Source organism: Macaca thibetana, chromosome 4 (assembly GCF_024542745.1).
Source record: "Macaca thibetana thibetana isolate TM-01 chromosome 4, ASM2454274v1, whole genome shotgun sequence".
In the NCBI taxonomy this organism is placed as follows: Eukaryota; Metazoa; Chordata; class Mammalia; order Primates; family Cercopithecidae; genus Macaca; species Macaca thibetana.
In genome coordinates, this window is record NC_065581.1 from 27,423,068 (window position 1) to 27,484,015 (window position 60,948).

The window sequence follows — 60,948 nt, forward strand, 5'->3', positions numbered from 1 at the left end:
GAATCATTTTAGTCTAGGAGTTCAAGGTTGCAGTGAGCTATGGTCAAGCCCCTGGGTGACAGAGCTGAGACCCTGTGAAAAGAAAAGAAAAGAAAAGAAAAGAAGAGAAGAGAAGAGAAGAGAAGAGAAGAGAAGAGAAGAGAAGAGAAAAGAAAAGAAAACAGACAATCAGAATGTAATGAGTTTGTAAATACCACAGGAGGTCGAAAATTTACCTGAAGCCCAAGAAATCAAAGTCAGCAAATATAGAGGAACAAAGAAAACAACACAGCAAGCTCTGATAAAGATTCTACCTAAATGTTAAGTGATCAGTCCTCCTGGTCTCAATTTATGCCTCAGAATCGGAACTGAGCTGCCTGCAAAATTAAACACCCAAAGATAACATCTGAGTGGCTCACATAAATTGTTAAAATCAATAATCTATATCAGAGACTAAAATGATGGAGTTTCTCTCCACCACATTTGTTCTAAATACTGAATAATATAATAATGTTCACAAGTCACAAATAGACTCCTCAAAATGGTAATTTGGATTCCTGAAATAATCCAACACTTTTCGCTGTACTAAGTTTGGAAAATCTACTTTAAAATGCTTAAGAATCAGGACAGGCACAGATTATTCATTTCTACTAAAATCCGCCAGAGCAGCTTTTAGTTGCTTGCACTTTAGGACTATCATTCCTTTCTGAAAGCCCTCAGGGTACTTTATGTTTCCATGGCTTCATAGATACTGCTTTCTCTGCATGCAATAATAATTTCATCCCTTCTTCTAGCTAAGTCCTACCACTTCAGAATTCAAATATGTATCACTTTGCCCTCAATCTAGGTGAGAGGTGCTTTTTCATAGCACCATTTGCACATCTTTATTATATTTGAATAATATCTAGTAAATAATAATGTATATTTTCTTTTCTTTTCTTTTCTTTTTTAGAGGAAGTCTAATTCTGTCACCCAGGCTGGAGTGCAGTGGCGCAATCTCGGCTCACTGCAACCTCCGCCCCCCGGGTTCAAGCGATTCTCCTGCCTCAGCCTCCCAAGTAGCAAGGATTACAGGTGCCCACCACCACGCCTGGCTATTTTTTGTATTTTTAGTAGAGATGGGCTTTCAGCATGTTGACCAGGCTGGTCTCGAACTCCTAACTTCAGGTGATCCGCCCGTCTTGTCCTCCCAAAGTGCTGAGATTACAGCACCCAGCCTCTTTCTGTATTTTTGAAACCGCTTTTGCAAAGATTATAACAGTGGGAAAAGTATGACCATGAAAGAGATCTGACCTGACTCCATCTTGGCCTTTGCCTGCAAGCTGCCCTTATTCATTCCTGGCTGTAAGTCGAACTAACTTTGGGACGAATTTAATTTTTAATTATCATTTAAAAGCCCTAGCTTCTGAATTTTCAGGGGGCGTGATTTGAGTAATAGTAAAACTCCAGTCTCCCGTTTAGCTGACTTTGTGTGTATTAAACTCTTTCTCCATTGCCATTCCCCGTCTTGATAAATCAGCTCCACCTGGGCAGCTGGCAGGACGAACTTTTTGGGCAGAAGTTTGGTAACCATGAGGATGTGTCTCCATTTTGTTTATCTATTTGTTTTTTCTAAATTCTGGGGTGACCTAAAAGGTATCTCAGTTTTGTTTTTGTTTCTTTGTTTGAGACAGAGTCTCGTTGTGTCACACAGGCTGGAATGCCATGGGGGGATCTTGGCTCACTGCAGCCATCACCTCCCCGGTTCAAGAGGTTCTTGTGCCTCAGTCTCCTGAGTAGCTGGGACTACAGGCGTGTACCACCACATCCAGCTAATTTTTGTATTTTTAGTAGAGACTGGGTTTCTCCATGTTGGCCAGGCTGGTCTTAAACTCCTGGCATCAAGCGATCTGCCTACCTCATCCTCTCAAAGTGCCAGGATTACAGGCATGAGCCACCGAGCCCAGCCACGGTATCTGTTCTGATGGATTGAAAGTACTTGGTTTTTTTTTTTTTTTTTTTTTTTTTTTTTGAGACGGAGTCTCGCTCTGTCGCCCAGGCTGGAGTGCAGTGGCCGGATCTCAGCTCACTGCAAGCTCCGCCTCCCGGGTTCACGCCATTCTCCTGCCTCAGCCTCCCGAGTAGCTGGGACTACAGGCGCCCACCGCCTCGCCTGGCTAGTTTTTTGTATTTTTTAGTAGAGACGGGGTTTCACTGGGTTATCCAGGATGGTCTCGATCTCCTGACCTCGTGATCCGCCGGTCTCGGCCTCCCAAAGTGCTGGGATTACAGGCTTGAGCCACCGCGCCCGGCTGAAAGTACTTGTTTTTTGTGGAACATGGCTTTCTTTATAAATATTTACAAATATTTCTATTGAAGTTTTGTTTCCTTTTCCACTGAAGTTATTCTCAACTTCAGACACAAGTTACCTGATTTTGCTTAGTTCTCCATTATCTTTCAATAAAATTTATAACTATTTTTATATGTTTGTCTTTTTCCTTTGAATTATTTGAAATTTTCACTAACCTTTTCTTGTCACTCAGTTTTTTGGGGAAGGACCAAAAAACTCCTTTACTTGCTGTTTCTAATTTGTTAATTCTGTTATTGCTATAGCACACTCTTTTATTTGCTCTTCAATCTCCATTTTCACTCAATTCTGTTATCTTCTACAGGGGGAAATAGAACTTTTTCCTTGACTTTCTTAGGTTTAGTGAGTGGAGTCTTAGAAATTAAACTGACAAAAAACAGTAATAGGAGAAAAGGCATACAAACTTTGTTTGATGCTAATATTTTAATTTTAATGTGTACACAGGGGTCTCACAGAAAAGAAAGTAAAAACCCAAACAAGTGTTTAGGCTTGAGAACTTATGCACTATTTAACAAAGGGTGATAAATACTGGAGAACTGATGAGACAAATGAAAATAATTTAGGCTTTTAGGTAAGGTAAATATACAGATCGGGGGAAGGTGTTAATGGAAGTAAGGTTTGTTTAAGCAGATTGTAGGTGATGCATTATAATTGTCTCCTCTTCCCAGTATGTGAGAGGGGAGAGGGAAGACCTTCACAAAAGTAAAATTTATGCTCTGCTCTTAGACAGAAAGGGGGAAGGTAGAGAGCATTTCTGGCATCTGATGTTTCACTCAGTTGGCTTCAGCTAAAAACAATTCTTATGCTATAGTAGCATATTTTGAGATGGCATATTTTGATACCCTTCACTTGTCTTTTTTTTCTTTTCTTGAGACAAGGTAACTTTTAAATTTTTTTTTGTAGAGACGGGGTCTCAGTAGGATGCACATGCTGATCCCAAACTCCTGTCCTCAAGTGATCCTTCCTCCTCAGCCTCCCAAAGTGTTGGGATTACAGGCATGAGCCACAGCACAAAGCCCCCTTCATTTGTCTTTGAACTCATTTTCTTTGCATCCAGAGCATAAGCATATGACAAAGAATTCACCAACCAAGTTCATCCATGTCAGGCTTTGATTCAGAAATTGTGGACACAGGCCGGACGCAGTGGCTCATGCCTGTAATCCCAGCACTTTGTGAGGCCAAGGTAGGTGGATCACCTGAGGTTTAGAATTTGAGACCAGCCTGGCCAACACAGTGAAACCCCACCTCTACTAAAAACACAAAATTAGCTGGGTGTAGTGGCTCACGCCTGTAGTCCCAGCTACTCGGGAGGCTGAGACAGGAGAATCTCTTGAACCCGAGGGGTGGAGGTTGCAGTGAGCTGAGACTGTGCCATTGCACTCCAGCCTGGGCAACAGAGTGAGACTCCATCTAAAAAACAAAACAAAACAAAACAAAACAAAAAAAAAACGAAGGAAAGAAAAGAAAGAAAAGAAACGAAATTGTGGACATAAAGAAGCAGACAGTATAAGGCATCCATTCTGGTGATGGTAGTAGCAAATATGTTCATTTTCCTAGAAAAGCCATTAACTATTGCCTTGTAGTGGCAACAGTGTGTGAGCAGTTCTGTAGTGTGATTTTGGGTGTTGTTTCTAGCTCCATAGTCTATAAGCCTGGTGTTCTGGCTTACTCAGGTGTTCTATGAACTACTTTATAATCTTTAGTGAATTCCTTATCTACTTCTGGTAGAGCTGGTTTAGCCATTTCAAAGTGCCTGCCATACCTGAAGAACTCTAACTTGCCAGTTTTAAATTATTCTTCTAGCTTAGGTGAAATCGTTGGTTTGAGTGTCTGGAGTGGCGAACTCAATTCTTGCCTCCTAGCAGGAAATAATTTGTCCGAGGGGCATAAGGCAAAATAAGAGACCAAGGAAAGTTTTAGAGCTTGGAAGAAGGCCAAGCGTGCAACTTGAGAGATCCGTGTGCTGTTTGGCCCTTGACTGGGGGTTTTATACATTGGCATGGTTCTGGGGTTTCTGTTTCTCTTCTTTTGATTTTTCCCTTAAGGTGGGCTATCTGCATGCTCAGTGGCCTGCCAGCACTTGGGAGGGGCCACAAGAACTGTGTGTTTCCTGAAGTTGTGCACATGCTCATTTGAGATGTTTTCCCTTACCAATCTAGTGTTTCTAGTGTTCCTAGAGGAAGGTCATACACTGGTTAAAGGCCACCGTTTTGCCTCTTAGTGCACATGTTTGACCCCCTCGCCCAACTCCTGAGATCTTACTGGGAAGCTGCTGATCACCAACATAACACCAAATGTTTTCTATCTATTGGGAGACTGCCTCTATTAGGAGACTGCCTTTCCCTAGTGCTGGCTATGACCAATTATTATTTTATTTATTTATTTATTTATTTATTTATTTATTTATTTATGACGGAGTCTCACTCTGTCACCCAGCCTGGAGTGCAGTGGTGCGATCTCAGCTCACTGCAAGCTCCGTCTCCGGGGTTCACGCCATTCTCTCACTTCTGCCTCCCGAGTAGCTGGGACTACAGGCGCCTGCCACCACGCCCTGCTAATTTTGTTTTTGTATTTTTAGTAAAGACAGGGTTTCACCATGTTAGCCGGGATGGTCTCGATCTCCTGATGTGGAGATCTGCCCGCCTCGGCCTCCCAAAGTGCTGGGATTACAGGCGTGAGCCACAGCACCCGGCAGACCAATTATTATTTTAGAGAGACAGTTTAACAAGCGCCTGATCATCACCTACTGGTGACCTGATATTATTGGGGCAGGGGATTGGGGTAGCTAGGCAGACATGCCCTGCTCATGTCTGCCTAGTGCCCTCTCTAACATGAGGTTGTCAGAAAAAATTAGCCTTAGGACCATATCCTACCACTAACCCTATCTTTTCTGATCACCATCCTCACCTTCCTTCTGGAGAGAGAAAGGTGTAATGGATTTAGTGTTCTTATGATCTGTGATGGCAAATTATGTGTGTTAATTTGATTGGGGTAAGGAATACCCAAAAAGCTTGGATAAAACATCATTTCTGGATATGTCTGCAAGAGTGTTTCTGAAAGAGATTAGCATTTCAATCAGCAGACTGAGTAAAGCAGATCCACCCTCACCAGTGCGCATGGACATCATTCAATCCATTAAAGGCCTGAAAAGAACAACAAGGTGGAGGGAGGGATAATGCTCTGTCTTCTTGAGTTGGGACACACATGTTTTCCTGTCATTGGAGCTCCTGGCTTTGGGATCTTCAGACTGTAGGATTACACTAGAGCCTCCCTTCTTGTCCTAGGACATTGGATTCAGACTGAATTATACCACTGACTTTCCAGGCTCTCCAGCTTGCAGACAGCAGATCATGGGACTTCTTGGCCTTTGTAAGCTCACAAGCTAAGTTTCAGAATAAATCTCCTCTCATATATCTAGTATCTATCTATCTACCTATCTATCTATCTGCTATTTGTTCGGTTTCTCTGGAGAATCCTGACTAACACATGGCTTTATATATGATGCTAATTACTCCACAGTGATGAGAGGGAGCTTTAGTGTGATTTTCTGGGCATCTTTATGGCAACTGACCCCTATTTCCACATTATTTTATTTTTTTCTTTGTGTCTTGCCAAGCCTTGATTATTTCTTGGAGATCACTCATTCTGGGTAGTCTCTGAAATCACTCCCAAAGACTCTCCTAACTGTATCCTACAGAGAGGAGATGCCAAAATAATGAAGTTTGACAGCTCTATCTTGTGACAAGTATCCCCGGTCAGTGTTGCGGGAGAGGGGTTTCTAGTATAGAGGGATGTTGTGCAACTTTTTCCTGGTCTGCATTCCTCCACTCCACCCCCTACCCCCTCACCCCCTGCCCTACACAATCTAAATACTACCTGTGAACCTGAAATATCTGAGACAGGTCTCAATCAATATAGAAAGCTTATTTTGCCAAGGTTCCGAACATGCCTGTGACATAGCCTCAGGAGGTCCTGATGACACGTGCCCAAAGTGGTCAGGGTACAGCTTGCTTTTATATGTTTTAGGGAGACGTGAGACATCAATCAATATGTGTAAGATGTACTTTGGTTTGGTCTGGAAAGGGACAACTTGAAGGAGTTGAGGGGAGGGGGCTTCTAGGTCATAGGTAGATAAGAGACAAACAGTTGCATTCTTTTGAGTCCTTGATCAAGGACTCAATTCACTGAATACACAATTTACGTGGGGGTAGCAAATTGTCATTTATGCCTTGGTCTCACTCAGGGAAACTGCATTTTTACATAAACAATAGGGCAGAGGAAGCAATCAGATATGCATTTGTCTCAGGTAAGCAGAGAGATGACTGTCTGTCCCACACCTGTGAAGATAAGCTATCAATTTACATTGCCAGGATAAAATTCAACAGACTGTTTTAGGGTAAAGATCTTGAGGCCCACAAGGAATTTCCTTGTGGGAAAACTGTGAGGGAGGTATGTAGCTTTTTCATCTTTGTAGCTATCTTATTTAGGATTAAAATAGGAGGCAGGTTTGTCTGACGCATTTCCCAGCTTGACTTTTCCCTTTGTCTTAGTGATTCTGGGGTCCTGAGATTTATTTTCATTCCACACACTAAATTGGAGACATTTTTTATTTTTTATTTTTCTTGAGACAGAGTTTCACTCTTGTTGCCCAGGCTGGAGTGCAATGGCACAATCTCAGCTCACTGCAACCTCTGCCTCCTAGGTTCAAGCAATTCTCCTGCTTCAGCCTCCAAAGTAGCTGGGATTACAGGCATGCACCACCATGCCCCGCTAATTTTTTGTATTTTTTGTAGAGATGAGGTTTCACCATGTTGGCCAGGCTGGTCTGGAACTCCTGAACTCAGGTGATCCACCCGCCTCGGCCTCCGAAAGTGCTGAGATTACAGGCACGAGCCACGTGCCTGGCCATGATGACTTTCAATCTCCTCTTCTCTCAGTGATTAATCTCTGGTTGTTTGATGACATTCCTAGGAAAAAAGTTCAAGACAATTGTATTCCTTTTGGAAGAACTTCCTTCAGTCATGTATGGGGAACTTCAGAGACAGCCCCTCCCTGTACTTGTACTTGGAGGGGAGAAACAAGGGAAGCCAGAGAGACCTTAATTTTGAGGCAGCTTCTAAGCCTTCTAGTTTCCTTTAAGTCTAAGAACTCAGCATGCCCAAGCACCATACTTTGGGGTATCCTTTTCTAATCCCCAACACATACATAAATTTTGAAAGAATCACCCCAAAAATGAACAATTAAGGGCACAAATCTAGAATAAAAATTCTGAGAATTAGCTGGGTACAGTGGCTCATGCCTGTAATCCTGGCACTTTGGGAGGCTGAGGCAGGTGGATCACGAGGTCAGGAGATCGAGACCATCCTGGCTAACACGGTGAAACCCTGTCTCTACTAAAAATACAAAAATTAGCCAGGCGTGGTGGAGGGCGCCTGTAGTCCCAGCTACTTGGGAGGCTGAGGCAAGAAAATAGCTTGAACCAGGGAGGCAGAAGTGGCAGTGAACCGAGATTGCGCCACTGCACTCCAGCCTGGGCGCCAGAGCAAGATTCTGTCTCAAAAAAAAAAAAAAAAAGTTCTGAAAATTGACATATATTTCAAGGTTCTCTCTCTGTTCACACAGGTGATACATTGATTCTATAAATGAATGCATTTAAGCATCCATTAGACAAAAAACTGAAAACAAGCACTAATATCCTCCAACTCGGGCTGGGCGCGGTGGCTCAGCCTATAATCCCAGCACTTTGGGAGGCTGAGGTGGGTGGATCACCTGAGGTCGGGAGTTCGACACCAGCCCGACCAACATGGTGAAACCCCATCTCTACTAAAAATATAAAAATTAGTCAGGCGTAGTGGCCAGTGCCTGTAATCCCAGCTACTCGGGAGGCTGAGGCAGGAGAATCGCTTGAACCTGGGAGGTAGAAGTTGCAGTGAGCTAGGAGATCACACCATTGCACTCCAGCCTGGGTGATGGCATGTGAAAAACAAAAAACAAACACACAAAAAAACCTTTGTTCACCCTGAAATGTTTAAAATACTATTTCAACATTTTCACTTTATTAATATAGCCTTAATTAAATATTTGTGATGAGGAATACACCAAAAGGTAAACAGCATTTTTCTCAGATTTAAAAAGGCTCATCACTTTTCTCAAATGGCAAAGGAGGCACTGCCATATCTGATTCTGGAACAAAATGATTAGACCCTTGAGTCTTGGACCCTTGAGAATCATCTTTTTTTTTTATTATTATTAGAAAAAAAATTCCCTGCCATTGTTGCACAGAGAATAATATATTTGAGAGGGAATTTGAGTATATTACCTACAGTTGCTGTTTCAGATGAGTTTAAATAGGACATATCAGTTGCTACCAGATCTTTATCTCCTTGAAAAGTAGTTTAAAGACTTTGTAATTTTTTCTATATTTGTGTAACTATTGTAAAAATAGCACGTTTATTTTCATGTTTTTGTTCCCCAACTTAAAACATAATTTTTTTAGTAGGGGGTGGTGATTCATGCCTGTAATCCCAGCACTTTGGGAGGCTGAGGTGGGTGGATCACGAGGTCGGGAGTTCGAGACCAGCCTGGCCAACATGGTGAAACCCCATCTCTACTAAAAATACAAAAATTAGCCAGGTGTGGCGGTGGGCGCCTGTAATCTCAGCTACTTGGGAGGCTGAGGCAGGAGAATTGCTCGAACCTGGGAGGCGGAAGTTATAGTGAGCCAAGATCATGCCACTGCACTCTAGCCTGGGTGATAGAGCAAGACTCCGTCTCAAAAAAAAAAAAATAGAAAAAGAAAAAAGAAAAGAAAAAAAGAAAGAAAACATATACGTATATTTTTTGACAAAAATCTTATTCTGTGGCCCAGGCTGGAAGGCTGGAGTGCAGTGGCACAATTACAGCACACTACAGCCTCGACCTCCCAGGCTCATGTGATCTTCCCACCTTAGTCTTCTGAGTAGCTAGGACCACAGATGACTGCCACCACACCCAGCTAATTAAAAAATTTTTTTTGCAGAGATGGGTTCTCACTATACCAGGCTAGTCTTGAACTCCTGGCCTCAAACAATCCTCCTGCCTCAGCCTCCTAAAGTGTTGGGATTACAGGCTGATCCACCCCAGCCGGCCTCCCAAAACTGGCCAAAACATAATATTAACTACTACTCCCAAAACTACATTTTTTTTTTTTTTGAGATGGAGTTTGGCTCTTGTTGCCCAGGATGGAGTGCAATGGCGTGATCTCAGCTCACCGCAACCTCCGCCTCCCAGGTTCAAGCGATTCTCCTGCCTCAGCCTCCTGAGTGGCTGGGATTATAGGCATGCGCCACCACGCCCAACTAATTTTGCAGTTTTAGTAGAGACGGTTTCTCCATGTTGGTCAGGCTGGTCTCGAACTCCTGAGCTCAGGTGATCTGCCTGCCTCGGCCTCCCAAAGTGCTGGGATTACAGGCGTGAGCCACCCCTTCCTTCGCCTCCCCAAACTACTTCTAATCACTCTTAATGACATTATCAATAGTACCAGAATTTCTATCAGTCAGGATCCCAAGAGAAAACAGGTGTCTTATTCAAATTGCAATAATTTCAGAAGGATTTAATAAAGGGACTGTTTACTAAAGGTGTCTAGTAAAGGTATGGGCAGGCTGCGGGAAGGACAAAGAAGAGGGCAGTACTCTAGGGTTACTGATAGTAGAGTGGTCAATGCCCCGAGACCTGAAGGAGAGAGGAGAAAGCCATTACTGAAATTTGGAGGAAAGGTCCGCTTTGATGAACTAGCCAGAGTTGACCCACAGAAAGAGATTCAGATAAATAAATACTCTAGCCTCTTTCTCCAATCTCATTCTGATCTAATGCTAGTGTTTCCACTAATGAAATTCAACTTGAGGCCAGGATGGTGGCTCACACCTATAATCCCAATCCCAGCACTTTGGGAGGCCGAGGTGGGTGGATCACAAGGTCAGGAGTTTGAGACCAGCCTGGTCAAAATAGTGAAACCCCATCTGTGCTAAAAGTACAAACATTAGCCGGGCATGGTGGCACATGCCTGTAGCCCCAGCTACTTGGGAGGTTGAGGCAGGAGAATCGCTTGAACCTGGGAGGCAGAGGTTGCAGTGGGCTGAGATTGCCACTGCACTCCAGCCTGGGTAACGGAGCAAGACTCTGTCTCAAAAAAAAAAAAAAAAAAAAAAAAAAAATTCAACTTGAAACCAGTGGCCTGGGACGTCTATTGGTATAGATCATACAGGTCAGCTTTCTACGGCACAGTGGGTAGAGAACTGAAGACAGTCACTTTTTTAACATCAACAATTCAAAACATTCAGCTTTCCATCCACCATTTTCTCCGATCATGATTTTATGCTTATAAATCCTATATTATGTCACTGACCTGCCTCCTGATAAGAGTTGTTTAATATCCAGTGACATACTGTGAGTCCTATAAGTTTTCATCCCTTCAGAACAATAATTCCCCAAATGCTGGCTGTTCATATTTAGATCTGGTTTTGGAATACAAAATCATTAGTATTGTTATGAGGTTTATAGAACTCATTTAGAACAGTGCCTGACCCATGTGTCTTAGTACTTTAGGGCTATATTAACAAAATACCTTTGACTGGATAATTTGTAAAGAACAGATTTTTTTTTTATAGTTCTGGAGACAAGGAAGTCCAAGATCAAGGCTCCAGCAGATACCGTATCTGGTGAGGGATGCTCTCTCTGCTTCAAAGGGGATGCCTTTTGCTGCATCCTCACAGGGCAGAAGATATGAGAGGGCCAGGCAGCTCTCTAAAGCCTCTTTTACATAGACAGTAATCCGATTCAGGAAGCCAGAACCCTCAGGACTTAATCACTTCCCAAAAGGCCCCACCTCTTAATATCACAATGGAGGTTAAGTTTCAATATGATTTTGGAGAAACACAAACACTCAAACCGAAGCAACATGGTAAGCTCTGACAAACTGTTATGAGCTACTGTTATTTAGATGGAGCAATCTCTAGAGGTTCAGGCAGAGCCTTGTTGCTCCCTCTGGGACTGTGTAGTGAGAATGTAGGAGCTTCTCAGGAGAGATGGTCATCTACCAAGGAGCCTGTGTTGCTTCTCCCTGCTCCTTACCTTAAGGTGTTATTTTAAACACATGAAATGATCTCAAAACAGCTATGTAATAGACATCAAGATATGGAAGCATTTCCTTTTTTTTTTTTAAAGTATGGAGAAACTTAGTCACTGGTCTGTTACTCTCAGTCCTGTTTGTTAAATGTTCCGTGGTCAGGAATAGGCAGGCTATTCCTTTTACATAATTCTTCTGGTTGACAGAAATTATTCTATAAAAGCCAACAGACTTCATATCTTGTGTGTATGTGTACTTTGACAGCTGCCTTCCCCCGTCCCCCAACCAAATCAAACAATCAAGCAACAAACAAAATTGGCCTTAAGATTGAGGCCCCAGAGATAAAGTCACTGAGCGGGTTTATGTCACAGCGGCAAACTTTCTGCAACTGGAAAAGGTCAAGACAGAGGGAGGAGCGCTGGGGGTGCCACTGCCTTGACCTCTGGAACCTGCTGCACAAATAAGAAGTGGTTGCTGTGCCAGTTTTCCCTGAAGAGGTGCCTGACCAGCTGGCTCTGTGAATTCGAATGCAGTTTTCAGGCAGGCTCTGGGAGAGTTTTGGGGAATCCCAATAGACAGCCCAGAGATGCTGGACTGCGAATGCGGGCGCGCTGCAGGCGAGGCTGGGAGGGCAGCCAGGAGCGCTGCTGGTGTCGGGAGACGAGCAGAGGGAGGGGCAGGCGGCGAGCTCCGCTTCTCCGCGTCCTGGATCTGAAAGCATCACAGGCCAGCGGGGCAGTGCGCGGTGAAACTACGAAGAAGCCAAGTAGCTCGCGTCTTCTACAAAAACCCATATTCTTGCTAGGACGATGGCAGGGAGAAGCCGGAGTCTCTCCTTTTTCTCCTCGGCTTTTCTCGGGCTTTCTGAAAAGAGCACCCGCATATTCCCGGGAAATTTTGGCTCCTGATGGCATGGGGGGAGGATCACATTCTTCTTCCAGGAGAGACGCAGATATCTTGATCAAATTGTGTTTTACACAGGAGGCGAGTGACTGCGGAGGGAGGATCCCCTGCAGCTCAGCGCGCTCCCGCTCCGGCGCGAGGCCGGGGTCGAGCGCTTCAGTAGCTCATGGCTCTGTAGAGCGCGCATGGCGAAGATAAAGAAAGCATGCTCCAGTGGCGCAATCGGTTAGCGCGCGGTACTTATACAACAGTATATGTGCGGGTGATGCCGAGGTTGTGAGTTCGAGCCTCACCTGGAGCATGTTTTCTTCCAATTGCGATTTCAGACATTTCACGATAATGCATTTTTCCCTTCTCTTTAAAGTAAAATGCTAAAATGGATAAGTTTTCCGTGGTGAGCCCATAAAGATTCCTTTGATCAAGGGGGATACTTGGCAGATTTCAGAGAAGGGAAGAAACCCAGCAAGACCCAAATTGAACTCATCCAGCAAACTCATTTCTCCTCAGTCGGGAGGCCTCACAGCCAGGCTGTTCTGCTTCAATGAAGCCTCCTCCCTCCCTTGCTCCTCCACTTAAAAACTATTCTTCAGCTCTTTGGGGACTGAGCAAGGAGGTGGAAAAACTGGGTTTTATTCTCTGCGATTCATGCAACTGTCACCAGGGTTCATCGATGTGCAGAAAGTACTCCCAGGTACCTGAGCTTTGGTATCTACAAGGATGGCAGTGAAGTTGTTGAACTCCACCTGTGAAACCTAAATGTGTTCTGTGTAGAGCTCCACTGTCTACTTTACAAAAACCTGACTGGGAAACAAGAAATGCTAATTTTTCCCCAGCAGTGAAACATCAGACATAAATGGCTGGGTATGTATTTCTTCCTAATTTCATCAAAAAGTAAACAAACTGCCTTGTTTGGAAAAACACATTCATCTTGATGCTAGGGCCTGAAATACATGATTCCAGGTTGCTGTGCTTTTATCCAGTCTTTCCTGGATTTCATTTGGTCTCGTAGAATCTTCCTCCTGTTCCTTAAATATGGATATTCCCCCACAGTTCTGTCCTCAGCTTTCCACACATGTAGTGATATACACATTCTGTGTTAGTCAGGGTTCTCCAGAGAAACAGAACCACTAGGATATATAAAAGTAAATATGAGGAATTATGAGAATTGGTTCACAGGATTATGGAGGCAAGAAATCTCACAATATGCTGTCTGCAAGCTAGAGAATCAGGAAAACCAGTGGTGTGATTTAGGCCTGTCTCCCAAAGCCTGAGGAAGCAGTGGGCCAGGGAGAAGGGAGACTTCTCTGGAGTCCCAGATTCTGAAGGCCTGAGAACCTGGAGCTCTGATGTGGGAAAGCAAAAATATCACTCCTGCATCTTTTAAGTCCTTGATGGTGGCACTAATCTCTACAATCCCTTCAGAAATGTAGTGTTGCTTTTGATTTACTATTTTCCTAGGTAGAGGTAGTTCTAATGCCTTCCAATTGTTCTTTCCCACCTTAATAGCCCTCATTCCATAGGTCAGGGAACTAATGTGAGGATTCTGCCAGATACTAAGTATGTCTATTCCAATTATGCTTTCTGAAACTGGGGGAATAATCACAGGATGCATTCAGGGACTTACCCGACCCACTGTGAGTCAGATCTGAGCTAAAACTTCATTGGTCACCTAACTTTTATAAGCCCCTACTCTGACTGGAGTACCACAGTGATGTTGAGGTCTCCTGGAATCAATGTCAGCTCAGAACTATAGTCCCTAAAGAGTCTAATTATTTCCTTGCTCCCAGTGCTCAGTTACTCTGGTAAAAGATGGTAGGTCCCTTTGAGGAAGGCTGGGAAAAAGATTAATAGTATAAATTTTTGATAGCGTACCAGGTCCTTCCTCAAGAAGACCCCACTGCCACTCCATTCAAAGGGTTCTGAGTCTATAAACTGGCTCAAGTCTGGTGTTGCACGCTGAAAGAGTGAGGGTCGTGATCAACTCAGTATACCACTGGAGGCTATATGAGCAAACAGCAAACTGTTCTCATAAATGCAGAATGTTGGCAAGCTGACAACTGTGTCTGCCACTCAGCAGGAATGCTGAGGGCAGTCACGCCCCAAGTGCAGTGTTGCTTGTGACTAGGCACATCTGAAGCCTGTTAGCGATAATGTGAACCTGTGACCCATCAAACAGCTGACCAATCATTACCTCCTCCTCCCTGCTCTTTCTACCCAATAAATACCAAGGGCTGTAGAAGCTCAGGGCTGCCTTTGCTCACTAGAAGCAAGGAGCTCTCTTCTTCTTCCCCTGACCCCTTCTTTAAAATAGTTTCTTTTGTTTTAAGTTTTCATTTCTGTGTTCATCCTCCTCGTTCAGTCCCATAGTAACTGTGCAAACTGCGGCAGTCTGGGAAGCCATGACTGTATTTTTATCGAGTTAGACTTTTGTTCACTTGATCTGGTAGTTCTCTGTTTATACAGATCAAGTAGTTGATTGTCTTACTTGATAATTTGCCCTGGTAACAACATAATAACTGATGTGTCTCTTTCCTAAATTGCATAAATACTGTGAAATTGCTGTGACAAATTAGAAGTGCACCATTGGCATATTTATCTTCCCTTTTATGCATGATGGTAAAATAAAAACATCATTCTGCTAGAAAAAAAAAGAATTTAGTGTCCTTCCTATCTATTTCACTTCTGAAAACACCGTGATTAACTAGCCAATGCCATAGATCTATGAGATTCAGACTATTCTGATTGCTGCTTTGACTCCTCAGTTCATCAGAGTCACTACACTCACCTTTCCTTTGATGATTGAGTATTTTAGATTTACTATTTTTCTAGGTAGCAGCTCTAATGGCTTCCATTTGGTCTTTCCCACCATAGTAGCCCTCACCCTACCAGTCATGGAGCCAATGTGAGGGTTCTGCCAGCTGCTAAGTATGTCTATGTAATTATGCATTCTGGCACTTGGGAAATGACCCCAGGATGAGTCCGGGGACCCACTGTAAGTCGGATCTGAGCTAAAACTCCATTGATTACCTGGCTTCCATATGCCCCTACTTTAACTGGAGGACCACAATGATGTTTTGGGTCCCCTGGAATCAACATCAGCTCAGAGCCAGTGTCCAGTAGTCCCCGAAATGTCTGATCATTTTCCTTTCCCCAATGCACAGTTGCCTTGGTAAAAGGCAGGGGGTCTTCTTGGGGAAGGGTGAGAAAAAGATTCACTGCATAAACTCTCAGTAATGTAGTGGGGTCCTTCCTCGAGGGGACGTGGCCTCCCCTTTATCCAAAGGGTTCTGGGTCTGTAAACTGGCTCAAATCTGGAAACTGATTGAGGGGCCATGATTCTGTTTTTATAATTCAAATTAGTCTTTTGTCCATTCGACTTAGAAGTTTTCTGCTTGTATAAATTAAGTAGGAATGCAGTAGGCTTCCTAGCAATTTCACTTCTAGGAACACTGTGATTAATTAGCCAATGCCAGACTCCACATGAGTCAGACTATTCTGATTACCGCTTTGACTCTGCTGTCCATTATGGTAGCTATGCCCACCTTGTCTTCGACAGTTGAGTACTGCCACTTGGCCCCTGCCACCTTGCAATCTAATTATTATCATTGTATTTAAGTTTGTAGTTGAGTGACTGTGGTTCCCACTGTTAGATCTGACATACAGAGAAGAGCAATTACAGGGCTCTTCAAAGATGCAGATGCTGCCCTCACAAATCTGTTTTGCAAAGCATGGTCAAGGGTATATCTTCTGGGCCTTCCCAGCTGCGATGAGTAGGTCTAAAGTGACTAATTCACTCCACCTTCACAATCTCCCTGAGCCTTTGGATCCCTTCCTCTACATTAAATCAAGGGAGATCAGGCATTTCCAGCTTGCTCACAGTGGGCCATCTTTGAATCCATATTTCAGCTAACCAAGCAGATAAACTATTAGAACCTTTTTTTTTTTTTAACTCCCCGAGCTGCAACATTAAATGCAGAGTCCCTACTTAATGGGCCCAAATCAATAAATTCCGCCCAATCCAACTCTGTTCCACCATCATCCTATACCCTTAAATATCCATTCTCATGCCTGTTCTCCAGATTTCTGTTTATGTAAATTAGAGAACTCAAACAGTTCTTTTCAAGTGTAGTGCACCTCCTCATGAGTTACACTCTCAATCTCACCTCCAGGGGCCTACCAGGACTTTAGTCTAGTTATAGGTCTAGAAGCAAACAGGGGTGTTGGGGGTTCTCCTGAGGAGAATCAACATTATTTTGCCTGGCAACTGCTTCAGGGGAGGCCATCACTATTGCCTCAGGCAGCTCAGGGTTTATCTCCTCAGATAAAGGTGGACAGGCTGATGGCAGCATGGGTCAGGGAGGGGATGTTTCCACTACTGGGGATTGGGAAGCTGTTCTTTTTGGCAAAATAGGTTCATCAGAGTTTACAAACTCAGTGTCCCCAGCTTCATCAGGGTCTTCTTACACATCCCCAATTTCAGGGTCCCATTCTTTTCCAATCAATGCCCTCACTTTAATAGTAGACACCTGGTGAGGCTGTGCATGCATCTTTCATTGCAGGTCAGCCACTCGCATGGTAAGAGCTTGTGTCTGTTTTTACACAATGTCAGCTCTTTCTCTACAGGAGATGAGACTCTCACTCAGGGCAATCTTAGCAGATTTGAGGCTTAGTATCTGCTTCTGAAGCCAGGAGATAGAATCCCTGAGTTCATCATTTTCTTTCATCACTTTGTCCACTGAACTTAGAAGCAACCAACCAGCCTCATTTTGTTCCTTGGTTCTCCACATATGGTCAAAAGTATTATGTATAAAGTCACTAAACTTGCTTCTCAGGAATGGTGAATCAGGAGTGTCAAATTTATTTATTTTGCATAACTCTCTGAACAGTTCATGCCAAGGACTATCAGTGTTCTCCACACTATTAGAAGTAGAGTCCTTAGCATTTTTGTGTCGAATCATATTAAGCAGCCAACTCCAGAAACCCCAAAACCAATGAAAGAACTCCATCCTTAATATTCTGTTCCTCTAGAACCACTCCTGATACAAAAATCTATATTAGTCCGGGTTCTCCAGAGGGACAGAACTTTTTGTTTTACACTTTGCTTCCCTATGTTTGCCTCCATTTCTTCCACTGGTGATCACTTGTTTATCCTTCAGGTTATGGTGGGAACTTCATATCCAACAGGTTGGATCAGACACACTCCTATGAGCTTTATCTGTTGTGCTAGGTACTTGATACGTTATTTTAGTCTTCTTTTTACTTCACTCATCTATTGCATCATGAGCTCTTTGGTGGGGAAGAGAAAGATTATACCTTAATTGTGTTTGTTTCTTCAGTACCAAGCTCAATTTCTCACTCTGAATGAATTGTAACTCTCAGAATTCTCTCTACCTGTGATATCAGGAAGTGTTTGCACCCTTTTTTTTTTTTTTTTTTTTGAGACGGAGTCTTGCTCTGTTGCCCAGGCTGGAGTGTGCAGTGGCGCAATCTCAGCTCACTGCAAGCTCCGCCTCTCAGGTTCACGCCATTCTCCCACCTCAGCCTCCCAAGTAGCAGAGACTACAGGCGCCCGCCGCCATGCCCGGCTAATTTTTTGTAGTTTTAGTAGAGACTGAGTTTCACCTTGTTAGCCAGGATGGTGTCGATCTCCTGACCTTGTGATCCGCCCACCTCGGCCTCCCAAAGTGCTGGGATTACAGGCTTAAGCCACTGCTCCCAGACTGTTTGCACCCTTTATACTAGGCATCCCCAACCCTGGGCGGCAGAGTGGTGCTGGTCCATGGCCTGTTACACAGCAGGAGATGAGTGGCGGTCGAGCATTACTGCCTGAGCTCTGCCTCCTGTCAGGTCAGCCGGGGCATTAGATTCTCATAGGAGTGCGAACTCAATTGTGAACTGGGCATGCAAAGGATCTAGGTTGCAGGCTCCTTATGCGAATCTAACGCCTGATGATCTGAGGTGGAACAGTTTTATCCCGGAACCATACTCCGCCCCTGCCCCCGCCCCCGCCTCCGCCTCCACCCCCTATAGGCTGTGGAAATACTGTCTTCCACTAAACCGGTCCTTAATGCCAAAAATGTTGGGGACCATTGCTTTACACCTTTTGTCTCCCCCATTTTCACCTCTTAGGATGAACATTAATTTTATTTATTTTTAGCAAACTAAAGGTTAAGTGTAGGTACTGAGAAATGAACATTAAAAGAGACTGTTGTCTATCGCATAGGTTCTCACTGAAGAATGTGAAGGTCAAAGGTCAGAGAAGGTGCTTCCTTGCGCAGATAATAAAGTAGCAGTAGCCGCGCTGTCTCCACTTCTTCTCTGCACCTAGAATGCTCTTCATCTTGTCTACACGACAGATTTTTACTCATTTTTCATAATCCAGGGGGGAAAAATCAATGATTTCTTGTTTTTTATTATAAGATACTTCAGGTTGCTCACACCTGTAATCCCAGTGCTTTGGGAGGCCTAGGTCGGAGGACCCCTTGAGCCCAGGAGTTTGAGACCAGCCTGAGCAACATAGGGAGACCCCATCTCTACAAAAAATTAATTAATTGGGCATGTCTCAGCTACTTAGGAGGCTGAGGTGGGAGGATCCCTTGAGCCCAGAAGGTGGAGGCTGCAGTGAGCCATGATCACTCTCCCTGCACTCCAGCCTGAACAACAAAGTGAGACTCTGTCTCAAAGAAAACAACAACAACAACAACTTCATAACACTTAATTCACATTTATTTCACTGTAAAAAAAAAAAAAAGAGATATATTTATATATAGAACTGCTTTTCCTACTAGTTTGCTTATCAAGAAGAATGTCACCATATCAGATTCATTACCCAATGCATGGCAAATCAATATACTGAGACATTAGATTGCAGCAGAGGAAGAGGTTTAATCATGTACAGCCCAACAAGGAGATGGAGGAAAACCTCAAATCTGCCTCCCTGAGGAGTTCAAGGGAGCGATTTTAAGGGATTTGGAGTGGATCAAGGAGTTGGGATCGTTGATTGGCCCAAGAGTGTTGCGTGGGACAGGCATGGTGGTTCAGGCCTGTAATCCTAGTGCTCTGGGAGGCTGAGGCAGAAGGATCATTTGAGGTCAGGAGTTCGAAACCAGCCTGGCCAACATGGTAAAACCCCTTCTCTACTAAAAAAAATACAAAAAATTAGCCAGGTGTGGTGGCGGGTGCCTGTAATCCTAGCTACCCAGCAGGCTGAGGCAGGAAAATTGCTTGAACCCAGGAGGCAGAGGTTGCAGTAAACCAACATTGCGCCATTGCACTCCAGACTGGGCAACAGAGCGAGATTCTGTCTCAAAAAAAGAAAAAAAAGGGGTAAAGTCATGGGATGAGGAGATGAGAAAACTGCATTTTCTTTTTTTTTTCTTTTAGACGGAGTCTCACTCTGTCGTCCAGGCTGAAGTGCAGTGGCGCCATCTTGGCTCACTGCAACCTCCGCCTCCCAGGTTCAAACGATTCTTCTGCCTCAGCCTCCCAAGTAGCTAGAATTACAGGCGTGTGGCACCATGGCCACCAAGCCCAGCTACTTTTTGTATTTTTAGTACAGACGGGGTTTCACCATGTTGCCCAGGCTGGTCTCAAACTCCTGATCTCGAGTGATCCATACGCCTCGACCTCCCAAAGTGCTGGGATTACAAGCGTGAGCCACCGCACCTGACCCTTTTTTGTAAAATTAAAAAAATTGGGGTGGGGAGGGATAGCATTAGGAGATACACCTAATTTAAATGACCAGTTAATGGGTGCAGCACACCAACATGGCACATGTATACATATGTAACAAACCTGCACGTTGTGCACATGAACCCTAGAACTTAAAGTATAAAAAGAAAAAAAAAATTGTTGCTGTCATTGTTAGAGAGAGGGTCTCACTATGTTGCCCAGGCTGATCTTGAACTTCTGGCCTCAAGTGATCCTCCAATTTTGGCCTCCCAAAGTGCTGGGATTACAGGTGTGTACCACTGTGCTCTGCCTGAAACTGCATTTTCACACTGATTCAGTTCCTTTATGAATGTCAGTGCTAGTTGGTGTTGGCCTTTCTGCTGGAATTCAGGATCTGAAAAGCATCTTAAAAACGCTTATGATTTTCTGGGCGCAGTGGCTCGCGCCTGTAATCCCAGCACTTTGGGAGGCTGAGGCGGGCAGATCATGAAGTTAAGAGATAGAGACCATCCGGGCCAACATGGTGAAACCCTGTCTCTACTAAAAAATATATATATATATATACACACACACACACACACACACACACACACAAATTAGCTGGGCGTGGTGGTGCGTTCCTGTAGTCCAAGCTACTCAGGAGGCTGAGGCAGGAGAATCGCTTGAAGCCAGCAGGCGGAGGTTGCAGTGAGCTGAGATTGGGCCACTGCACCCCAGCCTGAGTGACAGAGTGAGACTCCATCTCAAAACAAAAACAAAACAAAACAAAGCAAAACCTTTCAAATAATTAGTCCAATGTAATGATACTTAATAGATGCTCAAAAATATTCTTGGAAGGTCAAAACAGTACAGTGGAGTAAAGTCAGAACTATGGGGAGAGATAAGAAGAATAGAAAGGAAAGGAGGAAAAAATAAGGTGATTTGGATGTGGATGATGAGAAGGGGAAAAAAATGTAAAATGTACTTCTTTTTGGTTATTCCAGATGAGAATATTGGAAATTTTAAGCATTAAAACTCCAAGGTTCTCCTAGATTTGGCATATACTCCTGCCAAATGAAAGATTGATATGTATGCTTGGCTAACAACTAGAATTTGAAGTGAGTTTGTTTTAGTCCCCATGTAGGGTAATATCTACTGTGAGATATCATACCACCACCAAAAGGGGCTAAGTAATCTACTTTTAAAATTTTCATCTTCATGTGAAAATGAGTCCAATAATTTTTTAGATTATTTATGGAATATAATTTCAATAGTAGAAAAATTTTCTCTCTCCCTCTTTTTTTTTTTTTTCCATCTTGATCTTCTGGATTTCTTTACTGTTTGTTTACTTTCTTTTCACCCATATTTCCATTTCTATTTCTGGTATAAACTGAGAAGATCTCTATCCTTAAAATGCTCCCCTAAGTGATTTTATCCAGAGCATAAATACAGTCTTTTCCATCTCTTGTCATTTCTAAATTGTATTTCATGTAATAATGTGTTAATTTTTTAAAATTTTACATAGATAATATGTATTGTGTAAAATTTTTTTGTATAAAGCTTACCATTTTTCTTATATCCTAGCCACCCAGTTTTCCTCAGAACAGGCTATTGGTTTCTGTTATTAGTTTCCTAGAAAAGCAGAATTATTTATGTTCTGTTCTTTGTCAGACGTCATTCTAGATTAGTTTCTGAGGAGGAGCCCATCTCTTCCTGTGTAATGAAAAACTGGACCACCTAATAGTAGTGTTTTGTTTGTTTAACAGATACCATTTCACTATGTTGCCCAGGCTGGATTCAAGCTCCTAGGCTGAAGGGATCCCCCTGCCTCAGCTTCTCAAGTAGCTGGCACTATAAGTACCCGTTTGGGTATAGTGTATTTTTTTAAGATGAGGCTGGCCACACCCCATAACCTCATCAGAAGTACCAATCATGTGATTTGAATCATGCATTATCAGTCAACCTGAAGACTGAGTTGAAGCAAGACCCTGTCTCAACATAAGACAAAAACACCACCACCAAAAGTATCCAAATTGGAAAGGAAGAAGTAAAATTGGGCCTGTTTGCAGATAACATGACTTTATATAGAGACAGTCCTAAAGACTCCATTAAAAAGAAGTGTTAATACTAATGAACAAATTCAATATATTTGCAGAATACAAAATCAATATTCAGAAGTCACTTGCATTACTATACAGTAACAATAAACTACATGAAATAATAAACAATAAACTACATAGAAAGAAAAATTAAAGGACAATGCCATTTATAGTAGCACCCCTTCCCCTTAAAGAAAGAATTAAACTTAATCATGAAGGTGAAATGTTGTTAATGTTTGTTAAAGTTTTCAGTGATGTACAATTAATGCAATCTGTATCAAAATCTCTCTGGCAGTTTTTAGAAAACAGAAAAAAAAGGCTATAAAATTCATATAAAACTCATATGAAACTACAAAGAACCCGAAGTCACCAAGTCCATTTTGAGAAAGAACAACAAAGCTGAAGACATCACACTTCCTGATTTCAGCATATACTACAGAGCTACAGTTATTAAAACAGTCTGGTACTAGCAAAAAGACAGGTATACTAACCAAAATAACAGGACAGAGAGCTCAGAGATTAATCCATAAATATATGGTCAACTGATCTTTAACGAGGTTGCCAAGAACACACAACGGGAAAAAAAAACCAATCTTTTCAACAAATGATGTTGAGAAAAACAGATATTCACATGAAAAAGAATGAAATTAGACCCTTGTTTACAGCAGTCACAAAAATTAACTAAAATGGATTAATGACTTAAATCTAAGATCCGCAACTATAAAACTCTGGGAGGAAAGCTTTAGGACATCGGTCTTGGCAATGATTTAATGACTGTGACATCAAAATCATAACCAACAAGAGCAAAATTAGAAAAACAGGATAATATCAAATAAAAGAGTTTCTTTTTTTTTTTTTTTCTTTTTTTTTTTTTTTTTTTTTCCCGAGATGGAGTTTCATTCTTGTTGCCCCGGATAGAGTGCAATGGCGCAATCTTGGCTCACCGCAACCTCCACCTCACGGGTTCAAGTGATCTCCTGCCTCAGGCATGTGCCACCATGCCTAGCTAATTTTGTATTTTTAGTAGAGAAGGAGTTTCTCCATGTTGGTCAGGTTGGTCTTAAACTGCCGACCTCAGGTGATCCGCCCACCTTGGCCTTCCAAAGTGCTGGGATTATAGGCCTTCTGCACGGTAAAAAAAAAAAAAAAAAAAAAAAAAAAAAAAAAAAAAAAAAAAATGGCAACCTATTAAATGGGGGGAAAAAATTGCAAACCATATATCTGATAAGGGGTTAATTTCCAAGATACTTAACTCTTACAATTCAGTAGTTAATCAAAACAAATAAAAACAAAAACCTGATTAAAAATAAAAATGGGCAGGGCGCGGTGGCTCATGTTTGTAATCCCAGCACTTTGGGAGGCTGAGGCGGGCAGATCACCTGAGATCGGGAGTTTGAGACCAGCCTGACCAACATGGAGAAAACCTGTCTCTACTAAAAATACAAAATTAGCTGGACTTGGTGGCGTATGCCTGTAATCCCAGCTACTCGGGAGGCTGAGGCAGGAGAATCACTTCAACCCGGGTGGTAGAGGTTCCGGTGAGCCAAGATCGCTCCATTGCACTCCAGCCTGGGAAACAAGAGTGAAACTCCATCTCAAATAATAATAATAATAATAAAAATGTACTAAGGACTTGCATAGACATTTCTCCAAAGACGATATACAAACAGCCAACAAGTACATGAAAAGATGCTCAATGTCACTAATCATCAACGGAATGCAAATCAAAACAAAAGTGAGATATCATCTTAATACCTGTTAGGATAGCTATTATCAAAAAAGCAAAAGACAAGTGTTGGTGAGTTCGTAGAGAAATTGGAACTTTTCTACCCTGTTAATGAGATTGTGAAATGGTGCAGCCACTGTGGAAAACAGTATGAAGGTTCTTCAAAAAATTAAAAATAGAACTACCAGGCCGGGTGCGGTGGCTCATGCCTGTAATCCCAGCACTTTGGGAGGCTGAGGCTCACAGATCACTTGAGGTCAGGACTTCGACACCAGCCTGAGTAACATGGTGAAACCCCGTCGCTTCTAAAAATATAAAATTAACCGGGTGTGGTGGTGCCCGCCTATAATCCCAGTCACTCGGGAGGCTGAGGCAGGAGAATCGCTGGAAACCAGAAGGCAGAGGTTGCAGTGAGCCCAGATCGCACCACTGCCCTCCAGCCTGGGCGACAGAGCAAGACTCCATCTCAAAAAAAAAAAAAAAAAAAAAATTAGAACTACCATATATGATTCAACAACCCCACTTCTGGGTATATATCCAAAAAAATTGAATTCAGAATCTCAAGGACATATTAGTGCACCTATATTCATTACAGCATTATTCACAACACCAAAGATGTGGAAGCAACCTAAATGTTCATCAGTGGAGGGATTAATATAGAAAATATGGTATATACATACAATAGAATATTATTCAGCCTTTAAAATAAAGGAAATTCTGGCCAGGCATGGTGACTCACGCCTGTAATTCCAGCACTTTGGGAGGCTGAGGTGGGGAGATCGCTTGAGCAATATAGTGAGAGCCTGTCTCTACAAAAAATTAAAATATTAGCCAAGCATGGCGGCGTGCAGTCCTAGCTACTCAGGAGACTGAGGTGGGAGGATCACTTGAGCCCAGGAGGTTGAGGCTGTAGTGAGCCAACATCATACCATTGCACTCGATCCTGAAAGACAAAGCAAGACCCTGTCTCAAAAGAAAAAAAAAGGAAATTCTGCAATATGCAACAGCATGGGTCAACTACTTTGAGGACATTATTGTGAGTGAAATGAGCTTCCCACAAATGGACAAATACTGCTTGATTCCACTTGAGATATCTAAAATAACCAAACTCATTGAATCAGAGTAGAATGGTGGTTGCCTGTGGTTGGGGGAAGGGGAAAATGGGAATTTCAGTTATGCAAAGTAAGTTCTAGAGATCTGCTGTACAACATTGTGCCTGTAGTTAACAATACTGTATTGTACTCTTAAATTTTTGTCGCTGGGCTCAGTGGCTCACGCCTGTAATCCCAGCACTTTGGGAGGCCGAGGCGGGCAGATCACCTGAGGTCGGGAGTTCAAGACCAGCCTGACCAACATGGAGAAACCCCCATCTCTACTAAAAATACAAAATTAGCCTGGCATAGTGGCGCATGCCTGTAATCCCAGCTACTGGGGAGGCTGAAGCAGGAGAATAGCTTGAACCTGGGAAGTGGAGGTTGTCGTGAGCCAAGATCACGCCATTGCACTCCAGCCTGGACAACAAGAGTAAAACTCCATCTCAAAAAAAAAAAAAAAAAAAAAAAAAAAAAAAATCAAGAGAGTAAATCTCATGGCAAGCTCTTTTTACCTCAATAATTTTTTTAATAAAAAAAAATGGACTTACTTTTACTCTCTAGCAAAATATAATACTTGCACATTACATCAAATAACTAAAACTTAAAATCTTTTCTTCGTTTTGTTCCTCAATTCCAATAAATTCTGCTACTAGCCCCACAAATTAGGGCCTCACAAATCTAGTGTGTACAGGCACCACTGGAACTGCCAAAAAGGTTGGGCTCCCACCTCCAGCTCTAGACTGTCTTGAATTTCTGACTCCCCACCTCTGATTGACCGCAATTTCGAGTCCCAGGGGAATTCCCATTCCACCCACTAAGGAAGGAAGGATGGCTCCTAGCAGTGACTGAGAGCCTAACTGATAGGACCTTATGTCTCAAGCACCTAACTTATAGGCTCTTTTGGCTGGAGAGGGCAATCTGACTCTAGTAGGTCTCCCTTTGTCCCAGAGAGATGCAGCCCACATTTGACCCCTAGTAAAACCATCTGGGGCCGAAGAGATGTAGATCAAATGCAGCTATGAACTAAGTCTCAGGATTGGAGGGATGGCGCAAACTGAAAAAGAAAGGGAGATCAACAGAATCAGATTAAGCACAGCTTCTGAAGGGCAGATATTCCTGAAAATCCTGAAGGCAGAAACCTTGTCTTATCTCCATCTGCAACACACCTCAAATCATGCTTCCGCCCCTCCCCCAGAAAAACACAACCTTCACAGAAGAGTTTTGAAAAGATTTCTGGAAAGGAAATAATGTTACCAGAGGCCATTGAGGTCTTTTGTCTGGTCACCACTGGTTAAAATAAAGAAATCAGCAAACTTTTTATTGCTGTGAAAGCGTATGCTCATGTACTCATTGGCCATTAACATATTCTATTTTAGAATTGCCTGTTCAGGTTTTTTGCTCATAATTCTAAAAGTGAAAAATAAATAAAGTTATGAGGGGGATAAAAAAGAATCGAATATTTATGTGACCTTGGGGAAAGAAAAATTTCTTAGGGAGACACAAAAATAACTAAACCAAAGTTAAATGAATTGGACTTCATAAAAATTAACAATTTCTTCTTCTAATTATTATTTTTGAGACGGAGTCTTGCTGGGTCGCCCAGGCTACAGTACCTGGTGCGATCTCAGCTCACTGCAACCTCTACCTCCCAGGTTCAAACAGTTCTCCTGCCTCAGCTTCCCAAGTAGCTGGGATTATAGGCATGTGCCATCAAAATTAACAATTTCATCACAAGAGATCATTAAAGTGTTTCCCAGACTCAAGTGATAAGAAGATATTTGCAATACAAATATTTGGCAAATAACTCTTAAGTGATATATATGGCTCAATGATATAAAGCACAATAAAATGTGCACAGATGTGATTCAAAGGGAAACTCTGCCAGGCGTGGTGGCTCACGCCTGTAATCCCAACACTCTGAGAGACTGAGGCGGGAGAGTCTCTTGAGCTCTTGAGTTCGAGACCAGCTTGGGCAATATAGTGAGACACCCCTTCCCCCACCCACAACAAAACATTAAAAAATTAGCCTGGCATGGTGGCATGTGCTTGTGGTCCCAGCTACTCTGGGGGCTGAGATGGGAGAATTGCTTGAGCCCGGGGGGTCCAGGCAGCAGTGAGCCCTGATTGTGCCACTGCACTCCAGCTTGGGCAACAGAGCGAGACCCTGTCTCAAAAACAAAAAAAACAAACAAAAACCCAAACAAACAAACAACAAACCCCAAAAGGAGTTCTGTTCCGTTTTATAAACCTTGAGAGCCTCACTCTTTCCTGATTGTGAAGAGTGGCCAGGTGCACCAGGTAGGTGGGACCTGTACCACCTGCACCTCAGCCCAGGTCAGAAGCTACGCAAGTGTAGAGACCAAAGTTAGGGCCCCACAGCGATACTAGTTTTGCAACAATGTTCAGTGTTTACCTTTGGTGTTGACGTTTGAGTTGACAACTGGAGTCGAGTTTAGTGAAAGAAGAATTAACTAAGCTAAAGTGGAGAGAGAAGAAAAAAACAATACTGACAGGATATATTTTCGCCCAGTTTCTATGGAAACTACCATATACCCACAAGTCACCTCTAAAAATTAAAATGGAGTTTTCTTGGATGTCCCACATTTAGTATTGTGAAATGTATTTTTTTCCTTTGAGCATTTTCATATTTGAGGCAAGTTTTCCCTTTCATCGTATCTTCCATTTATCAAAACCAACAATACCAAAACTCCACAACCCAATACCCAGGAAGGGGTTTCCCCAGTGACCCAAATACTTCACAAATGCCAGGCCAGGTGAAGAAGGACAGGTATTTTGAGCAGAGGAAATTTTTTTTTTTTTTTTTTTTTTTTTTTTTGAGACGGAGTCTTGCTCTGTCGCCTAGGCTGGAGTGCAGTGGTACAATCTTGGCTCACTGAAACCTCCGCCTCCCAGGTTCAAGCAATTCTCCCAGGTTCAAGCTTCTCCTGTCTCAGCCTACTGAGTAGCTGGGACACGCCACCACGCCCAGCTAATTTTCGTGGAATTTTTTTAGTAGAGGCAGAGTTTCGCCATATTGGTCAGACTGGTCTTGAACTCCTGACCTCAGGCGATCCACCTGCCTCAGCCTCCCAAAGTGCTGGGGTTACAGGCGTGAGACACCGTGCCCGGCCGAGCAGAGGAAACTATTTTAAAGTTGACTGACTTCTTTGCTATTAATAAACTTTAAACTTGTTTTTTGTCTTTATGAAACAACCACTGCAAAATTATAGCTGAGACAGTGAAGAAGATCTGACCTAACCATATTTCTTCTAACCTCCAAGCTGTCCTTGTTCATTCCTAGACGTAGGCTGAACTAACTTTGGGAGGAACTTAGTTTATAGTTTATAGTTTAGAACAATGACCATAACAGCTTTTTCCCAAAAGAAAATCCCTTATTGCCTGGGTAGGACTAACAAATTAGCTACCAGATTACAAATTATGGTTTAGGGGTCTGTCATGCATCCTCTGGCTGCAAGAATCTGAAGCTCCCCATATTGCTCCTGGGGTTAACATCACTACTGTAAAACCTAAGATGGGTGCTTGAGATGTTTTGCAGACCCTACATTCGATGGATCAGCTACCACCACCCAGTTCTGCAATCCCACCCAGGAACAGAAGACAGCAAGAAAACCTCACTTCCACACCTATGATTCCGTCTCCAACGTGACCAATCAGCACTCCCTACTTCCCATGGCCCTTACCCCCTAAATTATCTTTTAATTAATTAATTTATTTTTGTTTGTTTGAGACCAACTGTCGCTATTGTTGCCCAGGCTGGAGTGCAATGGCACAATCTCGGCACACTGAAACCTCCACCTCCCGGGTTCAAGTGATTCTCCTGCCTCAGCCTCCCGAGTAGCTGGGATTACAGGCTCCCCTTCTGCCCCTATGGCCAGCTAGTTTTTGTATTTTTAGTAGAAGTGGGATTTCACCATGTTGGCCAGGCTGGTCTTGAACTCCTGACCTCAAGTAATCTGCCCACCTCGGCCTCCCAAAGTCCTGGGATTACAAGTATGAGCCACCGTGCCTGCTGCTAAATTATCTTTTAAAATTACCCTCCCCCAGTGCTCCAATGCTCAGGGAGACTGATTTGAGTAATAATAAAATTCTGGTCTCCCACACAGCTGGCTCTGCGTGAATTACTCTTTCTCCATTGCAATTTCCCTGTCTTGATAAATTGGCTCTGTCTAGGCAGCAGGCAAGATGAACCCGTTGGGCAGTTACATTTAGTGACCTGGAAAACTTTTTTTAACAATCTCAATATTTTATGATTTGGTCATTTCAGAGCAATGTAGAGTTTCAGAGTAAAGTAGGAAAACCTGTTTCATAGAATCTTATAACAGATTCTTCTGCATGTGAGGAAGATCAGTGAATTTCTCTGTATTTCTGTTCTTAGAAAAGGCCTGGGGGCAGAGCAGATGAAGACGGAAGTGGGTTTGGTATAAAGGAGCAACACAGAAGATTGCATATCCTTGTGATGATGGCACTGATCTTTTCTTGACTGTGGTCACATGACTACACATTTGATAAAACTGCTTCGAATTAAATACCCACACATGTACACAAATAAGTGCATGTATAACTGGTAAAATCTGAATAAGGTGGGTGGAGTGTATCAATGTCAGTGTTCTGGTTGTGAACTGGGTGAAGGGTACATGGGATCTTGTATTGTTTCCTAAAACTGTACATGAATCTACAATTATCTCAAAATAAAAAGCTTTTAAAAGTTAAAAAAAAAAAAAAAGGAAAAAGCCTGGGCCCCAACTGTGGATGTCCCATTAGTGCAGACTCATACCTTTCTTCTTAGTTTGGTACAGTTTCAGATACAATAGTCCTTTTATTCATGGGGGATATATTCCAAGACCCCTAGTGGATGCTTGAGACTGCTGATAGCCCTAAACCCTATACATAACTGTTTTTTCTTCTATACACACCGTGAAGGGAAAATAAATCTTAGAACCCTAAAATCACTAAGTCAACAGAAAAGTCAAGCTGGGAACTACAGGCAAACCTGCCTCTCATTTTATTCCTAAACAAGATAGTTAAAAAGATAAAAGAGCTACATACCTCCCTCACAATTTGCCCACAAGGAAATTCCTTGAAGGCCTTAAGGTATTTATCCTAAAACAATTCTGTTGAATTTCACCCTGGCAATGTAAACTGATAGCTTACCTTCACAGGTGTGGGACTGAAAGTCATCCCTCTGGCCAGGTGCGGTGGGTCATTCACGCCTCTAATCTCAGCACTTTGGGAGGCCAAGGTGGGCAGATCACCTGAGGTCAGGAGACCAGCCTGGCCAACATGGCAAAACCCTGTCTCTAATAAAAATACAAAAATTAGCCAGGTGTAGTGGCATGCGCCTGTAATCCCAGCTATTGGAGAGGCTGAGACAGGAGAATGGCTTGAACCCAGGAGGCGGAGGTTGTTGCAGTGAGGAGGTTGTTGCAGTGAGCCAAGATCGCACCACTGCACTTTAGCCTGGGTGACAGAGTGAGACTCTGTCTCAAACAAAACAAAACAAAACAAAAAAACCAAACTGTCATCCCTCTGCTCACCTGAGACAAATGCATATCTGATTGTTTCCTCCGCCCTATTGTTTATGTAAAAATGCAGATTCACTGAGCCAAACTAAATTGTGTATTCAGTGAAAGGTTGATCAAGGACTCAAAGGAATGCAACCTTTGTCTTTTGTGTCTTTTCTACCTATGACCTGGAAGACCCCACCACCACTTTGAGTTGTCCAGTCCTACTGGATCAAACCAATGTACATCTTACACATAGTGATCGATGTCTCATGTCTCCTTAAAATGTATAAAAGCAAGCTGTACGCTGACCACCTTGGGCACAGGTTGTCAGGACCTAATGAGCCTGTGTAACAGGTGTATCCTTAACCTTAGCAAAATAAACTCTCTAAATTGGTTGAGATCTGTCTCAGATATTTTGGGTTTACAACACATACCTATAATGGTTTAACTGATAAAGTAGCCAGGGTAAATAACAGCAACTAATAATAAAGTATAACAATTATAACAATATACTGTAATTAAAGTTACATGAATGTGGTCCTTCTCTTTTTCCCTATATCAAGCTTTTTTGTTGTTGTTATCTCTTTGGTTTTGTTGTTAAAACAAGTAATTTATAACTATTTGGTTGGAGAGTTTATTAAAAAACTCAGTGAGGCACTACAGGTAGATTACGGAAGGTGGATATTAGAAGTTAAGGAATTGTCTGCTTTATTACAGTGAAATTTAAACCGACAATGCTGGTTTGGCACACTTTTTTTTTTAGGCAGAGTCTCACTCTGTTGCCCAGGCTGAAGTGCAGTGGCACAATCTTGGCTCACTGTAACCTCCTCCTCCCAGGTTCAAGTAATTCTCACACCTCAGCCTCCCAAGTAGCTGGGACTACAGGTGTGTGCCATCACACCCAGCTAATTTCTGTAATTTTATAGAGATAGGGGTTTGCCATGTTGACCAAGCTGGTCTTGAACTCCAGACCTCAAGTAATCCGCCCGCCTCGGCCTCCCAGAGTGATGGAATTACAGGCCTGAGCCACCGTGCCCAGCCTAGCACACTCTTAAGTTTAAGAAAGAAATCAGTTTCTTTTGTTACTGATGAGTTCAGTTGATTGGCGCATCTTACCCATAATGCCAACATCTGGCGTTGAGTACTCATAGAGGCCAGGCCAGTATATAATTTTTTTTTTTTTTAAACACTTGACAGTTTCTAAGTATCCACATGAAATTGCCTCTTACCTATTTTGTGAAAAATTCTCTCTTCACTTAGGGGTAAAGGGAAGTCAATAGAATATCAGTTATTCACTTGGCTCAAAGCGTGGCCCTGTTTCTTTTTTTATTTTTTTCTCACGGACCTGGGTCCTAAGCATTGCTTATTTTTAGAAACCCCTAAGGAAAATCTCTTGGCAAAGAACCTGCACAAGTGGCTCTGGAAATTTCAAGGAAGCCAATCTTACCTGCATAGTATAGGCGGGATCCTGCACCACTAGAGCCTACTCGAGTTGACGCCATTGGCCCCTAGAACCTACAGGCCACACAGAGCATAAGGGGAGGGAGCTGGGACAGCGACATGCTGGGGCGCGGCAAGATGGGGTGATGTGGGCCTCACCGCGGCTGAGGACAAAGGAGGGAGCAAAATTGTTCCTGAGGTGGCTCAAATCAAAAAAAGGAGGATATGAGATCCTTTGATTTAGGTGCTTGATCATATACAAAGGTCCTATCTAGTTCAAATGGAGACTCTCAGGAACAAAACGTAAGAAAGGGGACCACTTGTTTCCGCCTGGTTTCGAACCAGGGACCTTTCGCGTGTTAGGCGAACGTGATAACCACTACACTACGGAAACAACCCTGCTGGGAGATACTGCAATTGAGGCACCTAGGGCGAGACAATCCAGGTTTGGCTTTAGAAAATCTCTATGTTCTACTCAGATTTTTTTTTCCTGGTAGTTTTTTCCATATATTTCAGACTTTCTACTTATTAAAATCAAAGATATCACATCCTGACCGTTGTTATTTGCCTACCACAAATTGGTACATATATTCACCAAATATATTTACCAGAATGCCCAGTAAACTATTCAGAATAATAAAAACTACTGGAAACTTCGCAAGTGCCCTTCAGCAGATGCATGAATTAATTCACATGAAATAATCTATTGCAACAATAATGAACAATCTACAACTATGTGGATGAATCTCACGGAGATGTTGACTAAAATAAACCAGACAGAAAAGGACAGTACTCTGTGGCTCCACTGATTTAAATTATAAAGCAGGTAACATTCCGCTGTCCAGCCAGAAGTCACAATAGTGCTTCCCTCTGGGAAGAGTGGGTAGTAACTGAAAAGGAACTGGAAATGCTCTGGTTTCCCAGGTGTGTTCATTTTATGTGTACTCATCAAGGGGTGTGTGTGTGTGTGTGTGTGTGTGTGTGCGTGTGTAAGAGGTGGGGAAGGTGGGAGAGAGAGGCGGAGAAGGAGGCAGGGAGAGGGAGAGAGAGGGAGAGATTGGGAGAGAGGTGCACAGGGAGAGACTGATAAATTGAAGAAGTAATAGGGTTATGCAGTTGAGTTGTAGAGACTGGTTAGAAAGTGTTAAATCCATAGGGCAGGCTGTAATAAAAGACAGGCCATCAGAAAAGGCAAGCTGAAAACAATACAGACAATTCAATAAAACCAGAAGTTCTTGGAAAAGTTGTCTACATTGTCAGCAAACTTGACATTTAGCTAGATTGACTAAGTAAAAACAAAAAAAAAGAAAAGAAAAGAAAAGAGACTCAAAGTATTAAAATTGGAAGTGAAAGCAGGGATATTATTACTAAATTTACAAAAATAAAAAGAGTTATAAGAGTACACTATGAAAATTGTATGCCAGCAAATTGGATGACCTAGATTAAATGAGCAAACTCCTAGAAACACACAATCTACAAAGATTGAATCATAAAGAATTAGAAATCTGAAAAGACCTATAACTAGTCAGGATATTGAAACAGTAATCAAAAACCTACCATGAAAAAAAGCCCTGGACCAGCTGGCTTAACTGATGAATTCTATCAAACATTTAAATAATTAAGCGGTCCTTCTCACACTTTTCCACAAAACTGAAGAGTAGAAAACACTTCCTAATTCATTTTATTAAGCTAGCATTACTCTGGTACCAAAGGCAGACAAAGCGATTACAAAAAGAAAGCTACAGGCTAATATTTTTTTATCAATGCTAAATTCCTCAACAAAATACTGGCAAACTGAATTCAACAATATATTAAAAGGATTTTACACCATAGCAAAGTAGGATTTATTCCTGAAATGGAAAGATTCAGCATACAAAACAAGTAATTAACATAATGTATACATAAACAGAATGAAAGAAAAAAGTCTTTTGAATTAATACAAAAAAAAAAGCATTTGACAAACTTTAAACACTTTCATGATAAGAAAAAAAATTCAATAAAGTACACATGGAAGGAAATTCCCTCAATATGATAAAGGCTTTTTATGAACATTATCCTCAATAATGAAAGACTGAAAGTTTTCTTCTGTAAGATCAGGAACAAGACAGGAATGCCTACTTTTACTACTGTATTTAGCTGGTATTGGCAGTTCTAGATAGAGGGGAAAAAAAAAAAACCAAACAAGGAAAAAGAAATAAAAGGCATCCAAACTGGAAAAAAAGGTAAAAGTATTTCTGTCACAGATGATGATTTTATATATAAAAAACTTCGATGTTTTTTATATATATAAACACAAAAAAGTTACAGCCAGTAAACAAATTCGATAAAATTGAAGGATATAAAACTCAGTTGCATTTTTATACACTATTAATGAACAATCTGAAAAGACAATTAAGAAAACATTTCCCCACTGGGCACGGTGGCTCACTCCTGTAATCCTTCCAGCACTTTGGGAGGCCGAGACGGGCGGATCACGAGGTCAGGAGTTCAAGACCAACTTGGCCAATATGGTCAAACCCCGTCTCTACTAAAAATACAAACAAAACGAAAAAATTAGCCAGGCATGGTGGCGCGCGCCTGTAGTCCCAGCTACTCAGGAGGCTGAGGCAGGAGAAGCAGAGGCTGCAGTGAGCTGAGATTGCACCACTGCACTCCATCCTGGGCAATAGAAGGAGACTCCGTCTCCAAAAAAGAAAAGAAAAACATTTCCAATTACAATAGGATCAACAAGAATAAAATACTTAGGATTAAAATTAATCAAGGAGGAAGAAGACTTGTATGCTGGAGACTACAAAACATAGCTGAAAGGAATGAAAGAAGACAGCAATGAAAGGAAGGACATTGTTGTTCAATTAGTTAACACTAAGAGCTATCTATGATTCAACATAAACTCTATCAAAATCCCAATAATGTTTTTTTACAGAAATAAGCAAATCCATTCTAAAGCTCGTATTGAATCTCAAGGGATCCTAAATAGCCAAATTAATCTTGAAAAAGAAGAACAGCTCTTTCGGCCACGCTCATGACCAGGACCCGTCGCCATGGGCCGCGTGATCAAAGGGCAGAGGAAGGGCGCCGGGTCTGTGTTCCCCGCGCAAGTGAAGCACCTTTAGGGCTCCGCGTGCCTGCACGCCGTAGATTTCGCGGAGCGGCACGGCTACATCAAGGGCATTCTGAAGTATGTCATCCACTACCCGGGCCGCAGCGCGCCCCTCGCCAAGGTGGTTTTCCGAGATCCGTACCGGTTTAAGAAGCAAACGGAGCTATTCATTGCCGCCGAGGGCATTCACACAGGCCAGTTTGTGTATTGCGGCAAGACGGCTCAGCTCAACATTGACAATATGCTCCCTGTGGGCCCCATGACTGAGGGTACAATCGTGTGCTGCCTGAAGGAGAAACCTGGAGACCGTGGCAAGCTGGCCCGGGCATCAGGGAACTATGTCACCGTTATCTCCTACAACCCTGAGACCAAGAAGACCCGTGTGAAGCTGCCCTCTGGCTCCAAGAAGGTTATCTCCTCAGCCAACAGAGCTGTGGTTGGTGTGGTGGCTGGAGGTGGCCGAACTGACAAACCCATCTTGAAGGCTGGTGGGGCCTACTACAAATATAAGGCAAAGAGGAATTGCTGGCCACGAGTAGTGGAACCCTGTGGAGCATCCTTTTGAAGGTGGTAACCCCCAGCACATTGGCAAGCCCTCCATCATCCACAGAGATGCCCCTGCTGGCTGCAAAGTGGGTCTCACTGCTGCCCACCGGACTGGACTTCTCCGAGGAACAAAGACTGTGCAGGAGAAAGAGAGCTAGTGCTCAATAAAGAGAGCTAGGGGCTCAATAAAGTTTGTCTTTATGCAAAAAGAAAAAAAAGAAAAAGAAAAAGAACAAAATTGGAGGCTTTATACTTCCTGATCTCAACATTTACTTTAAAGCTACAGTAATCAAAACAGTATGGTACTGGCATAAGGAGAGACATACAGACACAAGCGAATAGAGGGCCCAGAAATAAACTGTGGCTTGTATGGGCAACTGAATTGTGACAAGGGTGCCAGGACCATTTAATGGAGAAAGAACAGACTTTTTGACAAATGGTGCTAGGAAAACTGAATATCTACATGCAAAAGAATGAAGTTGGATGTTCACCTTATAATACATGTAAAAACTAACTTAAAACAGATCAAAGACCTAAACATAGGTGCTAAAACTTTAAAATTCTTAGATGAAAACCTTGGGGAAAATCTTCATGACATTTGGCAATGATTTCTTGGATATCATACCAAAAGCACAGAGAACAATAACAAAAATAGATAAATTAGACTTCATCGAATTAGTTACATTTGTAGGCTGGGCATGGTGGCTCACGTCTGTAATCCCAGCACTTTGGGAGGCCGAAGCGGGTGGATCACCTGAGGTCAGGCATTCGAGACCAGCCTGACCAATATGGTGAAACCCCATCTCTACTAAAATTACAAAAATTAGCTGGGCGTGGTGTCCTGCGCCTGTAGTCTCAGCTACTTGGGAGGCCGAGGCAGGAGAATCACTTGAACTTGAGAGGTGGAAATTCAAGTGAGCCAAGATTGTGCCACTACACTCTAGCCTGGGCAACAGAGCGAGACTCTGTCTCAAACAATAAATAAATAAATATTTAAAAATAAAAATAAAATAAAATAAAAACATTTATAGTCAGGGCACTGTTTAATCAGATTTTATTGAATTATTTATTGAATTAGTCAGGACACAATCAAAAGAGTGAAAAGACAATTCATGGAATGGAAGAAAATATTTGCGCAGCATATGTCTGACAAAGGATTAATATCCAGAATATGTAAAGAACTACTACAACTCAACAGTAACAACAACAACACAACCCAGTTCAAATTGGGCAAAGGACTTGGATCATTTCTCCAAAGACGATAGAAGCACAAATAGCCAATAAGCACATCAAGAAATGTTCAACTTCACTAACCATTAGGAAAATGCAAATCAAAACCACAGTGAGATAGCATCTGAGCTCCCTTAGGATGGCTATTAGAAAAAGAGAAAAAGAAAACAAAAAGCAAAATAAATACCAGGAAGGATATAGAAAATTATTATTCTGGTGCATTGCTGGTGGGAATGTAAAATAGTATAGCCACTGTAGAAAACAGTATGGTGGTTTCTAAAAAAATTAAACATATTATTACTATATGGTCCAGCAATTCCACTTCTAGGTGTTTATCTAAACGAATTGAAAGCAGAAGCTCGGCTAGGCGCGGTGGCTCACGCCTGTAATCCCAGCACTTTGGGAGGCTGAGGCAGGGAGATCACGAGGTCAGGAGATTGAGACCATCCTGGCTAACACAGTGAAACCCTGTCTCTACTAAAAATACAAGTCGGGCATGGTGGTGGGTGCCGGCAGTCCCAGTTACTAGGGAGGCTGAGGCAGGAGAATGACTTGAACCCGGGAGGCAGAGCTTGCAGTGAGCCAAGGTCGAGTCACTGCATTCCAGCCTGGGCGACAGAGCGAGACTCCGTCTCAAAAAAAAACAAAAACAAAACAGAAAGCAGAAGCTCAGATACTTGCACACCAATTGTTCCCAGCAGCATTATTCACAACAGTCAAAAGATGGGGCTGGGCATGGTGGGTCACATCTGCTGGGTCACACCTAGCAGTTTGGGAGGCTGAGGCTGAAGGACCCCTTGAGGCAAGGAGTTCAAGACTGGACTGAGCAAAATGCAACCACTACTTCTACAAAAAAATTTTAAAATTAGCTGCCACTGCACTCCAGCCTCACTGCACTCCAGCCTGGTGACAGTGTGAGACCTTGTCATCCTCTTCCCCCCAAAAAAGATATATTTAACCCAATGTCCACTGACAGATAAATAATGTGCGATATATACAAGCAATGGGATATACTTTAGCCTTAGAAAAAATGAAATTCTCATAAATACCATGACGTGAATGAACTTTGAGGACATTAAGCTAAGTGAAAAAAGCCAAACAGGACAAATATTGTGTAATCTACTTCTATTAGATACATAAAAACACAAGCAAAATTTATAGAGACAGACAATGGGTACCAAGGGCTGAAGGGGAGCAGATGGGGAGTTTTTGTTTAATGGTTATAGAGTTTCAGTTTGGGATGCTAAAAAAGTTCTGGAGATGGATGATGGTGATGGTTCCACCACACTGAATGTATTTAATTTTACCAAAATGTACTCTTAAAATGATAAAAATGGCAAATTTTATATTATGTATGTTTTACCACAATTTAAAAAATGCCATGGGGGAAAGTATGCATAAGGATATAAAGTAAGGAATCTAGAAGAGAAATGTTAAAAATATACAAAACAAAAGCTAACTCTATTTTTAGTTGGTTTTTTTTTTTACCTGGCATGGCTATATTAACTTTATTTATGTATGTATTTATTTATTTTTTTGAGATGGAGTCTCACACTCTCACTCAGGCTGGAGTGCAGTTGCGTGATCTCAGCTCACTAAAACTTCCATCTCCCGGGTTCAAGCGATTCTCCTGCCTCAGCCTCCAAAGTAGCTGGGATTCCAGGTGTGCACCACCATGCCCAGCTAATTTTTGTATTTTTAGTAGAGACAGAGTTTCACCATATTGGCCAGCTTGGTTTCAAATTCCTGACCTCCTGTGGTCCTCTCGCCCCAACCTCCCAAAGTGCTGGGATTATAGTGTGAGCCACCACATCCGGCCAATATTTTTTAAAATGTAGAATTTAAGACAAGAAGCATTACCACAAGATATTTCATAACAATAAGAGATGCATTTTATAGTAATGGAAGAGACATTTTATAAAAGAGAAACATAAACATTCTAAATGTGTATGCATTCAATAACATAGTTTCAAAATATATAGACCAAAAATGATGTGAAAACTTATATCCACACAAAAATTTGTATAAAATGGTTCATAGCAGCTTTATTTGTAATAGCAAAACACTAGAAAGCATCAAAATGTCTTTCAATATATGAATGGTTAAATAAACGGTTGTCCATCCATACCATGGAATACTCAACAATAACAAGTCAGGAGCTATTGATATCACGAGTTGGATGGATCTTGAGGAAACTAGGCTGTGGAAAAGGCCAATCTTTAAAGGTCATCTATTATATGATTCTATATCTATAACATTCTCAAAATGAAAAAGAATTGTAGAATTTTTGTCAAGGCTGGGCACAGTGGCTCATGCCTGTAATCCAAGCACTGTGGGAGGCCAAGGCAAGAGGATCACTTGAAGTCAGGAGTTTGAGACCAGCCTAGCCAACATGGTGAAACTTCATCTCTACTGAGAATAGAAAAAGTAGCCAGGCCTGGCAGCTGACACCTGTAATCCCAGCTACTTGGGAGGCAGAGGCAGAGGCAGGAGAATCACTTGAATGGGGAAGCAGAGGTTGCAGTGAGCCAAGATTGGCCTGGGCAACAGAGCGAGACTCTATCTCAAAAAAAGATAATAAATAAATAAAGAATTTTTGTCAAGAGGAGAGGTAAGTGGGTATGACTAATTAAGGGGTGGCATTCACAGTGAGATCTTTGTGGTGCTGGAATTGTTTCGTGTCTGGTTTCCAGTGTTAGCTACACAAATCTACACGTGATAAAAATTATCTAGAACCATACACACATGTCATACCAATGTCAAATTCCTGTGTTTGATATTGTGTTATATAAGAAGTAACCATTGGGCCAGCACATTGGGTGACTCACCCCTGTAATCCCAGCACTTTGGGAGGCTGAGATGGGTGGATCATCTGAGGTCAGGAATTCAAGACTAGCTAGGCTGACATGGTGAAACCTTGTCTCTACTAAAAATACAAAAATTAGCCGCGCATGGTGGTGGGTGACCATAATCCCAGCTACTCTGGATCCTGAGGCAGGAGAATCGTTTGAACTCAAGAGGCGGAGGTTGCAGTGAGCCAAGATCACGCCACTGGACTCCCTCCTGGGCGACAGAGCGAGACTCCATCTCAAAAAAAAAAAAAAAAAAAAAGAAGTAATCTTTGTAGGAAACTGGGTTAAGGGTACAGGGGAGTTCTCTACTTTCTTTGTAACTTCTTGTTAACCTATTATAATTTCAAAATTACAGCTTAAGAAGACCTGATGGTTCACAGGAACTAAATAGTGAAAGAAAAACAACAACAAAACGACACTGGAACTAAAAACAGGAAAATCCACACTCACGGCTTAAGGTTTTCCATACGTCGTGTGAGGTCACAGGGCAAACCACTGCCCCAAAACTGGAGAGACAGAAAGGCAAATACAGAGTACCACAACTTACCAGACCAGAAACCCAAAGAGCAAAATCCTCCATGTGAATCAGTGCTGGAGCAGGGACACCTGAGCTGTAATTAAGAAACTGCTCGAGGCTTTCTGTGGACAAATCTCAAGGAAAAATCTCCAGCTATAAATCTGTGAACTTTACGTCAGGAGCTCAACCAGGTTCTCACAATGAGAGAGAAAAATCCCCTCTGGTAGCGGGTGGGGCAAGAACCAGTTTGCAACAGGCCAGAGCATTCTGTTCTTTTTTTTTTTGAGACGGAGTCTCGCTCTGTCACCCAGGCTGGTGTGCAGCGGCACGATCTCAGCTCACTGCAACCTCCACCTCCTGGGTTTTAAGCAGTTCTTTCTGCATCAGCCTCCTGAGCAGCTGGGATCACAGGCACCTGCCACCACGCCCGGATAATTTTTGTATTTTTAGTAGAGACGGGGTTCCGCCATGTTGGCCAAGCTGGTCTTGAACTCCTAATCTCAGGTGATCCACCTGCCTGGCCTCCCAAAGTGCTGGGATTACAGGCATGAGCCACTGCGCTGGGCCCATTCTGTTATTCTTAACAAGGTCTGCCCTCAGGAGAAACCATTTAATCTCAATCTAACCTGCTGGGGTTTTATCAAGAGCCCGATGGATCTACGGGAAGGGAAATAACTCCAGCCCACTCTAGCCATCCAGTACTACCGAAAGTGGGGAAAAACCTAAAAAGCATGTTTAAAGCTCACAGTCCAGAGACACAGGCTCACTAATAGACTGAGACCTACTTGTGAGACTACAGAATGCTTTTCTCCCTCCACACTTTGTCACCACATTACTAAAGGCCTGCGTGCAGTAGCTCATTTTACCCAGTACAGCATGTCCTGCTATCAAGAAAAAAATAACAAGACATTAAAAAAAAAAAAAAAAAAAGACAAAATACACAGTTTAAAGAGAGAGAGCAAGCATCAGAACCAGACTCAAATATGACAGGGATGTTGGAATTCTCAGACCAGGAATTTGAAACAACTGATTAAGATACTAAGAATAAGATGACAGCATACAAGAACACATGGGCAATGTAAGCGGAGAGATGGAAATTCTTAGAAAGAACCAAAAAGACCTGCTAGTGATCAAAAACACTATAACACCAAGACAATGAAAATACAAGCCGCAGACTGGGAGAAAATACATGCAAAAGACATATCAGATAAAGTACTGTTATTCAAAATACACAAAGAGATCTTAAAACTCATCAGTAAGAACACAATCCCATGAAAATATGGCCAAAGACCTTAACAGTCACTTCACCAAAGAAGATATATAGGTGATTAATATACATATGAAAAGATGCTCCACAGTATATGTTCAGGGAGATTCAAATTTTAAAAAATGAGATAACACAACATACCTATTAAAATGGCCAAAATCCAGAACACTGACAACACCAAATGCTGGTGAGGATGTGGAGCGACACCAGCTCTCATTCATTGCTGGTGGAAATGCAAAATGGTACCACCTCTTTGAAAGACAATTTGGCAGTTTCTTAAAAAGCTAAATATACTTTTACCATAAAATTCAGCAATTGCACTCCTTAATACTTACCCAAAGAATTAAAGAACTTAAGTCCACAAAAAACCTGCACATGAGTGTTTATAACAACTTTATTCATAATTTTCAAAACTTGGAAGCAACCAAGCTGTCCTTCAATAGGTGAATAGATGAACAAGCTGTGGTATATCTATACAATGAAATATTGTTCAGTGACAAAAAGAAATCAGCTATAAAGTCATTAAAAGACATAGAGGAACTTTACATGCATATTTTGTTTGTTTGTTTTTTGTCTTTTAGTTTCAAGACAGAGTCTTGCTCTGTTGCCCAGGCTGGAGTGCAGTGGCATGATCTCAGCTCACTGCAACCTCTGCCTCCCGGGTGGAAGCAATTCTCCTGCCTCAGCCTCCTGAGTAGCTGGGATTATAGGCACCGGCCACCACACCCAGCTAATTTTTGTATTTTTAATAGAGACAGGGTTCCTCCATGTTGGCCAGGCTGGTCTCAAACTCGTCCACCTAGGCCTCCCAATGTGCTGGGATTATAGGAATGAGCCACTGCGCCTGGTTGATATTGTATTAATGTTGATTCATTAATTGCAACCAACGTACCACATTAATGCAAGATGTTAATGTTAATAACACATCTGTAGTCCCAGCCACTCAAGAGATTGAGGTGGGAGGATTCCTTGACCCAAGAGTTCAAAGTTGCAGTGAGCTACACTTCAGCTCGGGCAACAGAGAGACACCCTGTCTCAAGAAAGGAAAAGAATAATAAGAATAATAAAGTAAACACAATTTCTTTTTTTTTTTTTTTTTTTTTTTTGAGACGGAGTCTCGCTCTGTCACCCAGGCTGGAGTGCAGTGGCCAGATCTCAGCTCACTGCAAGCTCCGCCTCCCGGGTTTACGCCATTCTCCTGCCTCAGCCTCCCGAGTAGCTGGGACTACAGGCGCCTGCCACCTCGCCCGGCTAAGTTTTTGTATTTTTAGTAGAGACGGGGTTTCACTGTGTTAGCCAGGATGGTCTCGATCTCCTGACCTCGTGATCCGCCCGTCTCGGCCTCCCAAAGTGCTGGGATTACAGGCTTGAGCCACCGCGCCCGGCCTACATGTGAACTTCGAAGGTCTATAAACACCAGTCGGAATGTGCAAGAGGAATCCTCGAAAGCCAGAATGTAATTCTTTGGGACGGGTGAAGAGGATGTGTGACTGCAGGAACTGTATCAGAGAGTTTCCTTTCAGGTTATTTTTGAGCAAGTAGAAGCCTCAGTTCTTGACACCTAGGATAAAAGCTCTTGAGGACTAGAAGAATAAAACATCGAAGCTCCTGGTGGTACTTCGGTCTGTAACCGTTGAATACATTAAGAGTAACACTAGAATTCCAACACTTCTTCCTCGCGCCAGCGTCAGTTTTAGAATCAACAAAATCGTTACTTATTGATTCATTTAACTGCTAATATATTCGTTAAAAGTTTGTTAGGAGTCAGTGATCTTGAAAGTTCCAAAAACACAAAGGAAACTCCAGGACATGCAGAGAGAGAGTTCCTGACGCTGCAAGAGGTTTCTTTCAGCTTGTATCCAGGTGGTAAAACCAGTAGCGTGACCAAGGATGAAAGAGCGCATGTCACTTATTCTGGCCTCTCCAACTCCGGCTGAAATCCTTCGGTTCCCAAGTTGGAATTTGAGTGACACACAAGTGCTGTTAAATGAGACTTAATACCTAGCGGAGTGCCACCACAATCTTGCCCTTCTGCAAACCTCTGTAGCCCTTTTCTACCACCCTCAAAAAACGTACCAGGTTTACTATGGGATTCCGGTACTGCTGGGCTACCTCAGTTTCCACCCCTGGATATCTTCGCCAATGACATCAATGCTTACGTTTGTGACTTCAGAGACACCGAGAAGGCGCGGCTCCTTCCCTCAACCCCATTCACCTTCCTTTCAGCGGCGTTTTCTTGAACCAACTTGAAAATAATAGGTCCTTAAGTTACAAGTCACTAAAGGAAAGTTTGCAACTTGCGATCCAGTACGCTGACGTGCCTCTGAAAAGAGACAGCTGCCTACTCTGGGCGTACTGCCTTTGAATTAGCCATACCCCGCAAGGAGAAGCGCTGTTTAAAAAAAAAAAAAAAAAAAAAATTGCTGCCTAACAACAACAAAAATAAAATAAAAAGAGGAGGTTACCTTCACTCACCATTGAAAATCCTATTATAGTGCTTTTTCCACATCGTCTGTCAAAAATTTCTCCGTGGATTCTCCGCAGATTTTCTGGTCTGGCTCAGAGTTAAAATAGTTTGGACTTCCTTGCTAAAGTCTGTGAATATAGTCTTAAAGGTCTCTTTTGAAAGGAGTAAGAAAGAAAAAAGAAAGAAAAAAGAAGCTGTTTTATTTAGAAAAACAAAAATGTCAATCAAGTTATATATGTCTTCCCTCAAAACCCACCAATATCCGTGTGGCCGGTTAGCTCAGTTGGTTAGAGCGTGGTGCTAATAACGCCAAGGTCGCGGGTTCGATCCCCGTACGGGCCACTGGATTACCATAATGACGAGCTTTTAACTCAAGCCTGTCGAATAACCGCTTCCCTGAATCCAAAATTAAGACGCTGCGTTATTCATCCAGCGAGAAGGCTATTTTTCGTTTCCCTTTATTGTAAAAAGTAAAAAGAACAGGCCCCTCGCAGGGGCTAGTACCTATAATCCCAGTACTTTGGGAGACCGAGGCGGGGGGATCATTTGAGGTTAGGAGTTGGAGACCAGCCTGACCAACATGGTCTCTATTAAAAATACAAAATAAGCTGGGCTCATGCCTGTAATCCCAGCTACTCGGGAGGCTGAGGCAGGAGAATCACTTGAGCCCGGGAGGCGTAGGTTGCGGTGAGATGAGACCGCGCCATAGTTCTCCAGCCTGGGCAACAGGAGCGAAACTCCGTCCCAAAACAAAGAACAACAGAAAAGATGCAAGCATTAGGAAGAATGTATTGAAGAAAATAGTGGAGTAGTGTGGCAGCTAGATGGGTGTGTTTTAGGGAATGGGAAATTAAGAAGAGGTATGACAATTGCCTGCTTAGTTTTTAGTGAAACGTTAGGAAGCAATATACACTTTTTTCAATTTTTTTTTCATTCTCAATATTCAAAGGGAGACGATATTATTTTGACGCTTTAAATGAGTTTCGGTAGGGAAAGGGAAGCAGGTTCGGAGTGGCCAGTGACTTGGTGAGAGTGTGGTACTAATAGTATAGCAAGATGCGAGGTTTTGTTTCCCGTAACAGCTGTGCTTCATTCTTTTTTTCTGACCCCAGGCAGTTTCCAAGGCAAATAAATGTCCACTCCACGTGAGGCTGCCACTGGCTTTCACGAAAAATTTCCCCCCTTTAGCTTAAAGAGCATGGAAGTGAATGCGGTGTTTTAAGAATCGCCAATTCTCCGTTCGACCCGTCCACAGCCCAACACACCTGGACTACCAGGTTTGTGGTTTCATTTGTTTACCCGCAATGCCGCTGACAGTGCACACTGGTAAGTAACTTTAGTAAACTCACCTGAGATGCAGAGCGAAGATCCAAGCTATACGTTCGGAAACCGAGCCACATATTAAGATGCTCTTTTGGTTTAGTTTGAGGAGTTTTCCCCCGCTTGACTCTGGTTGCCTCCCAGCCTCTCTCTCCTCCACCATCTTCCTCGTCGCTGAGAAAGGAGGTCCATCTGTTCAGACACCGCCCCAAAGCTGCCACCTTCCACACTCATCTTCTTCTGGGATGTCTGTCTATCTATCTATCTATCTATCTATCTATCTATCTATCTATCTATCTATCTATTTATTTATCTATCAATCAATCATCTGTCTGTCTATCTATCTTTGTCCCTGCCGATTCTCCTGTCTTCTATTTCTTGAGGATCTCAGGGCGGAGGAAAAGTGGTGGGGACCTGGAAGGCGGGTTAGAGGCCCGTGGCGGGAGTGGTGGATGCGGGCCATGTTGAGGCTGAGTTGGGTCCACCGACTTCACAGTTGAGCTCTGTGTAGGGGGCCCAACTGACGCAAGGAGCAGCTTGCATCCCGCATCCGCCACAGCCCTGCCTTTATGATTCAACGTTTCTTCAGATGTCCCCTTTCTTTTTGACAACAGTCATGCCCAGGGAAAGAGCTGTGCCTCAGAGACGCCAGGAGTGTGGACCTCTCCCAATGGAAAAAAAAAAAAACACTGATGAAGAAGATTTACGTGGAAAAAAAATTTTTTTAAGTTTCTTTGATTTTTAAGCTTTCTAATGGTCTTTTTCTCCTTTCTCCCTTCTCAAGTTGAGAAAGAGATGAAAGGTAGCAACAAAATCTTGTAGGTTGGCTTCTTCGACTCTTGTCTCTTTCACATTCAAGTTACAGCACCACTCTGGACAAGGACATTCACGGGATTGTTAATACGGCTTTGAAGAAGGAAAATGGTGAGCACAAGCGAGCCAGCCAGGAGTCGAACCTAGAATCTTCTGATCCGTAGTCAGACGCGTTATCCATTGCGCCACTGGCCCGTGCCCGTAAGTCATTTTTACTGTTACTCTTTTCATAATTATGTTGTATTATACTATTGGGGCCATGGAAAAAAAAAAAAGATTGTATCTTTATTTAGGTAGCGATTAAAACCCCAAAACCGCACTGATTCTAGGAAACCATGTTTTCTTTTGTAGTTTGTTGGCATAATAGACATTCACATAAAGTGTCTTTATTGAAAATAATGACCAATTTTCATATTTGAAACACTATATATGTGCTAAGATGAATGTCTTCAAAGCAATATTAGTGTTTCTATCTTCCCTTTTATGTGTGTGCCTACTTTTGAGCTTTTTGTAACTTATTTTTCAGGCCAATCAGCTGCTTTTACCTGAATTTTTTTTTTTTTTTTTTTTTTTTTTTTTTTTTTTTTTTGAGTCGGAGTTTGGCTCTTGTTGCCCAGGCTGGAGTGCAGTGGCGCGATCTCGGCTCACCGCAACCTCTGCCTCCTGGGTTCAAGCGATTCCCCTGCCTCAGCCTCCCAAGTAGCTGGGATTACAGGCATGTGCCGCCATGCCCGGCTAATTTTGTATTTTTTGTAGAGACGGGGTTTCTCCATGTTGGTCAAGCTGATCTTGAACTTCCTACCTCAGGTGATCCGCCCGCCTCGGCCTCCCAAAGTGCTGGGATTACAGGCGTGAGCCCCTGCGCCTGGCCTGAACTTCATTTTTAATATACTTACATAGGGCACTAACGATGTATGTGGATCAGTAATGAGCAATCTGTATTATTTTAAATTTAGATATTGCAAAAAGTAAAGTGCTTTGTAATACATTTCTGGAGGCATTAGTCATAGTTTTTTCCTCTTATCCAAAAGGAAAAAACAAGTACTCACTCACTAGGGAGAAGTTTATTGTAAAACGGTATTACAACTCAAAGTAGCAGATGAAGACACTCAAATTTAACAAGGAGGCAAGAATTCAGGAAAGTACACTTTTTTCAGAATCACATTTGACATGGAAACTTAGAAACAAGGAACTTTACTTGCATAGCTGTTCAAAGTAGGCAAAGTAGTGGAAAATGACGAAGCGCTTTTATAAGGAGACGAAGTTTCGTATGGGTTTAAGAAGGTAGTCAGAAACCAAAATGTATCCTCTTTGTGCCTCCGTTTCCTCGTTGATACAAAACGCTTTGAAGAGCAGCTAATACATATGATGGATTGTTATCATCCTAAATTTTTTGGCTCCCACCAGCTGTGAGATCAGGACAAATACGAAGTAAAGATTGCTGCCTGAGAGTGCTTTAAGAAAGCTGTCATACTATTAATCTAAAAGGGAAATTGTATTCCTTATATTTTCAACATTGCACCTGTCTCGTCTGTGCCATTATGATTAGACGTAAGATAACCAATATTTTATTTTTCTTTGAGACAGTCTCACTCTGTCGCCCAGGCTGGAGTGCAGTGGCGCGACCTCAGCTCACTACAACCTTCGCCTCCCAGGTTCAAGCGATTCTCTTGCCTCAGGCTTCCGAGTAACGTTACTTCTTGATGTACATTTTCACGAGTGTGCGCGCTGTAAAAGCCACAGCGATAGCACTCACAGCTTTCCGTCCTCAGGAACGCTAACTCCTGGGGGGCGGGGAATGATGAAAGCAAATTGGAAACCCAACCAGAAAACAGCAACGCTGTGAGCAGGATTTGAACCTGCGCGGGGAATCCCCATTGGATTTCGAGTCCAACGCCTTAACCACTCGGCCATCACAGCCTCGGAAACCCGCTTTGTCTCTTAGTAAGTCGTGTTAGGCTCTTTGACTCTCTCACGCTTTAAGGTTCCCACAGCAGGTTAATGCCTCCATGTTTGTGTTTGTCACTTTTTATATATTTGTCTCTCTCTTTCAACAAGAAGCTCCTGGGAGACATAATAGTGTCTTAATCTTTACCTATTATCTGACTCTCTATGCATCGAAAATTTGTTTGGTGTTTAGTGGCTGCTTTTGTTGCTGGAACAAATCCCCAGAGACTCAATTGTCTGTTCCCTGTTCCTCCCTCCGGTTCATGCTTTTTCTTCTCTCCTTACCCAGCACATATTAAAGTCACTCACATTGTTTCAATAAAATTTTCCGAGTAATAAAATAAAATATCATTGCCATATCCATTTTCATCTAGGCTTTCTCCTGTTATATTTTAGTTTAGCAGTTTTGCATTTTACATTTAGGGCTATGATCCATTTTGAGTTAATACTTGTGAAGGGTGTAAAGTCTGTGTCTAGGTTCACTGTTTTGCATGTGGAAGTTCAGTTGTTGGATTGCTACACTGTCAATTTCCCTGCCTCTCCCACTTTGTACTCCTTTGGCAAAGCCACAACCAGGGCAGCTAAACATGGCGGAAGAAAAACATAAAATCAGTTGACAGATTTCACTTTAAATTCACGACAATAAATCTCAAGTAGGTCCTCAAGGCTACCAGGCAAATTGTACCATACGCAATTGGATTAGTCCACTCCCAATCCTCTTGTTCTAAGTCACTATTTCAGCCAGATGCAGTGGCCCAAGCCTGTAATCCCAGCATTTTGGAGGCCGAGCCGGGGGCGGTGGGGGTGTGGGGGGGTGGGGATCACCTGAGGTCAGGAGTTCGAGACCAGCCTGGCCAACATGTCGAAACCCCGTGTCTACTAAAAATACAAAAAAATTAGCTAGGTGTGATGGTGCGTGCCTGTAATCCCAGCTACTCGGGAGGCTGAGGCAGGAGAATCACTTGAACCCGGGAGATGGAGGTTGCAGTGAGCTGAGATGGTGCCACTACCCTCCAGCCTGGGCGACAGACAGTGAGACTCCATCTAAAAAAAAAAAAAAAATTGTCACTATTTCATATCTCTCATCCCAGTGCTCCAGCACCTCCTCTCCCATCCTTGTGGTCAACTGATGACTTTACTTCCTACTTCACAATCAGGAGAGACCTTCCACGCACATCTATCACCACATTCATCCACCTACCAGCCTCTGAAGGACTGTCAGTGATCCTATTATCCCTTGACAAGGTCGCCAATTATCTCCACATGGCTAAAATAATTTCCCAGTCCTCACCTTACTTGGGATAGCTGCAGCTTTTAATACATTCTCCTTCTTACAACACTTTTTTCAATTGACTTTAGGGTAACAATTTTCCTGTTTGTCTTCCACTTAGTAATAAGCATTCCTCCACGTCTTTTCATGCTTTAATAACTCATTTATTTTTAGGGCTGAATAATATTCCATTATCTAATGTACCATAGTATATTTATTCATTTACCTACTGAAAGACATATTGGTTACTTCCAACTTTTGGCAATTATGAATAAAACTTCTATAAACATTTATGTGCAGGTTTTTGTGTAGACATGTTTTCAGCTCCTTTGGATAGTTGCCAAGGAGTATGATTGCTGGATCATATAATAAAAATATGTCTAGTGTTGTAAGAAACCACCAAACTGTCTTCCAAAGTAGCTGTACAATTTTGCATTCCCACCAGCGATGAATGAGAGTTCCTGTTGCTCCATATCCTCACCAGCATAGGTGTGGTCAGTGTTCCAGATTTTGGCCATTCTAATAGGTGGGTAGTAAATGGTATAATATGATTAAAACAATATTGCATTTCTCTGTTTACATATAATGTGGAGCATCTTTTCTTATGCTCATTGGCCATCTGCATATCTTCTTTAGCAAGGTATATGTTAGGGTCTTTAGCCCATTTTTTGATTGGGTTGTGTTCCTGCTGTTTAGTTTTAAGAGTCCTTTGCATATTTTGAATAAGTTGTTCATTACATATGCTTTTTGCAAATATTTTCTTTAATCTGTGGTTTGTCTTCTTACTCTTTTGATATTGTCTCTAGCAGAGTAGAATTTTAAATTTTAATGAAGTTTATTACTTCTTTCATGGGATATACCTTTGCTGTTTTATCTAAAAAGTGATTGCTTAGCCATGTGTGGTGGAACACACCTGTAGCCCCAGCTACTTGGGAGGCTGATGTGGAAGGATGGCTAGAGCCTGGGAGGCAGAGGTTTCAGTGAGCCCTAATCACACCACTGCACTAGGATGACAGAATGAAACCTTGTCTTTAAACAAAACAAAAAACCAGAGCTGACAATGACACTCTCTGGAACATTGCATACCTTCTGTACATTCTGGAGCACATAGATTTCTATCGAATTGTATGATATGCATTTGTAGTAAATTTCTATCGGGTTGGATAATATGCATTTGTAGTAAACTATGAACTATAACTGTCTTTTCCTCCAAAACTGTGTATGTGTGCATGTTTGTATGCACACAAGAAAAAGGTTAATAAAGTAAAAATATCAATTATTCTCTAGAATAATATCACATCATAATTATTATAGTTCTTTTCTGAAAGATTGCATATAAAAATAAGAATTATTCGAGTCACCCAGCAGAACATCTGTTTATATTGTTCTGCCAACTGGGACCCAAGCTAGGTTCCATGGGAGTCCTCCTTTTGGCCTGCCCCCAACGAGAGGACTACTGCCCACTCTCTGAGTGGGAGTCTTAGCTTTGTTGCTTTCTTTATGAGCAACTGTCTTAGGTTTTGTTTTTTGTTTTGTTTTGTTTTTTTGAGACGGAGTCTCGCTCTGTCGCCCAGGCTGGAGTGCAGTGGCGAGATCTCAGCTCACTGCAACATCCACCCCCCCAGATAAAGCAATTCTCCTGCCTCAGCCTCCCGAGTAGCTGAGACTACAGGCATATGCCACCACGACCGGCTAATTCTTCGTATTTTTAGTAGAGACGGGGTTTCACCGTGTTAGCCAGGATGGTCTTGATCTCCTGAACTCGTGATTCGCCTGCCTCGGCCTCCCAAGTGCTGAGATTACAGGCGTGAACCACCACGCCCGGCCTTTTGTAGGTCTTTTGTCTTATTTCTTCTCCATATATTACTTCTGACAATTGTAAGATTATTAGAATCGTAAGAATCCTTTCATGGGTGCCCATGAAGTTAATAACAAAAACAAAATATATATGCGTCACTTTAATTATTTCTGATTTTAAAAATATATTTTATTGATACTGAGGTAGTTTATGCTCACTAAACTACCTCATAAAATGAATGCCTGACCCTTCATTTTATGTTTAAAAAATGGGTTGGTCTCTAATGACAAACCCATTCATTAGTGATCAACCCATTTTCATAATCATATCTTAATAGTTGTAAACTTGCAGCAAAATTTATTAGTTGTAAATAGTTGTAAACTTGCAGCAAAAATTATTCACTCACATTGTTTCAATAAAATTTCCTAATTGAGTAATAAAATAACATAAAATATCATTGCCATACCCATTTTCATCTAGGCTTTCTCCTGTTACATTTTAGTTTAACAGTTTTGCATTTTACATTTAGGGCTATGATCCATTTTGAGTTAATATTTGTGAAGGGTGTAAAGTCTGTGTCTAGGTTCACTGTTTTGCATGTGGAAGTTCAGTTGTTCGATTGTTTCCATTTGTTGAAAAGACTATCTTTGCTCTATTGTGTTGACTTTGCTTCTTTGTCAAAGATTGACTACTTGACTACTATATTTGTGCGGGTCTATTTCTGGTCTCTCTAGATCTATTTGTCATTATTATTTGTCATTGATCTATTTGTCTATTTTTTCACCACTTATTGTCTCCTTCAACTTCTCTTTTGCTGGTTCTTCCTGCTCTCCTTCATCGTTCTATGAGGATATCTCAGGGTTCAGTTTTTGTTGTTGCTTTTTTTTGTTTTTTGGGTTTTTTTTTGACAGTCTTGCTCTGTCTGCCAGGCTGGAATGCAGTGGCATGATCTCGGCTCACTGCAACCTCTGTCTCCTGAGCTCAAGCAAGCATCCTGCCTCAGCCTCCTGCGTTGCTGAGATTACAGGCGTTTGCCACCACGCCCTGTTAATTTTTGTATTTTTAGTAGAGACAGGGTTTCAACATGTTGGGCCAGGCTCATCTTGAACTCCTGATCTCAGATGATCCACCCACCTCCGCTTCCCAATTGGGATTACAGGCATGAGCCACTATGCCCAGCCCACTTATGATCATTTTAAAAACACACTATATAACTTATTTATTTTGTGTATTGTCTGTCTTCCCTATGAGAATGCAAACTCCATGAGGGCAAGATATTTGTTTACTGTCAGATTACTAATACCTAGAAGAGATATGGGTGACATTCAATAAATATTTGCTGAAAATACATTAGAATACAGATTTCATTATCCCATTTCACAGATTAGAAAATAAAATTCGGAGAGGTCATTGAGTTTCCCAGGGACACAACACAATAAACACCAAGAGTGAAGCTCAGATATTCAGATTTCCTGCCTAGATCTTCCAGGGAGACTTAGAGGAAGACAGTGTAGTTGAGGAGGGCAAGGAGGCAAATTAGGCTAAAATGTGTAAAGGGAAAGGACTCTAAGTGAAGTGGAATGGTTCTTGCTACCAAAACAAACAGCTTTCACCAAAAGAACCATGTATCTGACTAGAATTTCTTTCTTTTTTTTCTTTCTTTTTTCTTTTTTCTTTTTTGAGACAGCGTCTCACCCTGTTGCCCAGGCTGGAGTGCAGTGGTGTGATCTCCGTTCATTTCAACCTCTGCCTCTTGGGTTCAAGCAATTCTCCTGCCTCAGCCTCCTGAGTAGCTGGAATTAGTGCCACCAAGCCCGGCTAATTTTTTTTGTATTTTTAATAGAGACCCGGTTTTGCCATGTTTGCCAGGTTGATCGCAAACTCCTGACCTCAGATGATCTGCCCAACTCAGCCTCCCAAATTGCTGGGATTATAGGTATGAGCCACTGCGCCTGGCAGACTAGAATTTCTCTAATACCCACATCCAAGGGTAGCAATACATTTAATTTGCATTAGGGAATATTTCCTGGGCATTGGTACCATTGTTCATACAAATTCTTTTAAATGAAAAACATCCTCCTTTTACTCTGAAATATGCACTTCCCATTTTCTCCAGGAAGTAGTACCAATTACAAGCATAATATTTGTAACAGTTATCTCTGGCAACTCCCCATGTCCTCAGAGTATCTCTATATTGAGTTTTTTCTGCCTCTCCCTATACTGTAAAACTCACTTTCATATTATATGCTCAGTTTCACCCTATTAATACCCATGTATTTTCATAGACCCTTCCTTTTTCCAGAAAACTGAAATAATGAGGAATACTTTTTTTTTTTGAGATGGAGTCTCACTCTGTCATCCAAGCTGGAGTGCAGTGGCATGATCTTGGCTCACTGCAACCTCCGCCTCCCGGGTTCAAGCTACTCTCCTGCCTCAGCCTCCCGAGTAGCTGGAATAACAGGCGCCCGCCACTACGCGCAGTTAATTTTTTGTATTTTTAGTAGAGACGGGGTTTCATCATGTTGGCCAGGCGGGTCTCGAACTCCTGACCTCGTGATTCACCAGCCTTGGCCTCCCAAAGTGCTGGGATTACAGGTGTGAGCCAGAGCGACCGACCGTGAGGAATACTTTGACCTCAGACACACATGGATAGAAATACTGGTTCCAAGTTCTATAACTTGTGTGAGCTTGAGGAAGTTATTTATATTATTTAACCTCCCCACTCCTCAACCTCTGCATCTATAAGAAAGGCAAATGATTGTAAGTAACAATTACACCTACACCTGAGGCTTGCTTTGTTCGTTTACGTAGGAAAAATCATTAAATACTTGATTTAATGGCTGGTAATAAATTGTAGATATTACTATTGTTCTAGTGATTTCCATTATTAGTTTCTAGGGAATTACAAAGATCAGAACTTTGGAGATTTGTTAAAAATATACCCACATCCAATGGTACATTAAGGAATGTACCATCGTACATTGTCTTGCCTTCACTCTTAGGCAAGACAGATGGTCGCTGCAAGCCTCGGTGCTTCAACTTAAAATTAGGAAAAGAATACTCAGAGAATCGTGGTAAGGGCTCAGGCTTACATTTAAAGGTATTCATTGAGGGCAAAGCAGTATGGATTCACTGACGAGCAAGAACAGACACTGTTCCTGTCCAAATGCAACTTACATTCCAGGGAGACCGACATCAATTTAGTTATTACACTTACAAATGTAAAATTGGCAAGGGAAGAAAGCTCATGGTACTATGAGGAATATAGGACTTTCATTAATGCAGTTTAAGGAAGTCTTTCCTAAAGAAAAAATAGTTTCCCTGAGATCCAATCACCAGCTAAAGATAACTAACTAGGCAAAGCCAAGCGCAAAGCTTTTCAGCTAGAGGGAACCTCAGGAGCAAAGTCCAGTAGTGAGAGAGACTGATTGCATGGAGTTCACGGAGTATGAGGCATAGACTGCAGGAGACAGCAAACCATGATTTGCAGATGAAGAAGCATTTAAAAGTTAGACACGCAGGGCACTTCAGGAATTTATATATAAGAAGTGTTATAGAAGATAACACCTGTAAAATGTGTAGTATATATATCAGGTTCTTTTTTTTTTTTTTTTTTTTTTTTTTTTTTTTGAGACAGAGTTTTGCTCTTGTTGCCTAGGCTGGAGTGCAATGGCGTGATCTTGGCTCACTGCAAACCGCCTCCCGGGTTCAAGCAATTCTCCTGCCTTAGCCCCCCCAAGTAGCTGGAACTGCAGGAGTGTGCCACCACGCCCGGCTATTTTTTATATTTTTAGTAGAGATGGCGTTTCGCCATGCTGGCCAGGCTGGTCTTAAACTCCTGACCTCAGGTGATCAGCCTGCCTCGGCCTCCCAAAGTGCTGGGATTACAGACGTGAGCCACCACGCCCGGCTAATTTTTGTATTTTTAGTAGAGACAGGGTTTCGCCCTGTTCGAACTTCTGACCTCAGATGATCTGTCTACCTCGGTCTTCCAAAGTGCTGGGATTACAGGTGTAAGCCACCACGCCTTGCCCAGATTCTTAAAATGTTAGTTTCTGCTTCCTCTTTCCTTTATCTTGTCAAAATAACCAGAATCTGGGCGCGGTGGTTCGCGCCTGTAATACCAGCATTTTGGGAGGCTGAGGCGGGTGGATCACCTGAGGTCAGGAGTTCGAGACCAGCCTAACATAGTGAAACCTCGTCTCTACTAAAAATTAGTAGGGCGTGGTGGCACATTCCTGTAATCCCAGGATTACTTGGGATTACTTGGGAGGCTAAGCCAGAAGAATCGCTTGAACCTGAGAGGCGGACCGAGAGGCAGAAGTTGCAATGAGCCAAGAACGTGCCATTGCACACCAGCATGGGCAACAAGAGTGAAATTCCGACTCAAAATATAAAATAACCAGAATCTGAGATCTGGTGTGAGTTAACCTCTAAGGAAGTCAATTAAATTTCCTTCAATAAGTTTGAAATAATTCATGTATCAGCAAGATCATGAGAGTTCTCTTAGTGCACTGGGGGTAGGGGGTTGGCGATCGACCATCAGGAGAGCCCAGTCTTTGCCACTTGCGGGGACTCACTTATTGCAGGCAGGGTGTTAACTGAGTTTAACACTAGAAGACAAAATGAGGACATAATCTCTCTGAACGTAGGTTAGGAAAGTAGAAACGCCCTTCGAGTGTATGTCTTTCCCAGAAGAAAAACTGTCCTAAAGTTCGCGAATTTTACTAAAATAGGCGACGAAACACACAAAGTCGCTAAACTTTTTAACCCTTTCGTTTTTCTTTCTTATTTCAGAGAAATCTCGCAAACGGCGTGAACACTAAGCTGATTCCAGAAACGGTCGGGTTCTCTTCCTTCACTCACGATGGTTGCCTGCTGGGAGCTCGCTTCGAACCCAGCTGAACGCTCATTGCTGAGTCCTCGAAGAAGGTCGCGTTTGTACAGAAGGCTCCTGGCAGCGAGCCGGGCCGGGAGTCCCCCCAGTGCGCACGAAGCCGGGCCCCGAATTCCCACTGGGAGGAACGCACTGGAATTGAAATGTGTAAGGTCAAGCCTCGCTGAGAATCAAGTCCCAGAGGATCTTCTCGGGTGGTGGAAACTTGAGGGGAAAAGGCGGTCACGAAAATTCAAGTCTGTTAGTCCAATACAGATTATCCAGGCCGCTGAGGGCAGGAATATCTTCTTATTTATTCCTTTACCCTTCTCTCCTCACAAGTCTTCCTCCTGTGCACACTTGATGGGTTTTAGAAATACTGTGTGGCACTAACAGTACCGATAGTACTACTACTACTAATTGCCCGATACGTCTGTTATCCGTTAACAGACACTCGGTGGCGGCCGCTGCGGAATTTCGAATTACCGGAACCCCCGAAATTTAGTGAGGTAAGCACTAACTAACGCCGGGTTCCCGTAGTGTAGTGGTTATCACGTTCGCCTAACACGCGAAAGGTCCCCGGTTCGAAACCGGGCGGGAACACGTGGACTGGGATTAACTTTTGTTGCTGCTTGGTTTCTATTCCCTCTTACACGTACAAACCCGTTTGGGCTTCTGGACTTTAAAAATACACAATTCTGAGTTCGATTTGTTTGTGGTCCAGAGGTCTAAAATGGGATTCCAAGGAAGCCAATCTTACCTAAGTGGCGTGGGCCAAGTCCTGGACTGTGGGCGTCTCCTGGCATTGACACCTCCTAGGGTTCTGAAGCCCAGAAGAGGAAGGAAAGGGACGGGAAACCTACTGGGGCGAGAGGAGGTGGGGAGACACGGGCTTCAGTGCCCGTGGCTTTCATTTTAGACTTCTGGACCACAAATCGAGCTCAGAATTGTGTATTTTTAAAGTCCAGAACCGCAAACGGGTTCGTGGGTAGAAGGCACCCACGGAACCCTATTCTAGCCCACGTGTTTCTGCCCGGTTTTGAATAGTTGACCTTTGAACCGTTGACCTCTCGCGCGTTAGGCGAAAGTGATAACCACTACACTACGGAAACCTCGTATAACTGCCATCTTACCTTGAAACGTAAAAGTATATAATTCCCTGATTGCCCCAAGTTGAGAAATTTTGGATTTGTTCTTTCTTTGTAGAAAAGTTTTCGATTGTAGTATTGCTCTCACTCTCACTTTTCTCATTAATTGGAATCACCAATGTCACATACCGATGACAGATACGAGCAGAAATGCGTTCGCCAAATATGTCGACTATATTGTTTGGAGTGTTCAGCGCAGCGTGTTGTCAAAAAACTGCGGGCCGGGCACTGTGGCTCACGCCGGCAATCCCAGCACTTTGGGAGGCCAAGGCGGGCGGATTAGCTGAGGTCAGGAGTTCGAGATCAGCCTGACCAACATGGAGAAACCTCGTCTCTACCTTAAAAAAAAAAAAAAAAAAAAAAATTAACCAGGCGTGGTGGCGCATGCCTGTAATCCCAGCTGCTCGGGAGTCTGAGACAGGAGAATCGCTTGAACCCGGGAGGCGGAGGCGGAGGTTGCGGTGAGCCTAGATCGCGCCATTGCACTCCAGCCTGGGCAACAAGGAACCAAACTCCGTCTCAAAAAAACAAACAAACAAAAAACTAAAAACTGCACCAGTGCCCATCAAGGAAGACCTCCTAGAGAAAACGACGCCAGATCTGAGACTTGATAGATAAAAAGAAGAATGATGGTTGTAGATAGGTTGGAAATGAGCTTTTTTTTTTTTTTTTTTTTCCTCCCTCCGTAGCTCTTAGACGAAGAACGCGATTTTTTGTCATTAGGAACTGAATGGAGTGGTCATAATCTTAGGGAGGAAATCCAAGGATTTGAAGCAGGGCTTGGAAAGAAATTAGACTAAATGGGAATATATGGGCTGGATCAGGGAAGAAGGGAGGTGGCTCCAAAAGAGGAAGATATGTTTTAATCTGAAAATGATGAGAGAAATTGGAGAGGCTGGGAACTGATCTTTAATTCTTGGCTTGTAGATGTCGTCCAGTGAAGAGTTTTGGTTTCTTGGTTTTCTAAAAAATTTATTAAGGTGTACTAGTCAATGAACACATTTGACATCAACTCACAAATTTAATTCCATCAACAAATGCCAACAAAGATAAACATAAAGAAAACTATAACTGCTCAAATTATATAAAAATGATTGAAACCAAAGATTTAAAAAATCTTAGGGAGGCAGAGGCAGGCGGAACACTCCAGGTCAGGAGTTGGAGACCAGCCTGGCCAGCAGGGTGAAATCCTGTCTCTACTAAATTAAAATGACTGACTCCACAATCCAGTCAAGATGTCAATGTCAGTCCTGAAAAGTGGCAAGATTCTTGAGATTTTTTCATGTGTGATCATGGTTTAGATTTTAGTCAAGGTTCAGAAAACTTAAAACAATCTGTGAGTGTTGGACATTCCTAAGTGGTGTGCTGCTTATGTGGAATTGTGGACACAGCGTTAGCATTAAACAGTCTTAACAAAGAGAAGAAAGTACTATAGAAGGTAATAAGAACAGTGGACTCTAGAAAAATCTCTGCCGAGTCTGTCGAATAACAATGTTAGGAAGTTGTTTTCTGTATGTAGTTGTTAACACGTTCGCCTTACACGCTGAAAGTTCTCTGGATGGATACCAGATGGAAATGCCTCCTAAGACTATTTCTCCTTCCCAACATTTTCCATTATCGCCATGCCATACCTTTCACCTTTTCAGGAATATTCAAATGAATTTATTAAAGTTTATTCAGTGCCCCGCCGGGGGCAGTGATTCACGCCTGTAATCCCAGCACTTTGGGAGGCTGAGGAGGGCGGATCACATGAGGACAGGAGTTTGAGACCAGCCTGGCCAACGTGGTGAAACCCCTTTCCTACTGAAAAATACAAAAATTAGCCTGGCGTGGTGGCGGGCGCCTGTAATCCCAGCTATTGAGGAGGCTGAGGCAGGAGAACCGGGGAGGTGGATTTTGCAGTGAGCCGAGACCGCCACTGCATTCCAGCCTGGGCGACAGAGAGACTCCGTCTCAAAACACACACACACACACACACACACACACACACACACACACACACACACACACACATATAAAATAAAGTAAAGTTTATTTAGTGCTCAATATCAGGATTTAACACCTGGATATGAAGAAGAAAGAACCACATAGTTAGTTTAAGGCAACACAAGGCTTACGTTAAGAGAGAGCGCACGCACATACACACACACACACACACACACACACACACACACACACAGAGCTGTCCATTTGAGGATCCTAGGAAAAGTGGCATTTTGCCCCTGAAGAAGGAAAGTCTTTTTGAGTAAAGAATATGTACCTATGTGAGTAAAGATAGACATATAATTAATATGTCTTAGAATACCCAAAGAAACAGAGCAGATAAGACAGAAACACCTTACTCTTTAGGGTTTGGTGTTTTTCTCAGATCTTTTATGTGAAAATCTGCCTAGAAAAGACTTCAGATATTAAAATGCATTTTTCATTCGCCTCTAGTCTATTATTAATAGTTTATCAGTTTTGTCATTAATAATTATTTAAGATGATATCACAGTCTCTTCAGAAACTTTGGTGTTATCCTAAGTCCAGAATCATTCAAAGAGGAATAGCTATTATGGTAATCAATTTAAAGTCTAAGGCCGGGCGCAGCGGCTCATGCCTGTAATCCCAGCACTTTGGGAGGCCGAGGTGGGCGGATCACCCGACGTCGGGAGTTCGAGACTAGCCATGACCAACATGGAGAAACCCCACCAAATTAGCCGGGCGTGGTGGTGCATGCGTGTAATCTCAGTTACTCAGGAGGCTGAGGCAGGAGAATCGCCTTAACCCGGGAGGCAGAAGTTGTGATGAGCCGAGATGGCGCCATTGCACTCCAGCCTGGGCAACCAGAGCTAAATTCCGTCTCAAAAAAAAAATTAGAAAAGTCATTAGTGGTCTATTGTAAAAACGTTTTGAGTGCCATCTCTATTCCAATAGCGTTGAGGATTTTTGTTTTTTGTTTTGTTTTGTTTTGTTTTTTGAGACGGGGGTCTCTCTGTCGCCCAAGCTGGAGTGCAGTGGCGCCATCTCGTCACCCTGCAAGCTTCGCCTCCCGGATTCAAGCGATTCTCCTGCGTCAATCTCCGGAGTAGCTGGGATTACAGCTACGGCTGGGATTACGCCCGGCTAACTGTTGTGTTTTGGGTAGAGGCGGGGTTTCGCCATATTGGCCAGGCTGGTCTCGAACTTCTGACCTCAGGTAATTCGCCCTCCTCGGCCTCCCAAAGTGCTGGGATTACAAACGAGAGCCACCTCGCCCGGCCAAAAGTGCCTATTTCTAAAGCTGTTGAATCTGCATCATTTGATCTCAAACGGTAGGGCAAAGGAGCTAACCTCAGATATGTTAGGCTACCTAGCCTTACAATAGGACAAATACTGTATCTTAAAGATAACATGAAAGCTTGTCATGAAACTGTTGCACTTTACACTTCTCGCCTAATGTATCTCCACTGTTTTCTGGCAAAGTTTTTAAAAGCCTGAATATTACAAGATTTATTGGTGGTAAATTCAGTTGCACCAGGTGAAATTACAAAACGTGGAACATACAGAAAGCCAGGCCCCGCTGGGATTCGAACCCAGGATCTCCTGTTTACTAGACAGGCGCTTTAACCAGCTAAGCCACGGAGCCGCAGCTGAACAAAACCTGAATTATATATTATTTGAAAACTATTTCACACTTCTATAATTAGAAAAAACCCCAGCAACTCGTTTGTTAGACGGCTTCAAAACAAAAATAGACATCCAGGTCTCAATGAAAACCAAATAACTTTATTTTGAAAGGATTAACAAGTGGGCTGGATTGAAATGACTATTTCCCCTTGAAAAGTCGTCCCGGCCGGGCGCGGTGGCTCACACCTGTAATCCCAGCACTTTGGGAGGTCGAGGCGGGCGGATCACCTGAGGTCCGGAGTTCCAGAACAGACTGGCCAACATGGCGAAACCCCGTCTCTAC

The 60,948-nt window shown here is 42.6% G+C and overlaps 7 non-coding genes and 1 pseudogene across 8 annotated transcripts; 4 read left to right on the plus strand and 4 right to left on the minus strand.

The window, feature by feature from the left end:
• Positions 1 to 12,539: 12,539 nt before the first annotated feature.
• On the plus strand, positions 12,540 to 12,633 carry TRNAI-UAU (transfer RNA isoleucine (anticodon UAU)). Its single transcript has 2 exons — positions 12,540 to 12,577; positions 12,598 to 12,633. It is a non-coding gene; the product is annotated as a tRNA-Ile (tRNA).
• A 19,554-nt stretch (positions 12,634 to 32,187) lies between these two features.
• TRNAV-AAC (transfer RNA valine (anticodon AAC)) lies at positions 32,188 to 32,260 on the minus strand. Its single transcript has one exon. It is a non-coding gene; the product is annotated as a tRNA-Val (tRNA).
• A 2,647-nt stretch (positions 32,261 to 34,907) lies between these two features.
• Positions 34,908 to 35,670, plus strand: LOC126953500 (60S ribosomal protein L8-like; annotated as a pseudogene). Its single transcript, XR_007725240.1, has one exon. The product of XR_007725240.1 is annotated as a 60S ribosomal protein L8-like (transcript).
• Positions 35,671 to 44,113: 8,443 nt separating this feature from the next.
• TRNAI-AAU (transfer RNA isoleucine (anticodon AAU)) lies at positions 44,114 to 44,187 on the plus strand. The gene has a single exon. It is a non-coding gene; the product is annotated as a tRNA-Ile (tRNA).
• A 1,913-nt stretch (positions 44,188 to 46,100) lies between these two features.
• Positions 46,101 to 46,173, minus strand: TRNAR-ACG (transfer RNA arginine (anticodon ACG)). The gene has a single exon. It is a non-coding gene; the product is annotated as a tRNA-Arg (tRNA).
• A 1,643-nt stretch (positions 46,174 to 47,816) lies between these two features.
• TRNAS-CGA (transfer RNA serine (anticodon CGA)) lies at positions 47,817 to 47,898 on the minus strand. Its single transcript has one exon. It is a non-coding gene; the product is annotated as a tRNA-Ser (tRNA).
• Positions 47,899 to 56,399: 8,501 nt separating this feature from the next.
• Positions 56,400 to 56,472, plus strand: TRNAV-AAC (transfer RNA valine (anticodon AAC)). Its single transcript has one exon. It is a non-coding gene; the product is annotated as a tRNA-Val (tRNA).
• Positions 56,473 to 60,550: 4,078 nt separating this feature from the next.
• On the minus strand, positions 60,551 to 60,624 carry TRNAT-AGU (transfer RNA threonine (anticodon AGU)). Its single transcript has one exon. It is a non-coding gene; the product is annotated as a tRNA-Thr (tRNA).
• Positions 60,625 to 60,948: the final 324 nt, after the last annotated feature.